Raw genomic sequence first — 72,089 nt, 5'->3', positions numbered from 1 at the left:
ATTAATTTGAATCAGCATATAAAAATAATTTTACAACTAGCATATTGCCCCCCTTCAATGCAGTGCAAACCCCTACCCTACACTTAAAACTGTACCCAAAAAATAAAAAATAAAAAAATGACTTGACAAAAAACAAATTGTGAGAATAACTTGACACAGATGGAACACTGTTATAGTCATCTTCATTAGATATGAAACCCTAGTCATCCAAATAGGTGATAGCACACGCTAAGAGATTAGCAGCAGCAAGAGAGAGTTGCAAGGCATGTACCTGTTTGAGTCAGCTAAGCTGTTGATGCAGAAGGCTCCAAATAATGATTTTAAACTCATTCAAAGAACGATGACAAAGAAAATATTTTGCACAGGAAAGAAATTAGAGATTTCTATCACCAAACTGAACAAAAACCTATCATACCGCCCTGTAAAGACTAAAACATTAAGTAAACTAGATTATTCCTTGCAAAATAATCTAACTGGAAATCTACGAACTTAATAAAAAATAGTTTTTTTATTGAAAACTCTGTATAATAAATGTATGATCTTTTTTTAAAAACTAATTCAGTTTTATTTATCTTAATTATTACAAGAGAGACAACTACAAATTTTTTAATCAAGTTATTCACTATTTATTAAAAGGTTTAAACATTTTGGTAAAACAAAATGATGAAATTATTGAATTTTGTAAATATAAACTAGTTTTAAAACTTTTTTCAAGAAAAATTCTTACTAAATTTTTAGTGAAATCAAGACTTTCATTTATAATTTTTAAAAAATAAAACTATATATTCATCATAATTAATATATATATATATAATCGGTTAGTGAACGGTGTCGGTAGGTGAAACAATGCCTTTGTCGGCTTAGAAAGAATTCCCCCGATAAGCGCTGGTTAAATGGCTAAGCTCAATTCCTGAGAAAAGCAAGCGCTATAGAAAGAATAGCTTTGAAGCCATGTTTAGAATGGGATTCCAACTCAACACCTTTCTTTCTTTTTTTGAGAAGAATTGCTCTTTGGAGAGCACTGTACGATGAAAGTTGTAAGCTACAAGAACCAAATTCTTAATGTTCATAGACACTTTGATCAAAATTGTGAATATTCACTCTTTTAGTTTTGTATTTAAACAAAAAATAGATTTTAGTAAAATAGGAATGGTAATATTATTATATTACAATCACAAATTTATATTTTTTTTTTTATAAAAGTTATACCATTTTACCCTTTATTATGGAAATATGGATATAATTGATTTTTTATTAAAAAAGAATAACAATGTTTTAAAAACAATAATTATTAATTATATTATTTAAAATGAATTTATTATACTATTTTCCTCTTTATTATAGAAATATGGATATTGACATCTTTGTAAAATAATAATTGATTTTTTTTATTAAAAATTAATAATAATATTTTAAAAATAAGAATGATTAATAGTATTATTTAAAATAAATAAATTCAAAAAAAAAATATTGTTTGATTTCAATTCTATTTTTCTAGTTAAAGAAATTATAATAATATAACTATGTTCATAAATAAATAATAGAATAGATCATTTTTTATCCAAAAATTTATGGTATTAATTGGTTAACTATTTGATTTAATTTATTTTTTTACTATTATTTAGACTTGTTAATAAATCAACCGCATTAAATTTTATTTAATTTGAAGCTTATATTTTTAGTAAACAAATTTTATTTTTTTTAAAGATGATTTTATATAGAAAATAAACAATAAAGTTATTAGTTTTTTTTTCATAGATTTATTATATTAATTTGATCACTATTTGAGTCTAAGGGTCACAAAGGAAAGCTCGAGGCTTGGAATAGGTAGAACCCAACTTTAATTGACGTAGTACCTAAGGTCACTTAAGGTAATACCCAAGGTAGATTAAGGTAGTACCTAAAGGATAATAAGGTAGTACCTAAGGGCTATTAAGGTCCCAAAAAAGCAAAGGTGAACCCCTTGACCACACAAGAGAATCACATAATGGCATGGTCGAATCACATAATGGCATGGTCTAAGGGTCACAAAGGTCCGAGGATTGGGAAAGGTAGACCCCAACTTTAACTAAGGTAGAACCTAAGGTCCCTTAAGGTAGTACCTAAGGGCTATTAAGGTAGTACCTAAGGTACAGGCCTAAAAAAGCAAAGGTTAACCCCTTCCCCACACAAGAGAATCACATAATGGCATAGTCTAAGGGTCACAAAGGAAAGTCCGAGGCTTGAAAAAGGTAGAACCCAACTTTAACTAAGGTAGTACCTAAGGTCCCTTAAGGTAGTACCTAAGGTATATTAAGGTGGTACCTAAGGGCTATTAAGGTAGTATCTAAGGTATAGGCCTCAAAAAAGCAAAGGTTAACCCCTTCCCCACACACGAGAATCACATAATGGCATGGTCTAAGGGTCACAAAGGAAGATCTGAGGCTTGGGAAAGGTAGAACCCAACTTTAACTAAGGTAGTACCTAAGGTCCCTTAAGGTAGTACCTAAGGTATATTAAGGTGGTACCTAAGGGCTATTAAGGTAGTATCTAAGGTATAGGCCTCAAAAAAGCAAAGGTTAACCCCTTCCCCACACACGAGAATCACATAATGGCATGGTCTAAGGGTCACAAAGGAAGATCTGAGGCTTGGGAAAGGTAGAACCCAACTTTAACTAAGGTAGTACCTAAGGTCCCTTAAGATAGTACCTAAGGTACATTAAGGTAGTACCTAAGGGATATTAAGGTAGTACCTAAGGGCTATTAAGGTCCTAAAAAAGCAAAGGTAAACCCCTTGACCACACAAGAGAATCACATAATGACATGGTCTAAGAGACACAAAGGAAGGTTCGAGGATTGGGAAAGGTAGACCCCAACTTTAACTAAGTTAGTACCTAAGGTACATTAAGGTAGTACCTAAAGACTATTAAGGTAGTACCTAAGGTCCCTTAAGGTAGTACCTAAGGTACAGTCCCAAAAAAGCAAAGGTGAATCCCTTCCCCACACAAGAGAATCACATAATGGCATGGTCTAAAGATCACAAAGGAAGGCACAAGGCTTAGGATAGGTAGAAACCAACTCTAACTAAGGTAGTACCTAAGGTCCCTTAAGGTAGTACCTAAGGGCTATTAAGGTAGTACCTAAGGGCTATTAAGGTAGTACCTAAGACCTTTTTGGTTCTATTTTTTGTAGTTTTTTTAGATGAATGTTAGTATGGTTCATATGGAGAAAGGTGAAAAAATTATTGACAATAATAGCCCTTAGGTACTACCTTAATGTATCTTAGGTACTACCTTAAGAGACCTTAGGGACTACCTTAGTTAAAGTCGGGTTCTACCTATCCCAAGCCTTGGCCTTTCCTTTGCGACCCTGAGACCATGCCATTATGTGATTCTCTTGTGTGGGGAAGGGGTTCACCTTTGCTTTTTTGGGATTGTACCTTAGGTACTACCTTAATAGCCCTTAGGTACTACCATAATGTACCTTAGGTACTACCGTAATGTACCTTAGGTATTACCTTAAGGGACCTTAGGTACTATCTTAGTTAAAGTCGGGTTCTACCTATCCCAAGCCTTGGACCTTCCTTTGTGGGCCTTAGACCATGCCATTATGTGATTCTCTTGTGTGGGCAAGTGGTTCACCTTTGTTTTTTTGCGGACTGTAACTTAGGTACTACCTTAATATCCTTCAGGTACTACCTTAATCTACCTTGGGTACTACCTTAAGGGACCTTAGGTACTACATCAGTTAAAGTTGGGTTCTACCTATCCCAAGCCTTGGGCTTTCCTTTGTGACCTTTAGACTCAAATAGTGATAAAATTAATATAAGAAATCTATGAAAAAAAATTAAGAACTTTATTGTTTATTTTCTATATTAAATCATATCTTTTTTTAAAAAAAATTTGTTTACTAAAAATATGAGCTTCAAATTAAATAAAATTTAATGCGGTTGATTTATTAACAAGTCTAAATAATAGTAAAAAATAATTTTAAAATCAAATAGTTAACCAATTAATACCATAAATTTTTGGATAAAAATTGATCTATTCTATTGTTTATTTATGAACATAGTTATATTATTATAATTTCTTTAACTAGAAAAATAGACTTGAAATCAAACAATATTTTTTGTTGAATTTATTTATTTTAAATAATACTATTAATCATTCTTATTTTTAAAATATTATTATTATTTTTTAATAAAAAAATTAATTATTATTTTACAAAGATGTGAATATCCATATTTCTATAATAAAGAGGTAAATAGTATAATAAATTCATTTTAAATAATATTATTAATAATTATTATTTTTAAAACATTGTTATTCTTTTTTAATAAAAAATCAATTATATCCATATTTCCATAATAAAGGGCAAAATGGTATAAATTTTATAATATATATAAATTTGTGATTGTAATATAATATTACCATTCCTATTTTACTAAAAACTATTTATTGTTTAAATACAAAACTAATTTATTTTCAATAAGAATTTTATTAAATTTAATTAATATTATATATTGAATTATGTTTAAAATTTAATTAATATTATATAATTTTAATTTACAATGTTTTTACAAAATAAAAATAAAAAATAATAATTTTAAAAAACAATGCATCCAAATAACGTTTGGGTTTCACGAAGTTGGGTTTCTGATAGGGAGAATAGGAGATGGGAATTTTTTTGTTTGGTTCAGTGCTCATAGAGAAAATGAAGAAAAAAGAAAGTTGGAGTTTTGTTTTGCCCTTTTTTTTTCTCATGTGGGCAGGTTAGCTAGAGTCTTGTGTGGTAAAGGGAGAACATTTTTGACATTAAAAAACACATCAGCCAAGAGTGCATGAAGACCCAAATATTTTTGGGGATAAAGTTGTTAATTTGAAATAAGAATAGTTATGTTTTGATTTTAATAATATTTTCATATGAGAGGATAATAGCCAAACTTTCCCTAAAATATATAGGTTGAAAACATTTGAAAGTTCCTAAAAAGACTTTTTTCTAAAAATATTATATAACTATTTTTCACTAGTTTTTTAGGACCTATTTTTTAAAAAATAATTATAAAAATATTATAAAAAATAAATAAATCAAGTTCTACATATTAATATTATTTTTTAAAAATAATATTTGGTAAAACAAAAAATAGGTTGAAAATATTTCTAAGTTTTCAAGCAAGCTTTTGTTCAAAAGAAATATTAGATAACTATTTTCTAAAATTGTTCTCACTATGTTTTGTAATATGAAATTAATTTATATTTTAAATTAAAATGTAATTTTAAATTTTAAGAGTTATTTGTTGGTCAAATTTAACCTTTAGGGAAAGATTTTTTTTATAAAGAATTGTATGATTCTCGCCATTTTGTGGACCCCGCATTTTCACATGCGTTCTCACTCAACGGCGTGACTCGCTTTTTTATTTGTTTAGTGAAAAATTTATTTTTTGAAAAAGATTTGGAGTCACCACTTATTTTTATTTTATTTTTTAAGGGAAAAACAAAATAAGAAAGAAAAATCCTAAGTGTGACTCCTGAATGGCTTTCTAGGAAAAAAAAAAAAAAAATTAAGAGTAGAACAAAAATGGAGAAATGGGAGGAAGATGGGAGAAGAGGGGGGAAGAGAAAAGGGTCGCATGGTGCATATCTAGAAGTGGGGTACAGTAGAGGAAGAGAAGGAAAAAAAATGGAGGGAAAAAGATTGGAAGAAAAAATGGGTAGGAAAAGAAGAAAAATAAAATAAATAAAGAAAAAAAATGAGAGGGGGAATGGGGGCCGGCCAACCTTGGGAAATGGAGGGAGAAAAAAATAAAAAAATAAAAAGAAAAAAGATGATGAAGAGTGGAGATTTGGACGTTGGGGTACGGGTGGTAGGTGAGGGTAGGTGGAGAAAGAGAAGAGAGAGGAGAGAGAGAAGAAAGAGAAAATAATAAATATATATACGAAGTGAGTGTATACACAAAAGAAATGAAGTGAACTTTGCCGAAGAACAAGAAAGACTACCAAATTTGTCCCAGTATGACATGGGCTCTCTTAAACCAAAACAAGAACAAAGAGACTCTAAAACCTTACAAAAATGAAATGGCATGAACGGAAACTCCTAATGTGCCCCTAAAGTTACACTATTGATCCAGACTACCCCTGAAAAGTCTCCAAAAGTGGCTCGAAAATTGATATCAAAGTCAAGTAACAATCAAACCACCAAAGAGCATAGGAACGAGCATAATAGGAAAAACCATACTTGCACCATACAAGGACATAAGGCGTAGGGTGTCTAACAATACAATCAAGACACAAGCTACGAGCTCAAAGAGCCATATCACACACAATGGAGAATGACAAACTTTAGAAAATCACAACTTCGAACGCTTGAAATGCGGCTCTAAACGCCAAGACTAAGACGAACGATTTTGAACAACTAAACTATGGCTTTGAATGTCTAACTGTGAGCAATGGCTCTGAATGCCAAACTATGGAGAGATAGTGGCTCTGAACGCCTGAAATTGGAAGAGATGAGTGGCTCTGAACACCTAAAACTGATGAAAGAAATGGCTTTGAAAGCCTAAAATCGGAAAAGATGGCTCTGAACGCCTATGAAGGAAAATGGTGGCTCTGAACACTTAAAGGGTAAAAATGGCTCTGGATTGTGCTCTAAATGCTAAGAATGACTCTATGTCATAAATGAGAAGAATGACTCTAGGTTGTGAGCTTAGGACTCTAAATGCTAAGAATGACTCTATGTCATAAATGAGAAGAATGACTCTAGGTTGTGAGCTTAGGACTCTAAATGCTAAGAATGACTCTGAGTCATAAATGAAACGACTCTGGGTCGTGAGCTCAGGGCTCTAAAAGGATAGCCAATCAGGATGCTTTCCGACTCATGGTGTCGAGCCAAGGCCACTCATAAGTGGTTAGAATAATGAAAATGAAACATCTCAAGGATGTGAAAGATAGGAATGAATCTAGGTTGTGAGCTCAGGGCTCAAAATGCCATGAATGACTCTAGGTCATGATGCAATGAGTAACTCAGGGTTACAATGAATAGCTCATGGCTATGTGAACAACCTAGGGCTATGAGCTTTAGGCTCTATCATTGATCAGCTAGAAAGAGAATGCGATACACAAACTTCAGGTCTTACCACTCATGGGCAACCAAATGATGAAGGCTCAGCTCAGAGCTAGAAAGAATCTGGGTCTTAAGTGAGAAAAAATGACTTTGGATCGTGAGCTCAGGGCTCTAAATGGAAAGAATGACTCTAGGTCATGAATAAGAAGAACGACTTTGGGTCGTGAGCTCAAGTCTTTAATTATAAAGAATGACTCTAGGTCATAGATGAAATGAACAACTCCGGGTCGTGAGCTCAAGGCTCTAAATGGAAAGAATGACTCTAGGTCACAAATAAGAAAAACGACTTTAGGTCGTGAGCTTAGGGCTCTAAATGGAAAGAATGACTCTGGGTAATAAATAAGAAGAACGACTCTAGGTCGTGAGCTCAGGGCTCTAAATGGAAAGAATGACTCTGAATGCTAAACTAAAAGAAAATGACAACTCTAAATGCTAACAATGTGGCTCTGAACGCTGAACTAAAGGAAACCGGTGGCTCTAAATGCCAGGCTAACTGACGACTCTGAATGCCAAGCTGACCAATGGCTCTGAATGCCTGACTGTGAACGATGGCTTTGAATGCCAAATTGTGGAAAGATGGTGGCTCTGAACGCTTGACTGTGAACAATGACTCTGAATGCCAAACTGTGAATGATGGCTATGAAAGTCAAACTAAAGATACAATGGCTCTGAACGTCAAACTGAAGATGTGACTCTAAACGTCAAACAAAATAAAGACATGATGGCTCTGAATGCCGAACTAAAAACGAACAATGTCTATGAACACCAAACTAAAGATGTGGCTTTGAATGCCGAACTGAAGGTGTGGCTCTGACCGCCAAACGAAAAGAAGACATGATGACTCTGAATGTTGAACTAGAAACAAACAACGACTCTAAAAGCCAAAATGAAGATGTGGCTCTGAACGCCAAACCAAAAAAAATGTATGATGGCTATGAATTTCGAACTAGAAATAAACGACGACCCTAAACGCCAAAAGGAAGATATGACTCTGAACGCCAAACTGAAAAGGAGGTGGCGGCTCTGAACGCCAAACTATAATGAGATGGTGACTCTGAACATCACAACTGAGGAGAGATGATGGCTCTGAACGCCGAAACTGAGAGGAGATAGTGGCTTTGAACGTCAAACTATAATGAGATGGTGTCTCTGAACGCCAAATTGAAAAGGAATGGTGGCTTTGAATGCCCAACTGTGAACTGATAGCTATGAATGTCAAGCTGAGAGAAACAACTTTGAACGTCGTAACTTAGAAGACATGGTGGCTCTGAACGCCAAGCTGAGAATGATGACTTTGAACATCATAACTAAGAAGGGATGGTAGCTCTAAATGCCAAACTAAAAAGAGATGGTGGCTCTGAATGCCTAACTATGAACTGGTATCTCTGAATGTCAAACTAAGAAGGACGACCTTGAATGTTGTAGTTGAGGAGAGATGGCGACTCTGAACGCTGAGCTATGAGGAGATGATGAGGGGGTAATATGCCCCAATGTAGCATGCCGCCATAACTCTCAATCCACTGAAAGGGTCTGAAAGAGACTCCATGAGTCTCAAAAGATGCTTCGCTAACGAGCTGAAATGGTCAAATCGACTATAAGTACGACCTCGCAATCTATCTAACTAAATCACAAGGCCTGATGAAGTGTCACAATAAGTCAGACACCTCTAACTCGAAATGCTCCGTTGGAGGAGTCCATCGTCATCTTAAATGAATGATCCAATGGGGAGTCTCAAGAGAATAGTATGTCAAGGTAACTAGTGCGACCTCAACACAAAAATCTACTGAAAAGTCATGGATAGCGGGGCAATCAAAACCCAGAACGTCGTGCTCTTCTAGAGGCTCATCTCGGCCAATCACCGAAACTATGACCAATAATGCAAAGAAATATCCCTCGTCCCAGTAATGAAGACTATAATAGGTCTGTGAGAAAACAATCATCTCCACAACTAAAAGAGGGAAATATGCCCTAGTATAGCAACTAGAGCATCCAGTTTGTCCTGATAACTCGAGAATAACTCAATGAGGATGTATAAGAGATCTGACATGTACTCCACTGAAATGATGATAAGGGAGTCTGTGCATCAGAGATAACTCCATCCAAGAATCATGACAACATCAGAAAGTATGAGCCTGACGAAATGACTCAAGAAAGGCTCCACCAAAGAATCAGGACAAAATGAAATCAAATCATTAGCTTAGTGTGTATCTCGTAACTGGGGATGATCATGCAAATCAATGGAGATCTACAAATCTCAACCGAAACGAAAATATGCCCCAATATGGCATTAGATGTGTGGTAAGTCAGAAAATCGTATGGCACCAAATCATCCACCACTAAGTGTGTAATCCTAGTCATCCATGTCCATTACTGCATCATACCCACATATCAAAAAGAAGTATCCCAGAAGAAGAAGTATGATGACATCCAAATGTTAAAAAGTGTGAGTATGACTGAATGGCTCAAAAGGGACTCCACTGGAGGATCATGACAAGATAACGAAAGATTATCAACTCAACATGCATCTCGTGAGTGATGAGGATCATGTGACTCGATGAAGATCTACAAATCTCAATCAAAAAAGAAGTATGCCCCAACATGACATCAGATGTATGGTAGATCGAAAAATCGGACAACCTCAAATCATCCATCATCAAATGCATGATCCCAGTCATCCAAATCCACAGTTGAATTGAATCCACATATCAAAAGACGTTTCTCAGAAGAAGAAGCATGAGAACATCTAAATATAAAAAAACGTGAGCCTAACCGAATGGCCCAAGAGATACTCCACTGAGGGATCATGATAAGACATCAAACAGGTCATCGTCTCGGTGTGCATCTCATAAGTGGAGATGATTGTGCAACTCCATGAAAATCTATAAATCTCAATCAAAAAGGAAATATGCCCCAGTATGGCATTAGATGTATGGTAGATCAAAAAAACCAGACAACATCGGATCATCCATTATCAAATGTGCAATCCTAGTCATCCATATCCACAACTGAATCAGGTCCAAACATAAAAAATGCGTCTCCCAAAAGAAAAAGCCTAATGATATCTAAATATCAACCAAATTTCAAATACCTGTCCAAGTAGTGGCTGTCGAAGACGACATTTGATCCCATGGCCTCAAAGTGGTCTTAAGACACGGGACGTAACGTAGGCTAAGGTGATAGGGTAATAGAAATGAAGGGAAATTAGGCCCAAATACCCAATGATCAAAAACCCATGCCCTCATGTATAAAATGCAGCATGTATTAAAAAACTCATGAGCCATGGACCTAAAAGTGCCCAATGTGAATATAATATCAATAATGAGATGATGAAGCAACTCAAACTGATAATGAGATACACAAGAATGATGCAAGGGAAATATCAAACCTGGAATAGATCGGTGTAAGAAAAGAACAAGGAAATGAAGCGAATGGGATGAATCATAAGCAATGACAAGGATGATAGCAAAACAATGAATATACAAAGCAAAGTGATGATCAACTCAAGTCAAACATGGAGTGAAGTCACATCAATAATGAATGTAATGATGGAAATGACAATGACCCAAAGTCCCTAGGAGAAGGTCACTCATCTCACTCTCAAAGAAATATGACAAAGTAAATACAAAGAAAATAGAATCTCAAAAAGCTCACATGCGAACTCTCAACAACAGACATACTAGATAAAATGACCCTCAGATATCAATATGTGCACTCAATGATGGAGAATACTATGCACATACACACATGTGGTTTTTTTTTTTCTTTTCCTTTTTTTCATTTCAATTTTTTCAATAATTTTTTTTTTTACATGTATACAAATGCACATGCCCTGAACATAAACAAATGAACCCTAAAGATGATATCAATAATGGATAGACACACTCTTAAGTGCTAAGGTAACAAAAACTCTCTTTGATGAGATGACCTTCTCAAACTAAGGATCTCTAAATCAGTGTCCGTGGGATAAATAGTGAAAATGATGTGACTTTCCTCTATGTAATAAATGGAGGAGGATCACCACTCAGGGTAGAGAGAATATGAAGCGACATAAGTAGTAGATAGAATAAAGAAGAAGAAATGAAGAACACGACCAATGAGATGTGATGAAATGCAGTAGTGTGATGGTAGGAAAAAATAATGAGAGAAAAATGCACCCGTAGGCCCAAGGCTCATGAAACTCCTGAATGAAGCATGCATACACTAAAGGGCCCCTATCCCGGTGTAGAAGTGTAAGCAAGATAATAAGAAAGAAAGGCTCAGATTAACATGCGAGGCTTAATGGGCTAACAACGGTCTGTATATCAAAAGGGGATAATAAGGTATATGGCTAATTGAAGTGATGGCCACCCATCCTACAACCATGGTCTCAAACATAATACTTCTTCAGCTGATCTACATTAGTTGGTTCCGAGAATCAGTTTCCATCTAGATCCATCAACCATGCAGGGCCCTCTAGGGTCAACTCCCTGATGAAATAAGGTCCACTCTAACAGGGTCTGAATTTCTCTCTAGGATCTCTGATCAATCCCCTGATGACCCTCAATACTAAGTCACCTCTTTGTAATGGTCTATCAACAATCTCTTCTATCTTTCCCTGCCAACGGGGAATGAAGGAAGAAATGGACTCATTTGATCTCTGTCTCAAAGCCTCAAGTTCTCTCCTCGACACATCTACAACAATATTAAATGAAAATTATCGCAAAAACTCCTAGGCTAAGTCGTCCCATGGCCTGCGTCATGAGGACTCCAAATATGCAAACCAACGTTGGGTCACTCCACTCAGATAATGGGAATAAACTGATCATTTGTGACTCATCTAACCCATGGACCCTCATCACTACACTGTAAAGTCGGAGGTGAATGCGAGGACAACCAACACCTGTGTACCTCTCAATCTCAGAGAGGGTAAGAGAAAAGTTGGGGAAGAAAAAGAATCAGGGGAACCGACTGTTCTTGGGAAAATGGGAGAAAAGGAAAAATGAAGAGAATTGGAGGGAAAAAATGGGGGGGAAACGAGGGCCGGCCAACCTTGGGAAATGGAGGGAGAAAAAAAATTTAAGGAAAAAAAATGATGAAGAATGGAGATTTGGACGTCGAGGTTATGAGTGGTAGGTGGAGAAAGAGAAGAAAGAGAAAATAATAAATATATATATATATATATATACATATATATAATTGATTACTACTCAAAAAGTGCTCTTTTAGGGCTAGTTATAAACTCTTTTAAACACTTTTGAGTAGTATTTATTATCTTTTAACTCAATTGGCACATTAAGGACCATTGCAAGTATTACTAATCAGTTTTTGGCAAGTTTTGGTGTTTTTTATAGCTTTTTTATCATTAAAACAAGCCAAGAATGAGGGAGAACTTGGTATAGTCCATGGCAAAGCAAGATTGAAGCTAAATTATATGAAAAATCCAAGTTATGGAGAGCTTCGAAGCCTTTGCCAAATCAATCAAGTATGCAAGGAAGAGAAACAAAGAAGGAATCTATCATTCAAGAATTTCACAACCTTTTGCGAAATATTCGCAAGCCTTGCGAAACTAATGAATTTCGCAACCCCTTGCGAAATGTTCATGTAATCTTCAAATATTTTTACACCGACTCCGTTAGATTTTTATCTCAAGATATTTTGTGTAATTACCTATTCTCTCCTTGTAATTAGCTAAAGATCTTTTTAGATGTTTAGGATATCTAATTAAGGGGCTAAAAATATCTCTCTATATATGTCTTAAGATATCTTTTTTTTAATATCTTAGAATCTCGGAAGAAATTCTTGGGGATCACTTGTACATTTTTAGTAAGAAATATACAGAGCCTTGCTCTGCCTTACCTACTCATTTTGATTTTATTTTCTTTCTAGCCAAACAACCTCTGAGGATGTTTTCTCAAAGGATGAGTGGCTAGGATTTTTGTTTCTTGGACTGAAGGAAGCTAGGTAACGGATCTGGAAACAAAAGTGGGAGTTTTCCTTGTTTCAGTTTTTAATGAAGAGAAGTTGTGACCCGTTAATGGTTTTTATATTTTTAGTTAACTTAAAATCCCTTATAATCACCTGGGCCAACACTTGGTAAGCTTTTCAGACTCAATCCATAGAGATCCATTAGTTATCTCTTGGGAGCCTTTGGGAGGTGGTTTAAAGATAGGATTACCTAGAATAGCCAACACTTAGTAAGCTTTTCAGACTCCCTAGAGACATCCATTAGTTATCTCTTGCGAGCTTTCGAAGGGTAATCCAAGGTTAAAGATCACCTTGAATGGCCAATACTAGGTGAGATGTATGAACCATTGCAAGATGCATCGGTGAGAGGATTTTAGTGTTTGAAACCATTAATGGGAAGCAATGTAACACACTGGTTTGGGAAATAACTATAGGTTAAATCCCCAATGTGAGGAAAAGATCTTAAATCTCCCCTTTTGTATAAGGAACCTGAACCTAGCAATCTGAAACTCCAAGAAACATTTTCTTTGTAATTAATCTTAGTTACTATTTTTGGTTAGCTTAAAACCCCTTTTTCAACCATTATTATATTTTCTTTTAAAGCTAACTTAGAAAAGAAAAAACACCATTTCAGAGCTTTAACAAATATCACGTGTGAGATGAAAAACCATCCCTGTGGACGATCTTAGAACCACTATGCTATGCTAGCTATGCTACCCTAGTATATGGTGAATTAGGTTTATAAATTTTGTTGATAACTTCCGTCTGAGGACTGAATCAAGAGTACACCAATTGGGGACGAATCAATAATATAATATAATATAATAATAACAAATAAAAATAAAAATAAAACAATTTCCAAAATAATAAAAATTAAGAATTAAATGGTGAAAGGGCAAAAAATATCACATGTAATCAGGATTTAAAATCAGAGGACAAAATTGGGGTCAAAATTAATGTAAAAATAAAAATTGGGACAAATTTTGGGGTCTACACATGGGCTTCCTTTTTATTGGCTAGGGGCCCTCAAAATTAGGATTCAAGGAATGACATGAACTTTCTTTGGATAAATGGAAATACTTTTTTTTTTATTATTTAAAAGAAAAAACACTTCCACCTCTCCTTGCCATGCCTACAAAGAAGAAAATAATCTAACTCTTAGGCTAAGTTTAGTTCCAAAAAATTTTAGGGAAAATATGAGGGAAAGAAAATAGAGAGAAAAAATAGAAGGAAAGAAAAAAAAAACCAAGAAAATAAAAACAGATTATTTGAAGTCAATAAATTATTTTTGTGTGTTTCTTCAAATTCATTTTATTTATTTCCCTCCATAATATAAAGATTGAGTAATTTTTAAATTTTTAAATTTCTAACTAAATTTAATTAAATTTGATTTTCTTTCATATTTTTCATAATGAAATCAAACATAAGAAAATAATTTTCCTTAATAATTTTTTCTTTTCTTAGTACTTTCCGAAAACCAAAACATAGTCTTAAACAATGTTGAATAAAGAAAATCTACAAACTTAATTGAAAAAATAGATTTTTTTTTAAAAGAATTTGCATGATATATTTAAAAAAATCATATATTCCTCTTAACATTTAATTTTTTTTATTCTTTTTTATCTTCTACAATTTAAATTATCTTAGTTATTATATGAAAGAAAACTATAATTTTTTAATTAAAGTATTAACTGTTTATTAAAAAGGTTTACACATTTTGGCAAAAAAAATTAATGAAATTATTGAATTTTATAAATATAAACTACTTTTAACACTTTTTCCTTTGAGAAATCAAGACTTGTATTTATAATTTTTGTTATTAACATTATTGATTTGTTAATAAATTATTATTTTTAAAATATCTTTAATTTTTCTATTGATTTTTTTTCTTTAAATCATCAAAATCAATAAAACTTATATTTGTAATCTATCATTTCATAAAATTTCAATTTTTTTTTCATGAAAAATTTTAAGCTCTTTTTTATTTGAAAACACATGTAGGTCAAATTTTTGCATTCATTTTTTATTTTTATTTTTTTGTTCTTTTTGAAGTGACATAATTTTTAATTTGAAGAGTTATTTGTGGGTCAAATTCAGTCTTTAAGGAATACTTATCAAAAAAAAAAAATTAGTCTTTGAGGGAAGAAATTTATTTTTAATTAGTACTTTATCAAAGTATAGAGAGGATTCTTTGTTGAGACCAAGGAATGCATAATCATCAAAGGCCAGTGGATGTATAACAACGATTCTTTGCTTAAGCACACAGTTATATACAAAAGAATGAAGAGCTTTCCTTTCCCTGTTGCTTGTTCTTTCCCGTCATCAAGTATGTTATATGTCTAAGTATTAAACTAGATCAATGAAATAAGAACTAAATTCTTATCAAGTATGTTAGAAATACAAAGATTCGCTAGGTTGATGAACAAATCAATTCTTGAACAATGCAAAATGAGTTGAACATAGGGATAAATATAATTGATAATTGGTAGACTAGTGAGCACGCCATTGAAGGAGTTATTCCTTCTATTTAAAAAGATCTTGAAAAACTCTAGGTTATCAAGAATCCTACCCTTAAAATGCGAATAATCTCTCACAAAATAGGAACAAAATCATTGATTTCTTTCATGTGGGTGATGTCAGTTTGGTACTTTTATTCCATTTAATTAGTTATGTTGTCCTTGGAAACATTTATATTGAAAGTGGCTTTAACCACAATCTCATATGTACATATAGCAATGCCCTTGGTCTTCTATAGAGTATCAAAGTTAGCATGTGAATTGGAAGATAAAACTAGTGCATGGTAACTAAGCTATTAAATAAAGACTTGATAGACTTTGAGAAAAGTTTGGAGAATCATAAGAAGATAGGTAGTGCTAGGAAAGAATGCAATGGATAAGGTGAATAAGATTTAACCTTAACTTTTAATTAGTAGAATAGTCAACTACACCACCTTAAGGTAATTCTTTAGCAATAAAAAAAGATCTCCAATTTTAGGTTTGCTCTTGGCTTGCATTTGTAGAAGAAGAAGTCTTATGAAGCCATTTTTAAGCAAAACTCATGAAAGAAAATGGGGTAAGAGACTCAGGAGACCAATAGGTGGATGAATAAAAATGGTTGAAAAATGAATATATTTAGGAGCAAATTTAAGTAAAACCTCTCCATAAACTAAAAAGGATGTTAAATGGGTAGGATAATTTTTTTTCCCTAGCTACAGAAAATAAGTTTACAGTCATAAATAATTAAGATCATGACTTTCCAAGCATGTTTATTTTAAAATTTCTATACTAATGTGATAGTCACACATTATTTAATTTTGCTAAACCACTCATGAGAAACATATCAATGAGTATTGATTCCTCAAACATAATCTCAAATTAGAAAGAACCATCCTTTAGCATATTAATCATTATATGCATTAATGCTTCAAGTGGATGAAAGTTTATTTTATTGTTTTAGGACTGATACTTCTTATAATAATACTTTTTATAGGAAAGCGACAAAGAATTTCACGCAACATTTTGGAACTACTTCATTATTGGTAAGAGCTTTATTTTACTCACTTTTTCCCTTTTCTTCTAGGTTATGTCTTTATTCTCTATCAAGATTCATTGTTACATAGATGCATTTTTGAAACATTAACCTATATTCCAAACCTTTTAGTATTATCTTGTTTTCTCTCTTTGTTTCATGAGACTAAGAAAATAAGTTTCATACTATCTTTTTATGTTGATTCATTCCACTTTAATTTTTAAATTGCCTATTAATTATATAGCTATTGGGTTATATTTATACTCATTTATATACAAGGCTTACTTATGAAGGAGCTCTAGAAGATAGCTTTTGCAAGGTAGCATAATAAATTGTTGCTTTGACTTTTCAAATTTGATAAAAATGCATCATTTTAATTAACTTGATTTTTCTTAGTGGCCTAACAAACAAAAAAATAATTCATATTAGTCGGTAATAGCGAGCATAATGTTATGTCATGAGAAATAAATTTTCAAAAACAAAGAAATAGTCCAAAGGAAAGAAACTATGAGTAGATCATGTTGAGGTAATAGAATAATTTTGAATATTTAGTCAATTTCAACATTGCTTGTTCAATAATCATTACAACATTTTTTTTATTAAGATTTGAGATATTTTAAAACCTTCAAACTTATTTACCCATGATAAAAAATTTAAAAGATTATAACAATCGTCCACTTTGCTAATCTATATCCAATACCAATTGATAGGAGAGAGACATATGTGCATTAGTACAGTTATTGGGAGCTTTATATTCATGCATAATCACAATGAATCAACAGTTTTTATAAGAAGCATGCACTGAATCCAATAGTTATTAAACATATCTTGTCTCATGGGTTTCATAGAGTTATTTTTCCTTTTTAAAATTATAAGAAATTACGAATCCCAAAGTAGGAATAATTTCTTAAAATTCATGGATGCATTGCTCTAATATTCTCCTTAGAAGATCCTCCTCATCTCGATATCAAGGTTTTTAGCCACTTATACTTAATCTAACATCTGATATTAAATTCAAGGAAACTAATTAACAACTACTAAAAAAGAAAGAACGTAAATAATCACCAACCCACCTTATTAAAGACCCTAATGTCGGTATTCGTGTATACTTCTTAACCCTAAAAACATTAATAAAATGCCTAAAATATGAGAAAATAAATAAGTAAAATAGAATAATTATTAGAAACAAAATAACAAAATGCACAATTGATATCAATTTTTTTTATAAAGGGTCTCATCTTTCAACTGCTTGTTTCAAACTATGTATCAAACATGATTTTGAAATTTCTGGTGTTGGTACCAAAAATTGGCAACTTCAAAAGTATCATTCCTTGTGTGGCTTTCTTTGATTGGTTAGACCTTAAACACACCCTAATCATCACAAATTACTCATTAAAAAGACCATTATTATGGAATCAAGTTGAAAAAGAAAAATTGCATACTTATATCAAAATTTTGGATGAGAGATCATGCTAGCATTAAAATTTTGATAATTAGCTAGAATAATCTTTGCCAGAAATTGATAAATGAGTATATTATTAAAGTGGGTATCAAATCTTTGATACTAAGGATTGCTTGTATCAAATTTGTATTCGAAGTATTGTTAATTATAATAGATAAATGACACTAAGGCCTAACATCTCTAAGGCCTCTATCAAAATTTCGATAAGTCTAAGTCATGTATCAATTTGGTTTTGATATAGCCCATTAGGCTTCTAAATGCTATTGTTCACAAGTTGGGGGTTTTACCAAAATTTAACATTGCATTCGATACAACATGCCCCTTGTTTCAAAATGCTTTGAATCATTCCCTTCCTTGTTTTAGGTGTCGAAGTAAAGCTTTAAGTATAGATTTGGCTCTTGCATTTTGACAATGCCCTTTTTCATTCCCTTTTTCATATTTTCTTGTAAAAAAAAAACAAAAAAGGATCTAAACTTCTACACCTTGTTTCCATCACCCTTAAGACTCTCAATTGCCTTGACACTTCCATGAGTTTTATGTTTTATTTTGTTTTCATTGCATTCTTTACTAGATAAATATATTCATACTCAAGTTGGAGCTTAGCATATATTTAGGCTAAAAAGAAACGATTATCAGTCATGATATATGAAATTCCATATTCTTTAGCACATATAAACTTGCTTTGAGTTAAAACCAATAATTTTTTCTCGAATCTACTAAACTAAAAATATGATCATACTAGCCAATGGGTTGTGTGGGACAATTGACAGTACTAATATGCTAAATGTCTATACTAGAAACTCGATTAGAGCTAATATAGAAACATCAAACCTTCATTAGAAGTATAAGTCTTAATATTCCCTAGATTCAATTTGTCACATCAGCACAATTATCTTTAATACCTAAAAGAGTTATACTTGAATCTCAAGATTTGAATGAATTGTAAGTTAGATGTCATAGGAAATAATCTCACTTTCCCTTATAACATTTAGATCATAACTAGTAAATTTGCCAACAATGTCCATTAAAGTTAAATCATTCATGACCTAGGCAATGTTTGAAAGTAGCTAAACACTATTTCTTTTTTTGATGGTGTAGCCAAATTTGATTAAAGCATAAACTTGATCATCATCAAACAAAAGGATTTTTAGGAGTGAGATGATGCGAAGAGGATTCATAATTTTCTTACCTTTACTCCTAATTTATTGGCACATGTAATATGAAATACATGCTATAATGGAGTACATCTTCCTACAATGGAGAGTGCATGTCATTATCTCATACTCTGCAAATCATAGTCCAGTCATTGTATCTTCTTGGCATTTAAGGTACAGTTAGATAAATTTTATTTTCACTTGGCTACTACTATAGGCATGAAAGTTGGTAGGATTATTTTTTATTTTTTTACTATCTACCACTAAATCTATTGTCGGACCTTATTAAGGTGATATTTTTAGCTAATTAACATGCTTCCCAATTTTTGTGACACATATTAAGTACATCCCATTCTTTCTAGTTTTCAAAGAAGAAAGAATGAAATTATTGCTCGTATTCATGGTTGGTGATGCTTTATTAAGCCATAAAATTTGATTTTGTGGTATTAAACCTAAGATAGAAATGAATGTGCTTGGGGATGACATTCATAATGAGGAAGGGATGAATGTGCAAGGGTTATAATGGGGAAGGGGGAGATTTAAGAGGTGAATTTGGACCAAAAGCTTTTCACAAACATGATAACTATACAACAATCTTGCTTTTAACAATAAATAAATATACAAATTCTAAACCTAAAATTTTGAAATCAAGTCATGGAATATATAGGCTAAAAGTTAAAAGCTCAAACACCCAAATTATCTAGAGCATTCATAATCATTACTTGTTTTTCTACAAAAATTATTTTTTTAACCTATTTTTATCCATCAACTGACAACCTTTAACTCTATATCTAGTCAAGTGTGCTCCTGAGATATGATTGTTATGGTGAAACTCTATTTTTTTTTAAGGTTGTGAATTATGTGGATTTTATATATTAAAGTTGCAAAAAATTAAGTTCCTGAAGTACTTGGGTTTAGATTAAATGTAACTAGAATATACTTGTATTTTTGAGTTCCAATGTTTCACATAAATTATAGCTTTTTGAGTACATTTCCCTCTCCCTTAGGGCTTGCTTCAATTAGTAAATGATATAATATAACTATTCATTTGTTTTTAAGTTTTTCAAGGCTACTATGCATACTTTCATATCACATTTGAAAAATTTATGGCCTAGTTTTTCGATTCATTTGGAACGTTCTTTTATTTTACTTCAAACTAAATATTCTACCTATGAGATATTTAGTGGGCTTTTGTTTCCTAAAATTGATCCAACCCATGTCTAGTTATATTCACCTCATTTTAGAAATATACATTTAATCAAACATTTATTGCACTTAACAATAAATTTATGTTTTTATACTAATTTCTATTTTTTGTTCCCTCTAAATCATTGCATTATGAGTTTTAAGCTAGTCAATCAAAAAACTCCTAGTTCATGAAAATCAAATCAAATTAACTCATATTACATTCTTGATTGATTGATTTGGCATGTTTTTGTTAGGATTGGATGCTGAAGAATCTTTGCAGAAAAAAAATGAATGTTGTGGTAGTTGCTATTTTAAGCCTTGGCCAAGGTGATTGTTTAATAATGATATTTTCAATATTTACATAAAATGGTATTTGTCTTTATTTCCTATTTCTTATAATGCTCTACTTAATTTAGAATTACAATTATGTGGCTTGATTGATGTTTACTTAGTTTTGTTGAGATGTATCTTAGATGTATGTTTGTTTTGTGACCTAAAAACACATTAATTATAGTGAAACTATCTTTAGAAGTAAAGAGAGGCTTAAGAGAGAGAGAGAGAGATGGAGAAAATGAGAAAGAGAAAGAAAGAGAAAATTTTCATTATTTGTATTTCTTTATTTTTTTTTATTCCTTATGATGCTGTGAGTAGATTAGAATAAGCAAATTTTGAGATATATTTAAACATATGTTCGTTTGATGACCTAAAAGTACATTAAACTAAGGTGTGACCTTCTCCTTAGAGGGGGATAGAAGGGAAAGGGAAGATAAATAGTGTGAGAAAGAAAAAGAGAATGAATAGGGAGAGAGAAAGAGAGAGTGATTTTTATAGGTTTTGGTATTGAAATTCTAAAGTCGTCAAAAGACACAAAACTATAGGATACTTTTGTTCAATATTTGGTAGTTCATGATTCCTTGTGACAAAAGTCAAAATAATCATAACCTTAAAATAAGCATTAAATTTGTTTGTGTGTGTTTCATCTAGGTATCTCTACTTATCTTCGAAATAATCATGTCTTCAAGTATTGGATTATGTGAAACTTGAGCTATGTCATCTTGAAGACCTATTGTCATCAAATTAGAGAATAATAGCCTAGGATTCATCTTTAGACTATTTTTGATCAGTAAGATCATGCTAGTATCCTTGAGATGAAATCCAATAAACAAGAAGACATGTTTAACATGAACCTTCAAATGATAGAGCATTAGAATTCATCTTTAGATGGTAAATGAAAAATCCAACTCTTTTTTGTTAGCTTTCTCACTACTTGTAATCCAAATATATAAGAAAATAAGGCTTACCATTTGGAAGATAGTGAAATCTATTAAAAATAGTTTGGAAAGGATCCAAATGTGTCAAACCACACAAATCATTGAGCATTGGAATTCATCTTCAGATGGTAAATGAAAAATCCAACTCTTTTTGGGTAGCTTCTTCGCTACTTATATTCCAAATATATAAGGAAATAAGGCTTACCATTTGGAAGATAGTGAAATCTATTAAAAATAGTTTGGAGAGGGTCCAAAGGTGTCAAACCACATAAATCATTGAATCCTTCTATGATTATGATTATGATTTATTCATAATCATAGATAAAGGTAAAGACTCTTTAGCTGTGAGAATGTCCTATATGAAAATTAATAAACTCATATATTAAGCATAAAATGATATTCCAATATTCTTATATGTTATCAATAGAGTTGGGAAGCTTATTGGAAACTCATAAATGAGTATACCATATTGTACAGTCCCTAAATGTAGAAAGGAGTTGTATTTAAGAGTCTTAGTAAGTTGAGCATCATCCATGAGGAGATTGCTTTAGGGGTACAAGTGAGTGAAATTTTTTATGGTGACTCTTTCATTTAGTTGTTAACCAAAAAAAAAAAAAAAGTTTCATAAAACTTCTCAAAAACAAGGGGGAAACTTAAATGAAACTAAGATGAAATTAGATTTGAAAATTCTTGCAAAAGTGTTAAGTATTGAGGGATCCATTGGATTCCCTTACTTCTATGAAAAGACCTTCAATCAAATTAAGATATTAAAATTATCTAAAAAGTATTCTTAGCTAGAAGGTTTTCAATACAAATTTAACCAATTTGAAAGTCTCACGCTTGTGAGTTACACCTCTATATGTGTCTTAACTACTTATTTGCTTGCCAAGTCACATATCTAGGAGCACATTAAAAGTCACTTACATCAAAAATGGTTTTTGACTATTATACACCTGAGATACTCTTAAAAAGGCTCATAAGCTACAATTTCTTAACATCAAGGACTAACACTCTAATCGAAACAAGGAAGTCTTGATCACAACCTGAGTTTATCAAACATTTAAGATTTGAGAACATTTCATGGGCAAGAGAGAGGTCATAAGGGTCTCTATCTCCTCAACCTAGGTTGCTACTTAAACTACTCCCAAATGTGTATGCCAAAGTGCAGTTTCTAAGTATAAGGAGTCAATTGTAATTTTAAAATTCCAGTGAATTGGGTGTCAAACTACAAGGAGGTGATCTTAGATGAATAGGGGAATTGGAATGATTTGAGGAGGATTAGAATTTTTTAGGCAAACTCTTTCACTTAATTGCTTGAAAAAAAGGTTGATGAATTTTATAAAATCTATATATATAAATATATATATATATATATATATATATATAACAAGTGCATTTAAATTCAAATTTGACTTAACATGATTTACAAAAATACTAAGGAGTCCATTGAGCTCTCTTCTTACCATGAAAAGAACCTTAATTAAGTTAACACAACTAAAACTACCTATAGGTGCTTTAGTTGGAGAATTTTCAATACAAGCACGATCTAACTAAATCCCTCATAGTTAATTTTTTTTCCCAAATTATATAATTAAAGGTTTAATAATGGTCATCTCAAATCAAAATGACTCTCACCACCAAGTGCTTAAGATGCCCTCAATGGGGGTCTCTAAACTCTAATTTTCAAGCATCAAGGCTTTGTATTCTAATTAAAGTGGAGTGTTCCAACTAATAAGTTGAATAAATCATGACTTCCTTAAGATTTGAAGGTCATTTCATGGGCACAAAGGAGATCTTAGAGACCCACTTCTTCTTAGACTAAACCACTACTCAAAAGACATGAAAATGGAGTGAAAATGAAGAGCAAAATCATACGATAAGGAAATCATCATTAAAACTCAAGATTCAACTTCAATATTGTATTAAGCCAAAACTTATAAGTATATATGAGAATAATTAAAAGAAAAAAGTATAAGATATTAAAAAATAACTAAAAGGAGAAAAACATTACAAGGATTGAAGTTATAACAATAAGTCAAAAAGTTGGAGGTTGAAGAAGTGCTCCTTACTAAGGGGACTTCCCCAAAATCCCCATTTTCTAGTTGAAAAATCTCTTTAAATAGGTTCTCTTATGTTTCCTAAGTTGTATACCATGTCAAGGCATCTAAAACAAGGTGAGAGATCTAATGGTGGCTTGAGAGAAGTCCAAGAATGTGGATCTCATGACTTCTTGGAGTCTCAAAACAAAATGATGGCAATTTTAGTGAAAATGGTGCTAGGTTATAAGGTTGCACCATCTTGGCACCATTTTTTTTTAATAGGTGGACTTCTTCTACTCAAAATGGCACTAGGTTTAGAAAATGGCACCAAGGCTTGTGGTGGCACCATTTTGGCACTATTTTTTATACAAAGCTCCATAGTTCCATTAACATTCCTGTTTTTCATCAATATTTACTGATTTCTTTGCAACTAAAAATCATGTCCACATATTATCAAAATTGTTGAGATTGATATTTAAAGAGTCTAGAATTTAAAAGAATTTACTTAAACCCATTTGAACATCTCTAATCCCATTGACCTTTCTCAAACTTTAGATTGGTTGAAATAAGATTGTTTCGTTGATCTTCATGTGACTTTGATCCTTTAGTGTTAGGAAAAAACCCTTAAAAGCATGACATAATTTAACATTTTTATGGATTTATTATTTACTTAATAAAATTATAGTTTCCCTTATTATCTATCTATTCCATGCATTATACTTTTTTAGCATTCTAGCTTAACATCTTTTTTATTGTACATGACTTAAATGCATTAGAAGTTGTATAGAAGATTCAAGCCATGAGTCCTTAAAAGTAAATGATTAGATCATAACTAGTTCATAGACTTAGGCAATCCATTTGAGGTTGTAGTGCACTACCTACTATTTAGAGGGATGACTAGTCTTGGTCATTAGGATGGGGTTACTATGGTGAGCATACTAATGTGTATGGTTACACATTAGATTAAATCTACAATAAGTCATGACATTGGCTATCAAGTAATCATGATCTCACCAACCTGCTATATTATATGATCTCTCAAACTTGAGAGGATACTAAGTTTGTGCTAAAGTTTGTAATAGCTTTGACTTACAAGTGAGATCCTAAGGTGGTCATAGATTCCCTATGATTTGGGTCACTATTGATGGAAGTCAATGACAATGGATATTCTTAACAGAGGCACCATGATATCTCATGGGATTGAGACAGTATGTCCTCTCATGTAATCCTAAGGGCATGTGATTAAGAAAGTTATGGTCGTAGTAATTCCTTATTGGAATTTCACAAATGCTCTTTATAAGTTCGAGTATGTCCTTTGATCACATAATAAGAAGATTTGTAACTCAAGAATGGTAGAGGTTGATAGCGTTCACATTGTTAGGTTACAGACACTAGTTCATAAGGAACCTACATATAGTGGATAGAAGGTCATGGACCTGAGTTCTTGTATCTTGTTGTAATATACATAGGATATTAGAATGTAATTGACTGTCTATAGTGAGATGTTGAATCAACTTCAAAATTGGATTTTGAGAGAGCCAATATTTGTCTATGGTCCCAATGGTCCCCTATTGAGCTTGTATCCCTTGATTTCACTATTTATGAGGGTTAGTGGAGTTATTTCTTCACATATGTGCGTAAGGTTGTTTTGGTAAATACGTAATATTTCACAGGAGCTTGTGAATGACTTATTTAGATTAGGCTAATTGAATAATTAGAGCTCAATATGGTTAATTAATCAATTGGAACCCAAGTGAGATAGTTTAAGTGATCCAAGCCTAAGATGAGCTCAAATTACTTGATCCCACTAGAAGCCTATATAAACTCCTTTTAGTGGTTAAGGCTTTAGTCTTGTATTCTTAGTCACACCAAAGAGAAGAAAGCTCTAGCCACCAACCTTTTAAGAGGATTACATCCCTCTAGTGCTTGGATTCAAGAAAAAGAGACATTACAACAAAAGATCTCTAGGTTTGTGAGATTTACAATGATTTTGATACTTATTCACCAATTAGATCTAATCTTGGAACATCTAGATCTAAGTTAATATACTAATTTTCTAGATTTAAAGGTTTTAAATGTTTATTTGCTTTCGCGCAAGGATCTAGAGAGCCCTAGAATACCCTAATGTTCTAAAAATAGGGAATGGAGTAATCCATATATTCCTTAAATTTAGCTCTACTCATACCTTGTTCTTGCTTTTGAGATGTTCTAAGAGAATCCTAAGACCACCATCATTCATTAAAGAAGTTTTAAACATTAACAACTAATAGAAGATACTAGAAAACCAATCATATGATAGATAGCGTATAAATGAACTAGTTTGGGAGTGTGTTTAATGTCGATATCAAGCTTAAGAGATGATTTTTGCTTTCATTGCCATGCAATTTATGGCATCAATCATACTTAAAAGACATAAGAATAATACTTAACTAAGGAGTATAAATAGAATATTCAAACTTAAAAAAAAACTAAATTGTGTTAATAGCAACATGCAAATATCACTGAGGAGAGTTTAAAACATTAGAATATTACAAAGACTATAGAGACCGTAACAACTCTTCAATGAAGGAAGAATCTCCCCTAAGGTTCTCCAAAATACTCCATTCATTTGCTCAAAAAAAGTATTTACATGTGCTCATAGTTGCCCTAAGTGAAGGTATAAAAAACAAGGTAGGAGATGCTAGGGTAAACTACGAATTATCCAAATAATGTACCCCATGCTATCAAAATGAAATGGCACCAAGGTGGCCCTACTGCTTGTGTAGTTCCATCCTAGTTCCATTTTGCCTAAATGTTGCATTTTCCGTAAAGAAAGATGGCACTAGGTGAAAGTTGAAACGGTGTCAATAGTTATGTAGCTTTATCTTTGTGATATTTTTCATACAGAGTTAATTGAGCTATCATTTACAAATTCCACTACTAACCCATGCTCCTTCACTTTCCTCACATGCCTTTCACCAAATCTAAAATGCATTAAAAGCTACATAAATACCACATCCCAAGCACAAAGTTAAATAATTGGGCTTTCTTAAGGTAGTTCAAAGTCAAATTATTTTAAGAGTGTGCTTGTCACCTATCATGCACCTAAGATGTAATTTTAGTCTAATTAGATATGAAACTTATGACTTCAATCGCTTATAAATATCATTAAGCCAATGATAAGTTGTTTCTATTTGAAAAAATTTGTTTTATCTTCAAATATATATAAAGAATTATGTTGAAGATTATCTTGATGATTTCAATTTAACCATTATGGTTTTAAGGAGTATTGTTGTTAATGCCCATGCAATATGGTAAAGATACTTGTTCCATGGAGAAAGTGGAGCCAATTAGGTGATTTTAGTTGCTAAAGGGAGAATATAAAATAATATTTATGGTAACAAAGGTGAATGTGGATACAATATGATGTATAAGAGAAACAAGTACTTTAGTTGTTATAAAAAAAGATACATCATGAAAAACTATTTAGAGCATAAAGAGCATGAGAAGGAAGCTCAATTAGTTACATTGAAGAATATTCTTACAAGATCACATAATTTTGTCCATATAAAATATAGTACATCTAAAAAAAAGGCACAAAAAATATATAGGTATACATAGAATTCAAGTTTTGAACCTTAAGTAGCAGTTTTCACAATCTTCAACTACGCCATTATGAGACCAAATATTTTAGCAAATAAGTTTATCATTTGAATAGTAAAATTTCATAAATCTAGATTCCCCAAAGCTAAATACTTGATCCACTAGTTATTTATGGAAATGAATTTGAAATATCTCTCTTCACAAAGCTAAAGGCAAATCCATGAGTACTAAGTTAGATGTCGCAACAATGTCTAAGGATTTAATTTGGTTACTCTAAGAATGGATTGTGAGAATTTTATGTCTCTTTAAAAAGAATCGTTTCTATGTCTTCTATCTCAAATTGGAAATATAAAAAAGAAATAATAAATAAGGGAACATTACATAATTTTATAATTATTTTAAAATTGATATTTTTAGGAAAGCTTTTAATCTAAAATAGAATTTTAGATTATTGAAGATTCTAAAATCTACAATCAATCTAGGTTGGCATGAAATAGGAAGATTGTATCATCCTCTATCAGATTGGTGAACCTAAGTTTCTTGCAAGATCAACAATGAAAAATAGTCATTAGTCAAATGATAAAATCTTTTATTCTATCAATCTAATGAAAAGTTTAATCAATAAAGGTTAAGTGTTTATAATCTCATTTTCATTTATCCTAATTTAGTTCCTTTTAATGAAGGTTTCTTTATTAGAAGAGGTTCACCATATAGATATTGGCTTTAAGAAGAAATGTGGTGGACATTGCATTTGCACTATGGACAATAGTGGTTCCATCCTTTTTGAATATGACCAAAGAAGGTTTGAAAATTTATATATCATTAGTTTTTTAGAAAGCTTCAAAATCTAGTCATTAAACCAAAACCCTCTAACCATCCTATATAATTAGTAGAGGAAGAGGTAAGATATCTATCAAAATGGACCAAGACCATGTTAAGGACATCAAGCCTTACCATCGAGTGAGATGAAACTAAAACATATAGTTTACATGTTCATAGGCTCCCTTGAAAGAAATGTAAAATATGAGCTTACCAATGGAGTGATTAAATTCTTCATGATCTTTGCACTGAATGTATCCCCTTGATAAAGTAACTAGGTGCTTACCCTTCATGGCCTCTTGGAAAGAATGTTAATTCATATAACCACCTTTTTGAGAAGTAATGAAGATGATAATTGAAGGAACCCTTGATGGAGTGAAAAAGTGTCGATTAGAGCTAACTAATGAAGGTTAATTGAAAGGATTTGACCTTGAGGTGCACAGTACACAACTAGCATTATCTCCTTGAGGCACTTAGCATGCATAAATGGGATAGCCACATAAGCATGTCCATGTTTAACAACTTCATATATACATATATACAAACATAAAGATCATGTGAATATATGTCATGACTATACCTTTCACTTAAAATTAATTTTATTCTTAGGACTCAAGACTAAAGTTTTAAAGATCAAATTTACACTTTTCAATGATGTACAAGTAACATGATTTCCTTATCATGTTCCTTAAACAACTACCCTCTCTATACATATCCATTATTGGAAAGTTCATGCTTGAACGTTTTTAACACTAGAATTAGAATAGTTTATTTATGGCTTATGTCAACATGGGAAGTTGAAATCTTAACTTTTGCTTGAATTCATAGTTATTAATGTGCAAGGATATCTTTATTTTCAATCTATCAAATTGAATTTTAGATGGTTTTATGTACTAAAAAGGAATATTTAATTCTATAATAGCATTTTGTTTTATTTTTTAATAATGTGAAGAGCATGAGAATGCATGAACATTGTTCTACCTATTTGCATCAAAACAAAAGATCAACTAGGAGAGTGGAAGGAAGTAAGCATACCCCACAAGTAAATATAAAATGCTACTATATTCTAATTTATAATTTTCAATTAAACTTCCTTTAATTATAACTTCAATCCTTAGTCACATTTCTAAGTATCTCTACAATGGCTATGACGGGCTTACATTTCTAAGTGTCTCTACAATGGAAGACAATGATCAAATAACTACCTTAGACTCCATAGTACAAGTGAAATGATAATAGGATTGAGGTGAATTACTATGTTCAACCACTTTAACTTTAGATTTTGTTCATAAACCTTCCAACAACTTACCAAAATTGAGATATTAATTTGAAAGAGGTTTGCCTTAAGGACAAGGATGATATGGATAATGACAAGTAAAAATGTCGTACAATGGTGCAGGCCTATTTGGTGCATATAGTGTGCATGGTAAACAACCTATAAATAGTTGAAGGCATTTCAAAAACAAAAACAATGTCCTTTACCTCTTGAATTTCTGCCATGACCTTGAAAAGGGATTGGTAACCTTGTTCAAAAGTATTTAATGAAGAAAAGTGCTCTCAAAATTAAAAAGAAAATCAACACACAGAAATGGTGTTGCACTATTCTATACATAGTTGTTCTAAGTGTTTTTAAAGGATCATAACTGGACTTGAAAACATTCCATTGAAATATCATTAAAATGGTGGTAAAGTTCATATATGATGAGGTTATGTTCATATGGAAGATTGTAGAAATCAATTGTTGAAGATTGCATGTATAATTTGGACAAATCATATAATAAGTATTTTTACATGTTTAAGATACATTCACAAGTTTGACTACCTTGTATTAATGAATGTTTAAAGATCACCATAAGAAATTTAGATAATTGCAAATGAATAAGGTGAAAATGGGCATTCAAAAGCATGTCAAAAGATATAAAATTTTCATTTCTTTTTTTTTTTAGGCCATGTATAGTTTGATATCCGAGTTCTTTATATTATCTTTAGATATGGTGTATTGATGAAGAGAAGAAAATGTTCTATTAACATAGCCATCAAGGTCATAACCTTTGAGTGAAGAATCTAAGATTGTCATAGTTGATGAATTTGATGATCTAGTTTGATTGATAAAAAATATGTGATGTTATTTAAAGAAGGTTGATAACAAAAAGTAATAATAATAGAAAAAGAGACTATTTGTTAAAAGAAAACAAAGAAGTGGAAAGGAAAGTTATAAAAATAGGGTATCGTCTTAGAATGACTTTAAATTCATAATAAACTAATAATTAATCCCCAAAAGCTGAAGTTTTTTAGATAATAAACCTCTTAACTGCCAAGCAGAGCCTAGTCTTTGTGCTATTATAACTACCATGTCTTAAGGTACTAAAGGCTTTTCATATTATATGGGTTGTACTTGATTGATCATCATTGTGACTTCTTTCTCTAATATGCAACACCAGGTCAATCGTTTGCCTTAACTTGCCTTCCTTTCCAGATAGACCAAATGTAAAAGAAAAATATGTAAGTTCTCTTTCTCAAATATTCTCTTTCATGTCCGATGAGAAGAGTGATTTCTTCTTATTGTTATAACAAGCCAACCTTATGATCACATCATTAGATAGCTCTCTAAAGAATCATAGTTGATTTTGATGTATAGAGAAACTTCAAAGATTCTTTTGTAAATGATCAGCTTCTTAAAGTTATTTGTTTTAAAGATGCATGGCATGGAGATGATTTTCTTCCTTCCAAAGATCGTGGGGAATGCCTTGCACAAGTTAGTTAGAATGCATTTATGTTTTCCAAAAACTTGGAACTAGGTAATGTTTTAAGGCATTCGAACTCAAGGATTCTTACAAAACAAACTTACAAATATGAAGCATTAATCTATATTTGGATATTCACAATAGTGCATTAGATAAGTAATTAGGTAAGAAAACCGGTGAAATTTTATTGTGGAAACCTAAAGGCTGACCAATAATACTACTATGTGAAAGAAATTTTATAGTTAGTCTTGATGTAATAGAACTACCAAGGGGTGTGTGAATAAATAGTTCTTGAATTAATCCCAAAATTTTATTCTTTATCACCTACTTAGTTTGTCCTTTTCAATTAATTTTTTACTGAGAGTAAAAATTTCATGCATAGATAAATAAAATTGATTCTAACAATACATAGGGTATAACACGAAAAACAACCTAGCAACCTACTAAGTGTGAAAACCATTAGTAGTCTCTCAACTGCAAATGATTCACTAAATTTGAAAAGATAGTACATAGTTTTACCTGACTAAATGTGCCAACTCCCTAGGGTCGTAGATCTGCAACCCCACCTATTTTCCACATTCCCAATAAAGCACTCCCTTATGCTCCTTAGTGAATTCCTTAAAGCTCTTATCAAGGTTTAGTCGTTCTAGTCTAGACCTTTGTAGAAAACTAGATGTACTTTCAAGAAGGATCTTGAAAAGTTTGAGAATTGGAGGATGAAGCTTTAAGATGACAATTGCTCTATTACAGCTCTTTCACATGGAATTTTCTTGGAGTTCGATAATTTTCAATAAAACAAATCCTTTTATATTTGAAACACCCTAGACTTCCATTATGAAAAGTTTCCCAATAGTAAAACATTCCAAAAACCCTAGTGACCAATTAGGAGAGTTTCCAATTTTTAAAACATTCCAAAACTCCTTTCTTAAATCAAACTAAAATTTAAGAATAAAAAAAAATTTAAAAATTCGAAAACAATTTTTGGAATTAAAAAAGTAATAGAAACCAAATTAGAAAACACAGTAATTTTCATCCTAATTTATTGTATTAGTCATTTGAAAAGCTTTACCAATCATAAATGCATGCTTACTTAGAATTAGACGACTTTGTACCTTCCCGAACTCAATTCCACAGAAGATTAAAGTTTTCTTAACCATTAAGACCCAAGTAAGTAAGTTGCATCTAATTAGTAAGAAATTGAACAAAATATCCAACTAACCAAAATACACTAATACTATGCATTTATATTCTTGATTGACAACTTCTACACCCATGGTGACAAGTTAATTGTTAATTTTCAATTGAAAGACTGGTTGATTAAAATAAGTTGAAGCAATTTTTCTATTGTATATCCCTAGCTATTTAGGTGTGGAATAACTCATAGTTTGCAAGAATACACCATCGATTCAATAACCTTTATCAGTAATTTTCAATTATAGCAATATTTAATGTTAATCAAATACTTGTTACTCATTAATTACATGGTTTAATGATAAACAAATTCACCTCATAGAGCAAATATGATCATATTTTAGTTTAGGAAATTCATCTCTTCTAATTTTTATTATACCATAATAGTGCTCAAGACTATAAAGAATAAAATCTATTAAGATATGCTTTATTTTTATTTTCCAATCAGGTGGGATCAATCCAGTTAGAGCTTTACAATAGTGCAGTCAGCCACATCCATATGAGCATTGATGGGAATCGATGGAAACACCCTCTCCTCATTGAGGATGACAATAAGGTGATTGAGATTTTTTATTTAGGAAAAACAAGAGTGTATGTAAATTCCAATTCAAAATGCAAATTCAAATAGCTTGATATGAGAATGTTTTAAGAAGAGTTAAGTAGTATTCTTAGCTCCATTGTATAACAATCTAGTTGAATTGCTTTAGTTGCCAATAAATATTTATATAATTGCTATGCAACTAAGGAGATGGGGATAATTGTTTTTCATTTCATAAATTTTCATGGGAAAAAGAATTTTATTTTCTTGATCCTTATTTATAGATATTTTATACTCTAGATTGCAGCTCTAAAAACCAACGGAGGGAGCTGTTTGGTTTGGGCTGGTCTTGGTTTGGTATGCTTAAATAGAGGGAGACAAATTTGAGAATCACCATTCCTAGAATGAGAAACGGTTTGGACAACTATTTTCACCAAATAAAAGATGCAAAAGAATTGAAGAAAAAAATAATAAAAGAAAGAAAAAAGTTTATGAAAGTCGTTTATAACTAGAATGAGTGATTACTTTTGTGGATGGTCCCCTTCTATGCTTCAAACTTCAGCCTGATGGTATTGGGAACAACATTTTATTTTATCGCTTGACAACAAAGTGAAGATTCAAGAGTGAATGTGGCAATGACTACAATGACTTGATTACAATTATTCAAACATACATAAAAGTTCTTATTCGGGTAAACAGAAGTCAATTCGAACAAGGTTTGAATTAAATAAATAAATAAAAAAAACACTAAAACTTCTATTCAACAATATGATGAACTAAGAGAACTCACCTAATAAGGACCATACTTGTATACCTCATAGCAAAATAACTAACTCTTATTTTATTCGGAGACTTACAAAAATTTGTAAGGCCTATTTTTAAGTAATATTTTTGCTTTGTTTGCTATTTTTATTTTCAAATTTGGTTTCAAAATATTATTCTCTTATATTTGGTTTGCCATGAAAAATATTTGAAAATTAAACAAACAAAATTAATTAAAAATTTATATATTTTCAAATTATTAAATCTTTATATAAAAAAACAAAAATAAGTGAATTAATTTGAATAAGCATATAAAAATAATTTCACAACTAGCATCTTGTCCCCCTTCAATGGAGTGCATAAACTAAATTACTTCATTTTAAAGGAGAGTTCGAACACTATACAGCAGGAATAACTACAAACAGAGAAGATATTAGCATCTTTCATTTCCATATATATTCTTTAGGTTCATGATGTCAGAGACGAGATAAAGGGATGCACCACCTCTTCTCTTCCACAGATAATGAGATAACCAATCAAGATTAAAAGCAATTCAATTCAAGGGCAGAAACAGACAAATTGAAGAACACAATCAGAAATCTTCTTATAGCACAGTTTTATATCGGTTACTAACACCGGATTGTCGAAGCAAACCCCAGCTGAGATGAGCCCGCCCCTCTTCCCTACACTTAAACCAAAAAATGGGAAATAAATGGAACCAATTTGTCAAAACCACTTCTGTTCATATCACAACTAAGATATCATGGAGAGCCACTATCAGAACTACAGTTCAAGTGTCACACCAGCCCCTACATGCCTTGTTGTTGCGATTTCAAAGGTTTCCCTTCTTCACTCAATTTAATGGCCCGTTTGCATAGATCATTGAAACGTTGCACCCTACAATGAAGCCCATTCGATACTTCATCTATAGTTTGCCCCATCTTTGGGTCTGTTGTCCAACGCTTTAATATATAGTGAGAATTTGCAGTTGACCTCATCACACTCTTACCTAATTATTAGAAAAAAAAAAAGTAAAGTAGACAGTCAAAAGGCAAGAATAGAATGGGTGTTCTCTAAGTTAGGATTAAGAATGTATGGTACAGGTTTTGACATTTCCCTTTGGGAGACTGTCCTTGGGTAGGCTGCTCTAAAGGGTTTGGTCATTTCCTTGTCTGAGACTTTGATTTGGGTAGGGTTTTTTTGAAGGGTTTGGCCATTTCATTGTGCAAGGCTGTTTGTAGTCTGGCTGCTTCATGAGGATTACATCCATTCCTATCCGGAGGAGAAACATTATGTTGGGACTCTTAAGGTAAAATTAGGCCCCGGCTCTTGTCCTTTTCATTGATTATGTCAGCCAATAAGCCAAGCCGACTCCCATGACCATGCTAAAGTGGGTCATAATATTACAGGATATCCCACCCTGTTTCTTTTAAGCATTCCGGAGAGGGGGGTGCGGATGCTGAGCACACCCAGCTTTATCTCCTTATCCTTTTGAATAGGAGAATCATGCACTTTGCTTCTTTCCTTTCAGTTCAATTGCTACTTCCAAGAATAGTTAGGCTTTGTTTGCATCATTCACTCTATCCGACAAAAGAGGGTGCAGTGTTGATACACCGGATATTTGAAGAATAAGCAATGCATGTCACCTATTGTAGACATCTTCACTCACATGAATTCCATCAGGGAAATCAACAATATCATAATTCGTCTTTGATCCAGTGTTGAGCTTGTCCTCTTGGCCTGAAGGCAGTTCGAGATCAATCTCCATAGAGAAAATTACTATCTATAAAATTAAGATCTAAATCAAGCTCTATATTTGTTTCATGCCCAAATTCCGAAGTAATGTAAGTACAGCATTTCCAAGCTTTGTTGGCACATCCATATTTTGGATATGATTATTCACTATAGAAACAAGGTTGATACTTGTCTGAAGCATATTCAGAAGAGAGGAGAATTAATTATGATGGTTGTACACTAAGCAACTTGAGGCAGCCAGTCATTTTCTAGTAATTTGATATGGAAAACCAACAAAGAAAATGGAAATATATATATATACATAAATTCATAATTTACAAATTTGTACATGTTTAATAGAGTTGTAATTTAATTAAATTTAAAAAAAAATCAATTTTCAAAATAAAAAATAATAATAATTGAACATTAAATTAATGAAAATAAATTAAGATAAACATGTCTTATGGAGTTGTTATTTAATTAAATTTCAAAAAAATAAAAAATAAAAAATAAAAAATAAAAAATAATGACAATTGAATGTTAAATTAATGAAAAATAAATTAAGATAAACATGTGTTATAATATTGTTATTTAATTAAATTTAAAACATAAAAAATAAAAATAAAAAAGTGCAAAATTTTATAATAACAAATACTAATCATGGAATGTTAGATTAATGAAAATTAAATTAAGATAAACATTGTGTTATTTAATTAAATTTCAAAATAAAAACTAATAATAATAGAATGTTAAATTAATGAAAATAAGTTAATATAAATATGTCTTATATAGTTGTTATTTAGTTAAATTTCAAAAATAAAAAATTATAAAATAAAAATAATTAATCAAATATTAAACTAATAAAAATAAATTAAGACAATGTTGCAACTTAAAAAAATAAATAAATAATATATGAATACTAAATAGATTTTTGAAAAAAAATATATTATTATTTAATTTTTCTTGAAATATTAATGTATTAATTATTATGAGTACTTAATTGTCCATTTTTAAGAAAGACTCTTAAAGGTATTTTGGGTATTTATCGATGATACATTAGCCTTATAATTTCATGACTTCTTTTAGCTTTTAACACTATTTATGTGAAGTTTAATCCCTTTAGAGCAATTTTCATTCTCATCCATCTCTAAAGTAATTGTCCTTTTTTTTAAAGGTACAATCTCTATTAACAACAAATAAACCTAAGCTCATATAAAATACATATTTGGGCTCAAATAATGAAATTTTATTAATTTGGATGATAGATGTCACATAAACATTGCAACAATTTAATATATTAATATTTATCCTTTAAGTATTCCCCATAATTAACACATTAAATTTCAAGAAAATTTAAAATAAATAAATAAAATCTTTCTCAAAATCTATTAAATATTCAAATAGTTTTTATTTTATTTTTATTTTTTCAAGTTGCAATTGCTATCTTAATTTATTTTTTAATAATTTTTATTCCATAATCATTATTTTTATCTTAAATTTTTATTTTTGAAATTCAATTAAATAACAATTGAAAAAGGCATGTACACACACATAAAATAGGTTGAGAACATTTCAAAAACTCAAAAAAACTTTTCTAAAATTGTTCTTAAAAACTATGCTTTGTAATATGAAATTAACTTATTTACAAGTGCCGAAACTAACTTCCATATCATCTTATGATTCATTAAACATTTATTTTTTACCAATGTCTAACCTAATCACATATCTAGTTTTAAAAGATTAAAATCCAAACTTCCAAATTGGATCAGAAGCATTTTATAATTTAAAATAAGGTTACGAGAATAGAATACACCGGTCACTAAGTCCAAACTTAAACCCAAGAATGACATAATAAGGATGTAGCAACCTGGATTAAGAGATAGAAAAACTAAGCGACTTCATGATTTAACCTACACATGTAGGAAATAAAGAATGGCCAAATTTCTCCGAACTTAGAATTTTCTGCACTTGATGTGGCTCTCAAATTCTGTTAGGGTCTTTGATTACTACTCAAAAAGTGTTATTTCATAACTTGTAATTAACTCTTTTAAACACTTTTGAGTAGTAGTTATCACCTTTTAATCCAATTAACATATTAAGGACCCTTGCAATCAATTCTAATCAAATTGTGTTAAGTTTTGGTGTTTTGATAGCTTTTTTATCACCAAAGCAATTCGAGATTGAGGAGAGTTCTTTGAAATCCATGGTAAAGATGTCCGGACAGGGCGTCCGGACAGGATGGCGGCGGAACATGGTCTGTGGTAGGCTGTCCGAATGACGTAGCAAGGCTTGCTCACATTAAGTCAATGATCCGGACAACACATCCGGATAAGATATGCTATCGTCCGGGTGTGATGTTCACGAGTGTCGTGTGCTTCTCCCTGAGGGAGTCCGGATAGGGAAGCGCGCCACATGTCCTCTTGGGGAATCCAGATGGAGTTGATCCGGATAGCCTTGCGCGCTCCTGTGTCATCCGGGAAAGGGGTCCCTACACCTTGCACACGCAGACGGTTCCCCTTATGACATAGCTCATTCCACCCGGGGGAATCCGAATGGAGTTGATCCGGATAGCCTTGCAGCGTGGGATATCTCACATCCGGATGGGAGAGGAGGACGTTTCAACTAATCCGGTCAGACATGTCTGAATCCTCTAATCGGATATCTCACATCCGGATAGGAGAGGAAGACGTTTCAACTTCTCCGATCAGACATATTCGGATCCTCTGATAGCGCTTACTCGGAGAGTTTTTCTCTCAGTATACAGTGCCGCGGAGTTCTTCTAAAGCTTCCTGATATTTCCGACCGACATCTTAAGATATTTTGCTTTAGATATTTGTTGTCTAAATCCCCAAAGTCTCCTTGTAACCCACCTATCATAGGATTCCTTAGTCTTTAAGTAAGAACAAAGGGGTGAATAACCTCTTATATATAGTTGTAATTTTCTTTACAATCATATAGATCTCGAGAGCTTGTTCTTGGAGACAACCTTTTTGTATAAGGAAGAAATATATTTTACAGAGCACTTGCTCTATTTTTCCTTCATATTTTTGTTTTCTCGTTGGTTTTCTTTCTAGCTAATCAAACTTTGAGGATTTTTCCTCAGAGGATGAGAAGCTAGGCTCTTCGTCTCTTAGAGTGAAGAAAGCTAGGTAAGTTTCCTCATGCAGAAATTGGAAGTTTTGTTGTTTTAGTTTTTAATGAAGAGAAAGTGTGACCCGTTAATGGTTTTCATCTTTTTAGTTAACTTAAAACACCTTCAATTCACTTGAGCCAACACTTGGTAAGGCAAGTGATCTCCATCCATTGAAATGCACTTGTTTATCTCTTGCAAGCCTTTGGGAGGTGGTTTAGAGGTAGGATTTTCTAGAATAGCCAACACTTGGTAAGCTTTTGAACTCCAAGGAGACATCCATTAGTTATCTCTTGCGAGCTTTTGACGGATAATCCAAGGTTAAGGATCACCTTGAATGGCAAATGCTAGGTGAGAGGCACGAGCCATTGCAAGGTGCATCAGTGAGAGGGATTTAGTGTTTGAACCCATTAAAGGGAAGCATCTATACCACACCGATTAGAGAATTAACTATATGTTAATTCTCTAATGCGAGGAAAAGAAACAAGTGATCGGAACTCTCCTTTTTGTATGAGGAACCTGAACCTAGTGATCTAAACTCCAAGAAACACTTTTCTTTGTAAGTAAAATCAGTTACTATTTTTGGTTAGTTTAAAACCAAACCTTTTTCATTTAAACATCTTTATGTTTTCTTTTAAAGCTAACCTTGAAATGAAAAGGTACCAATTCAACTTTGAATTAATATCAATTGTAGAGTGAAAACCCATCCCAATGAACGACCCTAGAGCCACTATGCTATGCTAGCTAAGGCTATCCTAGTACATGGTGTAATAGGTTATAAATTTTGTTGATTACTCCCTGAGGACCACAATCAAGGGACACCAGCTGGACACGAATCAAATGGCACCACTGTCAGGGACCATTGAGAGGACATGAATCAACTGAGACACCAATTGGGAACGAATCAAATGGCGTTGTTGCTTGGGATGATGCCACTTTACAGTGATATGACCTTTTCAGAGTACTTGTGATCTTCATCACAAGTTTGGTGACTTTTCTTTTCTTTTTACTAACTTTTTTTTATTTGTTTCTTTTTCTTTGTTCATATTTTTAGTATAGCTTTTAGTTAATCTTAATAATTTTTTCTTCTCTAGAATTTTTGTTTCTTTTGTTTTGTTTTGTTTTCTTTGTTTTAAATTCTCAAATTGCTAGTTGTGCATGCCATGTTGAATACGAGATAATAGAGGAAGCCATGAACTTCATGAGATATGTGGCTGAAGTTTCAAGAGGATGGGATGAACCAAATGCTAGAGATATGGGAAGAATGACACCTCAACCTAATACTAAGGGGGAGATGTATATTTTGAATGACGGCATAGACATGAAGGCAAAGATTGCAGCTATGGCAAGGAGATTGGAAGAGCTAGAAATGAAGAAGATGCAAGAAGTGCAAGCCATCTCTCAGACACCATTGTAAGCTATGCCTTGGTCCATTTGTCGATCATATGAGCACTTGGTGGATGAGTGTCCTACCATTCCAACGGTGAGAGAAATGTTTGGTGATTGCAACACCTAAAATTCCAATTAGAGGGACCATCCAAATTTCTCTTGGAAACCACAGCCACCTCAGTACCAGCAACCTGCTCAAGCACCTCAGCAAGCCTCAAACCTTCATCAAGCTATGGTGAATCTTAGTAAGGTCGTGGGAGACTTTGTTGAAGCTAAAAAATCCATCAATGCTCAGCTTAGTCAAAGAATTGATAGTGTAGAGAGTTCATTGAATAAAAAGATGGATGAAGTGCAAAATGATCTATCTCAGAAGATAGATAATCTCCAATATTCAATCTCAAGGTTTGCCAACCTCAACACAATGCAAGAAAAAGGAAACTTTCATTCTCAACCTCATCAAAATTCCGAGGGTATCCATCAAGTGGAAGCTCAAAAGGGAGAATCTTCAATGGTGAAGGAAGTTGAAGCGGTTATCACTTTGAGGAGTGGTAAAGAGGTTGATATGCCCACATCTAAGCTAAAGCATGAGGTAGAGAGTGAAACAGAGAAAGAAAAGAGGGAGGAAATCAAAGGAAAGAAAAAGAGAAAAAGTACAGAGAAAGATGGCTATGATGTTAATGTAGAAAGAGAACCACAGAGGATAGTCATCAATGAAGAAATGATGAAGAAACACATGCCTCCACCTTTCCCCCAAGCTTTGTATGGGAAAATCATACAAACCAAGTCTCAAGTGAGAGATGCAAACTTCATATGGGATCCGGGCAAGCTAAATCAGGATCAAATTTTTTTTGATGGACTTAGTCTTTTTAAAGGCTAGCTAGTCCATATCTTTTTGTTTTACTTATTACTTGTTTTAATTTTGATTTCAATGCTTTAATTTTGATTTCAATGTTTTAATTCTACTTTGTTTTGATGTAATATAGGTTTTTGGATGATCAAAATCAGGAGGAATGTCAAAAGAGGTGAAAGAAGGAAGCTATGAATCAAGAGGAGAGCCCTCTCACTGAGATCACACACAAAGCCTCTCACTCCATTTCTGACCTCCTTAAAACCATCAAGGCCCATAGCTCCAGCTGAGGAGACTATGCCACCTAAGGAGACTACCAAAGCAGAGGTTAAAGTCCTGATCCAACCCACTCAAGAGGCCACCACAGATGCATCAGCTCCACAGGACCCTACCATTACTTGATCATCTCTTCATTTTTGTATTTACATATTAGTATAAATAATTCCATATTTTGATGTCTTATATTCTGGAAATGGATGTATTACTGATGATGCATCATATATAGACATCATTTTTTGTTTAAACTTGGCATTTTTCTATTTCCTCTACTCACTAACTCTTTTGTTTTTTTTGAAACATGTGGTTTCTCCTATACGACTCAGACTCCATGTCACTAAGGAGGTGCCACTTCCTCCCTATTTTTCAATCGCTTTTGTCACATTGAGGACAATGTTCAGCTTGGTTGGGGGGAGAGTTGAGGAAGGAAGTATTGTTAATAATGGTAAGTTATTTTGGTAATTTAGTTGCTTTTTGCTTAATTTTAAAATTTTTTAAGTTTTTATTCTACTCTCCATGGTTATGAAGGAAAAATTCTCAAAAACGAAAAGGGAGAAATTGAATTTTGTCTTTTTACTTGACTTAGATTTTGTATTATGCTTACTAAAGTTGATGAATTGTTGAAACTTCTATTGAAAACCTTAGTTCTTCCACTTAAAGCTATTCACACATTGTGCATAATAGGTTCCGATTATAAGATGAAAAACTATTTCCCTCTTGACTTAGGAAAACTTTAGACTTGGTATCTTTGACCTCATTTAATAGTGTTGGGACACCTTTTAAAGGCCAATGAGCCTTTGAAAAAAGAATAAAGAAAGAAAGAAAAAAAAATGTTTGCTTGCCTTGAAACCCGAGCAAGGTCCGAGGGGTATATGGTGAAAATCTTTAAAACCTGGTGCCCTAAGCCTTAATTGGTTGGGAGTCACCGACCTCAATGCTCGTTACAAGGGTGAATAGGTGGAGTTTAACATACTGTAGGTGCTTGGGTATTAAAATTTATTCTTAAAAGTCCGGGGTAAAATCTGAGGAGTTAGTGGTTGAAAGATCCTTAAAGCTTGATGCCCTAAACCTTAATTGGTTGGGAGTCATCGATGGACCCCTATTACATGGACAATTTAGAAAATAATACCTTTAAGCCTTGTACTCCTACAATGAAAAAAATTGTGAAACAAGAGGTGCGTTCTTAGCCTATTGGAGGTTGATCAGTTTGCTAAGCTTTGAAAAAGAACTAGGTTTGGGGGAGAGATTAGTTCAACATACTATATTCGGGAACTAATAAATAAAACTTAGATTTTTTTGGAAGAGTAAGGTTTGACCCTTTGGGAGTGGAAACTCTTTTAAAGCTTAAATTTGCATAATGCCTTCTCTTTAAGAATTGTGATTAGACAAGTTATTTGATAACTCTTGTTGAAATTTGAGTTTTATTTCTTTAATGTTCCACGTGAGAGTTAGATCATCATGCCACTTGAAAATTGTTTTTTTATCAACATGATGTTGTAAATTATAGTACTGTTTATTTTTATTTTTCTCTCTTTCATTGCTAAGGGACTAGCAATATGTCGGTTGGGGGGAGTGATTACTACTCAAAAATTGTTATTTCATAGCTTGTAATTAACTCTTTTAAACACTTTTGAGTAGTAGTTATCACTTTTTAACCCAATTAACATATTAAGGACCCTTGCAATCAATTCTAATCAAATTGTGTTAAGTTTTGGTGTTTTGATAGCTTTTTTATCACCAAAGCAATCCGAGATTGAGGAGAGTTCTTTGCAATCCATGGTAAAGATGTCCGGACAGGATGGCAGCAGAACATGGTCTGTGGCAGGCTGTCCGAATGGCGTAGCAAGGCTTACTCACATTGAGTCAATGATCCGGACAACACATCCGGATAGGATATGCTATCGTCCGGGTGTGATGTTCATGAGTGTCGTGTGCTTCTCCCTGAGGGAGTCCGGATAGGGAAGCGCGCCACATGTCCTCTTGGGGAATCCAGATGGAGTTGATCTGGATAGCCTTGCGCGCTCCCGTGTCATCCGGGAGAGGGGTCCCTACACCTTGCACACGTAGACGGTCCCCCTTGTGACATAGCTCCTTCCACCCAGGGGAATCCGGATGGAGTTGATCCGGATAGCCTTGCTGCACGGGATATCTCACATCCGGATGGGAGAGGAGGACGTTTCAACTAATCCGGTCAAACATGTCTGGATCCTCTAATCGGATATCTCACATCCGGATGGGAGAGGAGGAAGTTTCAACTTCTCCGGTCAGACATATCTGGATCTTCTGATAGCGCTTACCCGGAGAGTTTTTCTCTCAGTATACAGTGCCGCGGAGTTCTCCTAAAGCTTCCTGATATTTCCGACCGACATCTTAAGATATTTTGCTTTAGATATTTGTTGTCTAAACCCCAAAGTCTCCTTGTAACCCACCTATCATAGGATTCCTTAGTCTTTAAGTAAGAACAAAGGGGTGAATAACCTCTTATATATAGTTATAATTTTCTTTACAATCATATAGATCTCGAGAGCTTGTTCTTGGAGACAACCTTTTTGTATAAGGAAGAAATATATTTTATAGAGCACTTGCTCTGTTTTTCCTTCATATTTTTGTTTTCTCGTTAGTTTTCTTTCTAGCCAATCAAACTCTGAGGATTTTTTGGGCCAAAATAGGTGAATAGGTCAAGAGGACTGGTGAATTAGCCCAACCAGTCATGGAATTGATCAATCGATTAAGCCTTCCCGATCAAGAACCGACTAAGGGATGCAAAAATCTTCTCTCTCTTCTAATAGCCTTGCATTCTTGGTCAAGGTGAAACCTCTCCCAGTCAAGGGGTAGGTCTTCCTAGTCGAGGCCTAGTTAAGGCCCAATGGTTATCTATCATGAAGTTAATGCCTAACGACTAGTCAACCAGTTAAACCAAAGCTCAATCGATCAAGGCTGTTTTTTGGCATTTTTGGGGCCCAAGTTTAGAAACCTAAAAATTGAAAGCTGCATTTCATTTATGAATTAAAGAACACTTGCAATCAATTGCCTACCTACCTATTCTTCATTCATAGCTCTCACTTCTTTCTTTGGGTGCATTAACTCTTCACTTGCATACCATTTAGTGCATCTTTGTCATTCATCCTTGCTTTTCCTTATATTTGAGCATTTATTAACCTAAGTTGTGATTAAGTGAGGTTGTGTGTATAGAATTCTTCAAGTTGGTGATTACTTAAAGAATTGTGTAAGAGCCCATTGAAACTGGAATCTAAGTATAAAGACTTTTGAAGCTTGGTTGAAGTTTTAAGAATAGTGGAACCCTAACTTGATTAGGAGCTTGAAGAGAGTGGACATAGGTAATGGGTGTGAAACCATTACAAAATTGTGTTTGATCTTTCTAACTCGATTTCTTTACATTTGTTTGTTATTTTGCTTAAAATTGTTGTGCTTGAAAAAGTTTTTCAAAAACCCAATTTACCCCTCCCCCTCTTGGGTGTTTTTTCTTTTTAATTAGATTAGCCTTATTTTCTCAATTGATATCAAAGTTAGGCTCCTTGTTTAAGACTTAATCGTCTAAGATGTAATGGCTAATCTATCAATTTCATCTCACTTTGAAAGTTTTACAACCAATAGACCCCCATATTTTACGAGAACCGATTATCCTTATTGGAAAACTAAAATGACTTGGTTTTTACAATACCCTGATCTTGACCTTTAGGATGTCATTGAAGATGGTTCCACTATTCCTTCAAAACTTATTGATGGGGCCATGGTTCCAAAACCCAAACAAGAATGAGATGAGCGTGATAAAAGAAATGTTCAATTGAATGCTAGAGTCATTTATACTTTTGAGTGTGTTATAGATAGAAATGAATACAATAGAGTTTGTCAATGCAAATCGACTAAAGAAATTTTGAGATTACTAAAAGTAACTCATAAAGGAACAAATCCAATCAAAGAGTCAAATATCAATTTACTTGTTCATAGTTATGAATTGTTTTTATGAAAGATAATGAAATTATTGTTAAGATGATTAGTAGGTTCACCGACATTGTCAATGGTCATGAAGTTGTTGGAAGTCTCGTAAACCCATGATCTTTTGTTTGATGACTCAACCTTATTCTTAGCACACTTCCAATTGAGAGGAAAGGAGGGTGGAGGCTATGGCTCTCTTTCTCTTTGGATGGTGGAAGACAAAAAGTTATGGAAACTCTAACCCCTATGGAGTATTTATAGGATTCCTAACTAAGGTTAAGTGACTTGAGCCCATATGGGCTTAGGTCACTTAATCTAACCTAAAATGGGTTCTAATTGATTAATTAACCTAATAATGCCTACTAATTAATTAATTATCCCAATCCAGACACCTTGTTCACTTACCCCTATGCAATCTTGCATAGTTACCAAAACACCCTTATGCACAAAAGTGAACCTAGAGCCAATTCGACCCTCATAATCGGTGCCAACAAGGTATATGAACTCAGAGCGGGGACCACTGGGACCCATAGGAGTATTGGCTCCATCATAATCCAATAATAAAATTGATTCAGCATCCCACTATAGAGATCAATTGAACTCTAGTATCCTATGTAAATAAGAATGAGACACTACGTGCTCGAGTATATGACATGCTATCCATTGTGTTCAATCTCCCCATGAACCAATGTCCATAGTCTAACAAGATGAAACCTATCAACCTTTCAAGACTACCTCTACAATCCTTGCGTTACAAATCCTCCTATTGTGTATTCAACTGACATGTCTTAGTTCTCAAAGAGCCTATGTCAAGTTCCACTTAAGGAACTACTATGGTCATAGTTTCCATGAAAACACCTCCTTAGTATCACCCAAGGGGACACACTGTCTCAACCCCATGAGATATCATGGTGCATCTATTGAGAATACCTATTGCTACCAATTTCCATCAACAGTGACCTAATCCATAGGGAATATATGATCAGCTTATGATCTCACTCGTAAGTCAAAGCCACTACTAACTTTAGCATAAACTCAATATTCTCTCAAGGTTGAGAGACAACACAATGAAGCAGCTTGGTGAGGTCATGACTAATTGATAGCCTTAAGTTATGACTCACCATAGGTCCTGTCCAATGTGTAACCATACACACTAGCGCACTCACCATGGGAAACTGACCGAAAATTCTCTATTGTACCAAAATACTTAGCATTTTTACGTAGTAACTCTGGTCAAGAAAAACTAGAGAAAGAGTCACTACGACTTTTGTAGTATTCCGGGTATCGTTCTCAAGGACTGGCTTATGAAAATTGTCAAGACTAGAATAAATGAATTGTTTTTGTTTAAATCCTTAAGTGAAAAACAATATGTGAATAATATGAAACTAAGTAAAAGAAATTAAATTAATAAGAAAAAATGAATGTTGATTTTAAATTCAATTGATTCAAGTTTGGGCTTTTTCCACAATCCAACCTAGGGTGTAGAAATTAGAGAAAACAAGGGTATTTTAAGTAATATGATCTTAGGGTTTTAGGATCCTTGGCAGTTCGCGATCAAGTTGAGTTCTATAACTCAAGATTGCATCCGAAACCTAATTTTTCCTTTTTAAAACAGATTCCTAAAACCATCAAATGAGTGAGATTGATTATCAATTTAAGATTTGGCTTTTTAACCCTTCCTACTCCTTATAGCTTTGTTTAGGGGCAAATAACGGTAGGGAAGATGAGGATAACTAATGAACAAGAATGACCAAGAATCATTAGTATCAAGTAATAACCTACCATATCATTCCCTAAACGAACTCACAAGGATAGGATAAAAAAATGATAAATTGTCATCCAACCAATAATTAATCTCATTGTTATAATAATTTACCCATTGTCCCTATAGGTTTCCTAGCCCTTAGGTTTTCATGCTTCAAGCCCCAAGTTGGCTCTTAGCCTCTCATGGGGGTGATGTCACATTGACAATCCATAATAGGGTAAAAATTCAAAATTTGAATCAAAAGAAACTAAAAACAATATATTCAATAAAGAAGAAAAAGAAAACAAACCAAAGTTCTCGTCTTCTTCCACCTTCAATGTCAAACTCTCCAGAAAAAAATCCAAGATTCCTAAAACCTAGAATTGAGAGAGTTTATATAATATCCTCAATTACCTAAAATGTGGCACACTCTCATTGGCCACTTATTACAAAATAATTTCCTAAATATGATTAAAAAATAATAAAATGGTGATTTCTAGTCGTGTGGGGTCCACCTAGGGCGATGGAGTGCTTTAGATGCAATTCCCGAGATAGAGGAGGTGCAACATCAAAGTGGCAGTGGGTGAATTCGAAATTGGTATCATTTCAAAGTGGATTTCGAATTCATAAGTTGAATTTCGAAATCATTTCGAAATGACCCTCCAGCTTGGTACAGTTGTCTTCAAATGGCCATAACTTCTTCATTTTAGCTCCGATTTGCAAACCGTTTGAGGTGTTGGACTCTTGACTTCCCGAGCTTCGAAACGATATATAGTATGTATATAATGGACTCAATAAAGTGCTCCAAATTTGTCCTCAAAGTCAGAGTATATAATGTCATTAGATTTTTGAGTTCTAAATTTCCATGCAGCTAAATCTTCCTTCATGCCTCATTTCCCATGCTTTCTTGCCTTCTTTCTTACTCCATAATGGTCATTTATCATCCTACAACCTCATGATATCCTTGTTTTACCTTTCCTTACGTTCAATGAGTCTTGACTCACTTATTTCCTCATTTAGCCCTTTCTTGATCTTTCAAAATCTAAAGTCATTCAATTTGCATAATTTTCTTCCCTTGAACCTGAGATAAATCTCCAAAGTATAGATTAAACTCATGGCTAGGGCCTTAGCATTGATTTAGGTCAAGTTGGGTGATTTGAATGTCCTTTGGTGCACAAATCATATCGAATATGTGCCATTAGAGCACATATTTTGGCTCCAATCAGAAACCCATCCCGATAGCCAAGAACAAGCATCCCTCCAATTAGAAGATAGTGTACTACAACCTCTAATGGGTTGCCTAAACCCACAAATTAGTTGCAAACAAGTCATCTATTTGCAATGAACCCATGAATTAGATCTTCTGTACAACTCCTAATGCACCTAAGTCATGTACAATGCAAAAGATGCAGACAAAAAATGCTCATAAACTATACTACATCGAATAAGGATAGATAAAAGTTAAACTAGAGCATCATTAAATAAATAACGAATTCCAAATTTATTACATCATCTCATGCTTTTAAGGACTCTATCCTAACTGAAGGTTCACTTCTAGAAGAGACTTCTTTGAAAATGAATTTTCATCAAATGGTGACAAGGAGAGATGAGATGAGAAGAAGGACTTGGTGTGCTTCAAGTCACGGAACTAAGACACGTTAAATATGATTGTTGATTCATGCCCAATTGGTGTATCAGTTGATTCATGTCTAGCCGGTGCTCCTTGATTGAGGGAGTAATCAACAAAATTTATCACCTATTACACCATGAACTAGGGTAGCAAAGACAAAGCTACTATAGCATAGTGGCTCTAGGATCGTTCACTGGGAAGGGTTTTCAATTCTTAAATGATACCAATTCAAAGATGAATTGGTGCCTTTTCATTTCAAGGTTAGCTTAAGAAATAAAACACAAACTTTGATGGAAAAAGGTTTAGGTTTAAGCTAACAGCAAAAGAAATAATGGAAATTACTTATGAAGAAAAACATTCCTTGGAGGTTTAGGTTCAGAGGGGAGGTTTTTCATGCAAAAACAAAGCTCTGGTCATTTGGTTCATTTCCTCGCATTAGAGAATTAACATATAGTTAATTCTCTAACCAGTGTTGTACAGATGTATCCTTTAAATGGGTTCAAACACTAAATCTCTCTCACTGATGCATCTTACAATGGCTCATACCTCTCACCTAGTACTTGCCATTCAAGGTGATCTTTAACCTTGGATTACCCGTCAAAAGCTCGCAAGAGATAACTAATGGATGTCTCCTTAGAGTCCAAAAGCTTACCAAGTGTTGGCTATTCTAGAAAATCCTACCTTCAAACCACCTCCCAAAGGCTTGCAAGAGATATACTAGTGCATCTCAATGGAAGGAGATCACTTGCCTTATCAGGTGTTGGCCCAGGTGATTTAAAGGCATTTTAAGTTAACTAAAAACATAGAAATCATTAAAAGATCACACTTTCTCTTCATTAATGGTTGAAACCACAAAGCTACTAAGTCTTGCACTTAGAACCTTTCCCGACAACCTTAACTCCAAGGAACTAAAAGTCTAGCCACTCATTCTCTAAGGAAACATCCTCAGAGCTTGTTTGGCTAGAAAGAAAATATAATAAAAAATGAGAAGGTAAAGCAGAGCAAAGCTTTGTATTTTACTTCCTTGAAAAAACTGTACAAAGGGTGTGTCGTCTCTCCTTGAGAATAGGCTCCCAAGAGATATATATATGAAAATTACAATAATAATATATAAAAGGTTATTCATCCTTTTTCCAAACTTAATAACTAAGGAATCCTATAATTGGTGGGTTACAAGGAGAGTTTGGGGATTTAGACATCAAATATCTAAAGCAAAATATCCCAAAATATCTCAAAATGTCGGTCGAACATATCGGGAAGCTTCAGGAGAACATAGCGGCACTGTGCAAAATGGCTGCAAAACTCTCCGGGTAAGCGCTATAAGCAAATCCGGATATGTGTGACCGGGGGAAGTTGAAAAGCTCTCCTCTCCCATCCGGTGTCAAAATTCCGGATGTGAAACATTCGGGTGGAATGGCGGTGGCAGTAAAATTCCGGATGCAAACATCTGGGTGGAATGGCGGTGGCAGCAGAATTCCGGATACGAACATCCAGGTGGAATGTGGCAGCGCCGAATGTAATGGTGGCAACCGGATGAAATGGCGGCAGTCGGATGGAATTCCTACCCTGGTGGAAATGAGCTATGATTCCCGTCCGAGTGGAATGAGCAGGATCCCATACTCCTTGTATTCTAGATTTGCTTATGAATTCCAAAGAACTCTCCTCAATCTCAGATTGCTTTGGTGATCAAAAAGCTATCAAAACACCAAAACTTAACACAATTTGATTAGAATTGATTGCAAGGGTCCTTAACATGGAAATTGAGTTAAAAGGTAATAACTACTACTCAAAAGTGTTTAAAAGAGTTAATTGCAAGCTATGAAATAGCACCTTTTGAGTAGTAATCACTCCCCCCAACCGACATATTGCTAGTCCCTTAGCAATGAAGGAGAGAAAAAAAAATAAACAGTATTATAATTTACAACATCATGTTAATCAAAAAACAATTTCTAAGTGGCATGATGATCTAACTCTCACATGGAACATTAAAGAAATAAAACTCAAACTTCAACACGAGTTATCAAATAACTTGTCTAATCACAATTCTTAAAGAGAAGGCATTATGCAAATTTAAGCTTCAAAAGAGTTTCCACTCCTAAAGAGTCAAACCTTACTCTTCCACAAAAATCTAAGTATTATTTATTAGCTTCTGAATATAGTATGTTGAACTAATCTCTCCCCCCAACCTAGTTCTTTTTCAAAACTTAGCAAACTGGTCAACCTCCAATAGGCTAAGAATGCACCTCTTTTTTCACAATTTTTTTCATTGTAGGAGTACAAGGCTAAAGGTATTCTTTTCTGAATTGTCCATGTAACGGGGGTCCATCGATGACTCCCAACCAATTAAGGTTTAGGGCATCAAGCTTTAAGGATCTTTCAACCACTAACTCCTAGGATTTTACCTCGGACTTTTGAGAATGAATTTTAATACCCAAGCACCTACAGTATGTTAAACTCCACCTATTCACCCTTGTAACGAGCATTGAGGTCAGTGACTCCCAACCAATGAAGGCTTAGGGCACCAGGTTTTAAAAATTTTCACCATATACCCCTCGGACCTTACTCGGGTTTCAAGGCAAGTTCTCATTTTTTTCTTTTTTCAAAGGCTCATTGGCTTTTTATAAGGTGTCCCAGCACTATTAAATGAGGTCAAAGGTACCAAGTCTAAAATTTTCCTAAGTCAAGAGGGAAATAGTTTTTCATCTTATAATCGAAACCTATTGTGCACAGTGTGTGAATAGCTTAAAGTGGAAGAACTAAGCTTGAATTCAATAGAAGCTTCAACAATTCATCAACTTTAGTAAGCATAATACAAAATCTAAGTCAAGTAAAAAGATAAAAATTCAATTTCTCCCATTTCATTTTGAAAATTTTTCCTTAATAACCATGGAGAGTAGAATAAAAACTTAAAAAAATTTAAAATTAAGCGAAAAGCAACTAAATTACCAAAATAACTTAGCATTAATGACAAAAACTTACTTCCTCAACTCTCCCCCCAACCAAGCTAAACATTGTCCTCAATGTGACAAAAACGATTGAAAAATAGGGAGGAAGTGGTACCTCCTGAGTGGTATGAAGTTCAAGTAGAATAGGAGAACCCACATGTTTCAAAAAAATAAAATAATAAAAGATATGAGTAGAGGAATTAAAATAGTATAATGTTAAGTGTGCTCACAATTGATAGAGATTTGTATTACTTGATGGCAGTATAATTTTATATAAAAAACAAGCAATACAACCAATCCCACTATATAATACCAAAAAGATGGGATTTCATAAAGGAAATACATAAAGTAAAGTATGTAAATGATCAGAAATGGGGAGGATGATGTTGGTAAGTTGATGGCCCAGATGGATGTCTCTGCATCTTCAGTAACCGGCTCAGGAGGGGCATGGGGCTCTGGTGCAGTTGGAATAACTGAAGGGGTGCTTCGCAGTTGCGAAGATTTTTGCAGAGAGGGGCTTGAGGCTGCGAAATGATTTCGTAGCAAAGTGGCGATTTCGCAGAGGCTTCTTTTAGGCTACGAAATCTCATAGACCCTTGTTTTTCCCCTATTTTACACTCTTTCTTGCTCCAAACAACTTTCCTTTAATTTCTTTGCAATTCCTCCTACATGAGATCATTTAAAAAGACTAAGTTACATATAAGTACACAACTTAAGACCAAAAATTAAAATCAAAAGAATTGATAAAGCTTTGAAATTAACAAAATTAACAAAAACAAAAAATTATGGACTTTGGTGAAACCAAGTCCATCTAACCCTTATTTGATTAGGCTTTCTGTGGCTCAAGAAGGTTAATTTCCTCCTTTTCTGGTTTGAATGGCTCAATGAATGGCTTGAGATGATGACCATTGACCTTGAAAATGTCAGTGCTTTTAGAATTCAGTAATTCCACCACTCCATTGGGATGCACTTGGTGAATAATGAAAGGGCCTATCCACCTTGACTTGAGCTTCTCTGGAAAGACATGGAGTCTTGAATCATAAAGTAAGACTCTTTGTCCTTTATGGAATTCTTTGCTGGAGATTAATTAATCATGCCACCTCTTCATCCTCTGTTTTGCAACTTTGGAATTGATGTAAGCATCATTTCTTAATTCCTCCATCTCATTAAGGTCTAAGCACCTCTTTGCCCCAACTATGATCAAGTCCATGTTCAACCTCTTGATTGCCCACCAAGGTTTATATTCAACTTCCACAGGGAGATGGCATGCTTTGCCATAGACTAGGCGATAAGGAGACGTACCAAGAATAGTCTTGTAAGTTGTTCTGTATGCCCATAGTGAATCATGAAGCTTAATAGACCAATCTTTTCTACTTGTGATCACCACCTTCATCAATATATTCTTGATTTCCTTGTTTGCTAGCTCCACTTGCCCGGAAGTTTGAGGATGATAAGGTGTAGCTACCTTATGCTTCACTCCATACTTGGCTAATAGGGTTTCAAAAGGTTTGTTGCAAAAATGAGTACCTCCATCACTGATTATGACCTTGGGCACCCCAAATCTTGAGAAAATGTTTTCCTTAAGAAATTTGAGAACCACCCTGTGATCATTATGTTTACAGGGGATTGCCTCAACCCATTTAGAAACATATTCCACTCCCACCAAGATATAAGAATTACCAAAAGACATTGGGAAAGGTCCCATGAAGTCAATACCCCAAACATCACAAAGATCAACTATAAGGATGGGGTTCATGGGCATTTGGTTTCTTTTTGTAAGCTTCCCGAGTCTTTGGCATCTTTCACAACTCCTACACATGATGTGGGAATCTTTGAAAAGCGATGGCCAAGTAAACCCTGATTGCAACACCTTCATGGCTGTTTTCTGAGAGGCAAAGTGACCTCCACAGGCATTCTCATGGCAATGGCTGAGGATCCCTTGTTGTTCTTCTTTAGGGACACACTTTCTTATGATATGATCTGCACAATACTTGAAAAGAAAAGGCTCATCCCAATAATAAGCATGAATCTTTGCAAAGAAGTGCTTCCTGTCTTGCGCTTTCCACTCACTTGGAACTTCACCAGTAACCAAATAGTTAGCGATATGAGCATACCAAGGATCTCTCTCTAGCAACATAAGTGATTCCTCAGGAAAGTCATCATTAATAGGTAAGACATGGGAATTATGTGCTATAGCCAACCTTGAAAGGTGGTCAGCTACCACATTCTCCACCCCTTTCTTGTCTCTGATTTGGAGATCAAATTCTTGTAACAAAAGAATCCATCTAATCAACCTTGCTTTTGCATCTTACTTTGTTAATAAATACTTCAAGGCTGAATGATCAGTGAAGAAAATGATGAAAGACCCTACCAAATAAGCACGAAACTTGTCTAAAGCAAACACCACAGCTAACAATTCTTTCTCTATAGTTGTGTAGTTCCTTTGAGCTTCGTTCAATGTCTTGCTTGCATAGTAGATCACGTAGGGCTTCCCATCTTCTTTTTGCCCAAGTACAGCTCCTATAGCAAAGTCACTGGCATCACACATCACTGGTATCACATTTAACAAGCCTTCCTCCACTGTCTCGTATCCAATTTGGCATACACAACTAGTATCAACTGTAACAAAAATGCAAATAAAAGAAAACAAAAGAAAACAGGGCTACCAAAAAAAAATGAACTAAACTGAATTTAAAAGATATATTAGATTATGAACAAGTAAAGATACAATAAAAAAAAATAAGAATTAGTAAAATGAAAAAAAAGTTACCAAACTTGTAATGAAAATCACAAGTACTCTGAAATAGTATCACTGTGAAGTTGACCCCTTACCCGACAACGACGCCATTTGATTCATGCCCAATTGGTGTATCAGTTGATTCATGTCCAGTTGGTGCTCCATGATTGAGGGAGTAATCAACAAAATTTATAACCTATTACACCATGAACTAGGGTAGCAAAGACAAAGCTACTATAGCATAGTGGCTCTAGGATCGTTCATTGGGAAGGGTTTTCAATTCATAAATGATACCAATTCAAAGATGAATTGGTGCCTTTTCATTTCAAGGTTAGCTTAAGAAATAAAACACAAACTTTGATGGAAAAAGGTTTAGGTTTAAGCTAACAGCAAAAGAAATAATGGAAATTACTTATGAAGAAAAACATTCCTTGGAGGTTTAGGTTCATAGAGGAGGTTTTTCATGCAAAAACAAAGCTCTGGTCATTTGGTTCATTTCCTCGCATTAAAGAATTAACATATAGTTAATTCTCTAACCAGTGTTGTACAGATGTATCCTTTAAATGGGTTCAAACACTAAATCCCTCTCACTGATGCATCTTGCAATAACTCATACCTCTCACCTACTACTTGCCATTCAAGGTGATCTTTAACCTTGGATTACCCGTCAAAAGCTTGCAAGAGATAACTAATGGATGTCTCCTTAGAGTCCAAAAGCTTACCAAGTGTTGGCTATTCTAGAAAATCCTACCTTCAAACCACCTCCCAAAGGCTTGCAAGAGATATACTAGTGCATCTCAATGGAAGGAGATCACTTGCCTTATGAAGTGTTGGCACAGGTGATTTAAAGGCGTTTTAAGTTAACTAAAAACATAGAAATCATTAAAGGATCACACTTTCTCTTCATTAATGGCTGAAACCACAAAGCTACTAAGTCTTGCACTTAGAACCTTTCCCGGCAGCCTTAACTCTAAGGAACTAAAAGTCTAGCCACTCATTCTATGAGGAAACATCCTCAGAGCTTGTTTGGCTAGAAAGAAAATATAATAAAAAATGAGAAGGTAAAGCAGAGCAAAGCTCTGTATTTTACTTCCTTGAAAAAACTGTACAAAGGGTGTGTTGTCTCTCCTTGAGAACAGGCTCCTAAGATATATATATATATATGAAAATTACAATAATAATATATAAAAGGTTATCCATCCTTTTTCCAAACTTAATAACTAAGGAATCCTATAATTGGTGGGTTACAAGGAGAGTTTGGGGATTTAAACATCAAATATCTAAAGCAAAATATCCCAAAATATCTCAAAATGTCGGTCGCACATATCGAGAAGCTTTAGGAGAACACAGCGGCACTGTGCAAAATGGCTACAAAACTCTCCGGGTAAGCGCTATAAGCGGATCCGGATATGTGTGACCGGGGGAAGTTGAAACGCTCTCCTCTCCCATCCGGTGTCAGAATTCTGGATGTGAAACATCCGGGTGGAATGACGGCGGCAGCAGAATTCCGGATGCGAACATCTGGGTGGAATGGCGGCGGCAGCAGAATTCCGGATGCGAACATCTGGGTGGAATGGCAGTGGCAGCAGAATTCCGGATGCGAACATCTGGGTGGAATGTGGCGGCGCCGGATGTATTGGCGGCAGTTGGATGGAATTCCTACCCGGGTGGAATGAGTTATGATTCTTGTCCGGGTGGAATGAGCAGGATCCCATACTCCTTGTATTATGGATTTGCTTATGGATTCCAAAGAACTCTCCTCAATCTTAGATTGCTTTGGTGATCAAAAAGCTATCAAAACACCAAAACTTAACACAATTTGATTAGAATTGATTGCAAGGGTCCTTAACATGCCAATTGAGTTAAAAGGTAATAACTACTACTCAAAAGTGTTTAAAAGAGTTAATTACAAGCTATGAAATAGCACCTTTTGAGTAGTAATCAATTGTCCTCTCTACAAAGTTGAAGCCAAGAAGAGAATAAAGAAGACAATGATAGCCACCTGAAGTGAAAATGAAGATGAATCCTTTAAAGAAGAAAATGAGAAAGAAGTGGCAAACATGTGCTTCATGGCAATAGATGAACTCGATGAGGTAATTCTAATATTAGCTATGATGGTTTACATGATGCCTTTGAAGATTTATATGAGGATCTTGAAAAACTTGGCTTGAAAAATGCTTATCTCAAAAAGAAAATTCAACAACTTGAAAAAAACTTAGAGAAGTAAAAGAAAAGTTTTCAAATGTTGAAGTCTCTAAAACCTCTCTTGAAAAAAAAAGAATGAGATTTTGAGAAAAAAAAATGAATGGTTGACCTTCTCTCTTTCAATCTTTTCTTATGGACAAAAATATTTTAAAATGATCCTAGCTCGCCAAAAATTTATCTTTGATAAACAAGGGCTAGGATTCAAATCCTCAAAGAATCAAAAGTATTTTAAAAACTATTTTGTAAAGAAATCCACAAGTGCAAGTTTTTCCACTACTTGCAACTTTTGTGGAAGAGAATGACACATTAGTTGCAAATGTACTTTAAGAAGTGGTTCTCGATCAACAGACTTTAAATACAAAAACTAAGGAGATCTAGGTTAAAAAATCCGAGGTCATTAACTCTCAAGGACCCAAAAAGATATAAGCACCTAAATCAACTTGAGTTATGTGTTGTAGGGCTTAAAGAAGGACAAGTGGTTCTTGGATAGTGGATGCTCAAGACACATGATCGAAGATGAATCTAAGTTCACTTTCCTTACAAAGAAAAATTGAGGATATGTTACCTTTGGAGACAATGCAAAAAGAAAAATCATTGGTCAAGGAAATATTGGTAATGACATATCCTCTCTCATTGAAAATGTTTTATTAGTAGATGGTTTAAAACATAATCTTTTAAGCATTAGTCAACTTTGTGACAAAGGTTTTAAAGTGATTTTTGAAGCATCTTATTGAATTATCAAGGATATTCAAAATGACAAAATCATCTTCATAGGAATAGATGTGACAATGTTTACATTATAAATAACTCAAAATATGATGATCATGATAGATGTTTTTCAAGCATGCATGATCAAAATTGATTGTGGTATAAGAGGTTGGGACATGCTAACATGGACTTCATTTAACAACTCAACAAAAATGAACTTGTAAGAGACATTCCTAAAATAAATTTTCAAAAAGATAAAGTTTGTGAAGCTTGTCAAGTGGGAAAGATAATCAAAAACTCTTTTAAAAACAAAAACATCATTTCCACATTTAGGCCACTTTAGCTCTTACATATGGATTTATTTGGTCTATCTAGGACACCAAGTCTTGGAGGAAAGTCTTATGTTTATATTATTGTGGATGACTTCTCTAGGTAGACATGGGTCTTGTTTTTAAGCCAAAAAAATGAAGTTTTTTATTTTTATTTTTATGAGATTTTAGAGTTTTGCAATAAGGTTCAAAATGAAAAAGGTTTTACAATCACTTGCATAAGAAGCGATCATGGGAGAGAATTTAAAAATATTGATTTTGAAAACTATTGCAATGAGCATAGAATTGACCACAATTTTTTGACTCCTAGAACTTTTCAACAAAACAGGGTAGTTGAAAAGAAAAATATAACTATACAAGAAATGGCAAGAACCATGCTAAATGAAAATAGCTTACCAAAATATTTTTGGACCAAAGTAGCTATGTTTTAAATAGAGTTTTACTAAGGCCCATACTTAAGAAAATTCCCTATGAGCTTTGAAAAAATAAGAAACCCAACATTAGTTATTTCAAATTCTTTGGATGCAAATGTTTTATTTTAAACACCAAAGACAACCTTGGAAAATTTGATGCAAAATCAGATGTTGGAATTTTCCTTGGTTACTCAACTTCAAGTATAGCTTTTAGAGTTTTCAACAAAACAACCATGGTTGTAGAGGAGTCCATCCATGTGATTTTTTATGAATCGAACAATTCTTTTCAAAGAAAAGATAGTGTTGATGATGAGTTAGGTTTGGATGACTCCATGGGAAGATTGCAAATTGAAAATAGAAGATAACAAAAAGAGAAAGAATTAGATCCTAAGAAACAAAGATCACCATTGGCACTACCACGTCCTCAACAAGTGCATGAAAATCAAGTCAAGACCTTCCTAAAGAATAGAAATTCGTCATCAATAATCCACAAGATAAAGTTATAAGTAATCCATCTAGTAGGGTAAGAACTAGATTTTCTCTTTCAATAATCTAGCTTTTATTTCTCAATTTGAATCTAAAAATATAAATGGTGTTTTAGATGATGAAAATTAGATCATTGCTACGCAAGAGGAGCTATATCAATTTCAAATAAGTGAAATATGAGAATTATTACCAAGACCTTCAAATCAAAGAGTTATTGGAACTAGATGGGTCTTTCGAAATAAAATGGATGAAAACGGCATAATTGTTAGAAACAAAGCAAGGTTAGTAGCCCAATGGTTTAATCAAGAAGAATGGATAGATTATGAAGGAATGCTACTTACCTTTGCATTCTTTAAAGACTTTGTGTTATATCAAATTGATTTGAAAAGTGTCTTCTTAAATGGTTTTATAAATGAAGAAGTGTATGTTGAACAACCACCTAGTTTTACAAGTTTTAACTTTCCTAACCATGTTTTTAAACTTAAAAAGACACTTTATGATTTGAAACAAGCACCTAGAGCATGGTATGAAAGATTAAGAAAATTCCTTTTAGAAAATGGTTTTAAAATGAGTAAAATTGATACAACTCTCTTTATAAAAACCAAATATATATATATATGCTCTTAGTTCAAATTTATGTTGATGGCATTATATTTGGTGCTACTAATCTTTCTCTTTGTGAATAATTTGATAAGTGCATGCATAGTGAGTTTGAAATTAGAATGATGGGATAGCTCAATTTCATTCTTGGATTACAAATCAATCAATTAAGGGAAGGAACCTTCATCAATCAAGCAAAGTACATCAAAGATCTTCTCAAAAAGTTCAACATGGAGGAAGTCCAGACAAGGAAGACTGTAATGAGTTCATCTATCAAGCTTGATAAGGATGAGAAAGGTAAATCCATTTACCTAACTATGTATAGAGGCATGATAGGTTCTTTGCTACACTTGACTGCTAATAGACCCGATATCTATATGTTTGTATGCTAGATTTCAATCTTGTCCTAAGAGTGATAACTTTGAATTAATTGGTTTTTCGAATGTCGATTTTGTTGATTGTAAGGTTGAAAGAAAAAGTACTAGTGTCACATATCATTTCTTAGGACACTTACTTGTTTCATGGCATAGTAAGAAGCAAAATTCAGTAGCTTGTCAATAGTTGAAGTTGAATACATAATAGTCAGCTTGTGTTGTGCACAAATTCTTTGGATGAAACAAATACTTCATGATTTTGGTTTATCTTTTTAGCATGTTCCTAGTAAATATGATAATACTAGTACTATAAGCATTTCTAAAAATCTCATGCAATACTCTAGGACTAAGCATATAGAGATTAGACATCAATTTCTTAGAGATCATGCACAAAAGGGTGACATAACACTTGAATTTGTAAGCACTAATGATCAATTTGTCGATATCTTTACAAAACCTCTAAGTGAAGAACAATTTGTTGATATTAGAAGACAACTAGGGGTGATTTCATTATGATCTAATTCTTTTTTATGAATGTCTAATGATTATGCCTTCTAATTACATAAATTTCCATGTTACATGCATCATAGAGAATATCATATGGACTCACACTTAGAAAATGGTCAATTTTTAACCAAAAATTAAAATTCCCTTGGCATTAGACAGAAAAAATTAGGGAAACCATTTGAAAAAAGCAAAAAGAGGATCAAGAAATGAAATTTTGCTCAAAATTGGAAAGTTAAGGAGCATTGACCAAGCAGTCAACCAGTTGATGACTGGTCGACCGGTTCGTCGGGCTAGGAACATAAATAGTCTTCCCTCGCCTCTTCCTTTATGCTTTCCTCCTCCATTCTCCAAGGGTCTTACCAATTTTGTCTTTCGGAGGTTGATTTTGGTGCGTTTTAGACTTTTTAAGCTAATTTTTTGAGAGATTTTCGGATGTATTTAAGTAGTTTCTTCTTCCATCCAAGCCTCACAATCATTTCAGCTTCTAGTCCCATTCACTTTCGTAAGTATTCGGTTGTGCACAGGCTTCTTAGCCTCTTTTCCTAGACAAGAGTCAACTACATTAGGGCTCAAGGCAAGCACTTTACTCAGTCTTCACAACTAGAGGCATGTCGAAAGGCGCATTTTGACATTGTCTTGTTCAGTACCATAGAGAAGTACCTGTGGTAGAAACAATATTTCTCTTGTAGGCATGTAGTTTCGGGGAGAAACATCAAATTTTCCATATTTTAATACTTTGGATTTGAGAGATTGTTTACTAGGATGGGTTGGTTGTCGATTGTTACAATTTTTGAGATGGTTTTTCCTATACTGGTACAAGCATTCCACTTGAGAATGACTCACTATATGGGTGGCCCGATCTCATCCACAGTCAAAGAAGTAGAGATTTGCTCAGATCGTATCTTTGATGTTGCTCTCGTTGAACTCAAAGTATACGAGTCCAAGATATGACCCACTATCCTAGGATTTGAGCCTAAAAATGTTATTCAAAGGATTTGTGGACTACTAAATGCTCATGGGATGGGCAAGCCCTCAACACATAGCTTGACTATCATCAATAGAGTACTCCCTCATATGTTATGTTTCACTTTTCTACCACAAGGTAGACACTAAGGGTATCCTATTACGAGGTATTCCTTATAGATTCCATTCTAACTATGAGACAAATTCATTTGGGATACCTAATAATGATGCACATAATTGCTTGTTGTGAGAACATAACTCGTGTATTTCCCTATGGTCGCTTCCTTTCTAGAGTCTTCAAATATTTTAACATTAACCTTAGTAGAAAGACGGATTTTGAGGTCCCTAGTATCTATGACACATATGATGATGAGTTCATGGGGCGGATGAAATTTGAGAAGGCTCCAGACGGTTCTTGGGTTAGAAAAGCAAAGATAACACAAGCACATGCACAAGCTTAGCCACGAGGACAAGGATAAGGATAGATACACCTTGGAGTTGAGAAGGAGGTAGAGATTCGATAGATGGAGGGTGGAGTAGACCCTCAAGTTGGCCTAAAACCTCAGAGTGGCTAGCAGAGTGAGCTTGAACTTAATATCCCCTCATTTCAGACAGAGATTCTTTCATAGGCTGAGACTGTTCAGTTCAAGTCTACTTTTTCTAATTTGATGATGACTGAGCCTACCTATACAAATGGACCTTCTACTGATCATGCTCCATATACCGAGCCTGACTTCTCTAGACTAGCATATGCCAAGCCTACTTCTACTGAGATACCACAACCATAGGCACCTTCTATTCCTTATTACGCTCCATGGATGAACCTATTAGTGAAATCAGCTCCCTTAGTACTCATATGGAGGAGCTTGTAGTGGTCAGTGACACATTTTTATTTCATGGAGGATAGGATGGACTAGTATCAGAGTGGGTTCACCTCTCAGTTTGATTACCTACAACAGAGGATGGATCAAATAGAAGATCATCTTGCTCGACATCATGAGGAGATGATGGCCTATTTATGATCCGTTTTTCCTCCTCCTCTTCCTCATCCTTAATCATTATTTGGAGACCCATCTTGTTCATTTTTATGTTTCTAAAGAAGGAGATATTTTAGGATCTAGGAGGATGATATAGTAGATTCACTCATTTTGGACATGACATGCATATCATTATCGTATTTTGGACAAATATATGACTTGTTGATTATTCACCACTTTAGGATAGCATGGGTTGTACCCTTTTGATAATGATACTTGATATCTGATATGCCTATATATATTTGATACCTACGTTAGATGCTTAGATGACTTATTGTTTGATTATTATTTTTTCAATACTCTTAAGCTAAGTAAATCTTATTAACTTGCTTGATCATTTTGTTTTAAATTTTGTTAATATTAAATGATCTATGATTGGTTTAAGGAGGAGATGCATTTCCTCCTAGATAACCAAAGTTTTTCATCATAAAAAAGGGGGAGATTGTTGGTCCAAGGGTCCTCCAAATTATGTTTAGATGATAACAAACCATAGTTAAATTGCTAATGATTTTGAATTAGAAGAGTTTCAAGTTTTATTTTGAAAATTCAAAAGGATATTCAATAAAATCATCAAAGGACCAAATGAATGCAAGATTAAGCATGCAAGAAGAATTTTTAATCTTAGGAAATATATGTAAGGTGAATGCATGGGTGCACTTAGGTTTTTTATACTAATTCATATATTATTAAAAACTCAGTTTATGCATTAAAGTAAAATTTCAATTAAAACCCGAGTTTTCTCATACAAATCTTAGGCAAATTGTTTTAAAATTGACATATCAATACTCTTAAAGACCTTGCCTAAGTGTTAGAAGTGAAAGGAATAGAAAAAAATAGGTTTTCAAGCAAAAATATGTGAATCGGTCAAGGAAACTAGTGAACTAGTTCAACCAATCGTGGAACTAATCTACCGATAAAGCCTTCCCAATCGAGGATTAGTCAAGGGATGCAAAAATCTTCTCTCTCTTCCAGTAGCCTTGCATTCCGAGTCAATATGAGAGTTCTCCCAATCGAGGGGTAGGTATTCTCTATTGATGCCTGATCAAGGCCCAACTGTCACCTGCCATGCATTTTATGTCTAATGGCTAGTCAACCGGTTGAACCAAAACTCAATCGGTTGAGACTATTTTTTGGCATTTTTTGGTACCCAAGGCTAAAAACCTATAAATTGAGAGTTTCACTTCATTTATGAATTAAAGAACACTTGCAATCAATTGTCTACCTACCTATTCTTCATTCAAAGCTCTCACTTCTTTCTTTTGGTGCATTAACCCTTCACTTGCATATCATTTAGTGCACCTTTTTCATTCATCCTAGTATGTCCTTGTATTTGAGCATTTATTGAGCTAGGTTGTGATTAAGTGAGATTACGTGTATAGAATGCTTGAAGTTGGTGATTACTTGAAGGATTGTGTAAGAACCCATTGGAGCCGAAATCTAAATGTAAAGACTTTGGAAACTTGCTTGAAACTTCAAGGATAGTAGAACTCTCACTCAGTTAGAAGCTTGAGGAGAGTGTGTGTAAGTAAGGGGTGTCGAACCACTATAAAAATGTGTTTGATCTCTTTAATCGGTTCTTAGTTGGGTTTGTGTTGAAAATGGTATCAAGTATCGGACTCAGTGCAGAAAGGTTCAAGGCGATACGACTTGGGCGAGTCAAGTATGGAATGTTATTGGAATACCTGAAAGAATATAGGTTGAAAATGAAAGACAAGGTTTTAGAGCATTACAATGGCCTCCCATTAGCAATGCACACATTGGCGGCGGCGATTCATAAGCAAATATTAGGAATAAAGTAATGTCTAAGCATTTTTGGTTTTTTTTGTTTTAACGGTTTCATAATTTAATTCATTTAATTATAGAAATATGAGTTATTTTAGGTGAATTATCTATATTACGAAACAATTAAGGTTTAAAAATTATTTTGGTTTATTCATTAAGGTTTAAAATATTTATACAATATTTTTTAATATTCATATTCCATTTATATTTATGATATTCACATATTTTAAAAAAATATATTATGGATCCATAAGGTTATTCTTTTTCCTTTGTTGGGTTGAACTTCAGTTTTAGAGGGAAAAAAATTGAAAATGTCAAATTGGTGTTTTAGTTGTTCTTTTTGTAAACTCACAGTTTCTAAAATAAAATGAAAATGGAAAAAAAATTCAAAATATGCTATGATATATGATTTCTATTTTTTTTTTTTTTAAAGTATAAACAAATTGAACTTCCCCAGTTTTTTAATGTTTTCCTTCCATATTATTTATTTTTATGTGAAAGCTATTTAAATATTTTAATTAAATCTTTAAAATTGTTGTTACGGGTACAATTGGAAAATATTTGTTGGGATAACATTGATCAATTGTAAAGATGATGCAATGTTGGGAAATGAGTTGTTGTTATCATGTTGTAGCATCTCATACAAGGATTATATAGTAAGGTTATAAAACTTAACTTTTCATATTATGATAAAAGATTTATTTAATTGTTTTTCTATAATATAGTTTGCTTTCCATCTTTAGATTGATGTATCAAAGGTTCCTCTTCATCATATATTCAACAAAGTCAATGAATATATAAAAACTTCGGGTTCAAAAAACGCAATAATTGTAAGATGAGTTGTAATCACTTTCTATACATGCTCTTTTTGATATTATATTATTCATTGGATTTGCTTTGAGATCACACACACACACACACACACATACACACACACACACACACACACATATATATATATATATATATATATATATATATATATATATATATATATATATTCACCAGGTTTGGAGTGGGGATGCAATGGCTAATCAACTCATGCAATTAATCACATAAGCAATCAAAAATGCGAAACCCGATTCAAACCCACCAACTCTCTTATTGCCTTTGGGATATAAAGCTAATATTTTGTTTTCACTTGGATGGGTAAGTTAAATATAAATGTAAATTGACATAACATATCTCATTGCATATACTGTCAATTTGGAAGGTTTTTTCTTTTTTCTTTTATTTGAGTTGAATACTATATTATATAGATACAGAGCAAAGGAATTTGGGAACCTATTCTAACCTATACACGGGTTGTGGCAGAAATTGTGGATCACGCTTGAAGTATGGAATTTACATTAATAGATTTTCTCTAATTATCTAATTAGACAGCTCATGCCAACACTCCCCCTCAAGTTGGAGCATAGATATCTCCTATGCCCAACTTGTCAAGTGAGTTATAGTAGTTCCTTGCAGACACTGCTTTTGTGAGTATATCAGCCAACTGGTCTTCTGATTTAACAAATGGAAGCTGAATAATCTTTTCTTCAAGGTTTTGTTTGATGAAGTTCAGATCCACCTCAACGTGCTTAGTGCGATCATGTTGGACTGGATTGTGGAAGATAGCAATGGCTGCCTTGTTATCACAGAATAGGTTCATTTCAGAGTTGGGAGCAACGCCAATCTCAGCTAGCAGCTTTTTCAGCCAAAGAAGCTCACATATTCCTTTGACCATTCCCTGAAATTCAGCTTCAGCACTAGACAATGCAACTACCTTCTGTTTCTTGCTCCTCCATGTAACCAGGTTGCCTCCCACAAAAGTAAAGTACCCTGAAGTAGATTTCATGTCCGTGATGTTCCCTGCCCAGTCAGCATCTATGTAGCCAGCAACATTCAAATGACTATTCTTTAAGAACATAAGTTTTTTCCCAGGAGAGGACTTCAAATAACGAAGGATCTGCATTATGGCATCCATATGGTCTACACTCGGGCAATGCATGAACTAACTCACTACACTCACAGCATAAGCAATATCTAGTCGAGTATGAGATAAATAGATGAGTTTACCCACTAACCGTTGATACCTCTATTTTTTCGCTGGCACCTGGTCTACATATTCTCCAAGTTTATGATTCTGGACAATTGGAATATCAACAGGCTTACACCCTAGTAATCCTACCTCTGCCAGCAAGTCTAGTATATATTTCTTTTGGGAAAGAAATATGCCTTGTCTTGACCTTGCTACTTCAATGCCTAAAAAATACTTAAGCCCTCCTAAGTTTTTCATCTCAAACTTAGTTGACAATTGCTCTTGAAGCTTGGAGATTTCTTCTACGTCATCCCCTGTAATGATCATGTCGTCTACATAGACAATGAGGGCTGTTATTTTTCCCACTTGATGTTTTAGGAAGAGTGTATGATCAGAATTGCTTTGTTGAAACCCATATTTCCTCATTGCCGAACTAAACCTGCCAAACCATGCTCGAGGTGATTGCTTTAGTCCATACAATGCTCGTTGTAACCTACATGCGATCTTAGCCTCTGGGGTAGCAGTATAACCTGGTGGAAGATCCATGTAAATTTCTTCTTCAAGATCACCATGGAGGAAGGCATTTTTCACGTCCAGTTGGTGAAATGGCCAATCTAAGTTTGCTGCAAGAGATAACAAAACTCTAACAGTTTTTAGTTTGGCTACAGGTGAGAAAGTTTCCTGATAATCGATACCATATTTCTATGTATAACCCTTTGCTACCAACCTTGCCTTGTATCTATCAATAGACCCATCTGCTTTATATTTAATGGAGAAAATCCACTTGCACCCCACCGTCTTCCTTCCTTCAAGCAATACACTTAAAACCCATGTGTTATTTTTCTGCAACACCTCCAATTCCTTTTATAGCTTGAGCCCAATTCGAATCTGATAAAGCTTCTTCAACACAACTCAGAATCTGACATGAGGAGAGTGTATGTGCAAAGGCCCTGAGAGGTTCAAATAATCTTTGATTGGACACATAATTGGCTATTGGATACTTGGATCGCCGTTCTTCTATGTCTGGGGAGTATCGAGTTGGTGGCTTGCCTCGATTGTGTCTGAAAGGTAGAACATAACCCGCAGATGTATCTATAGCATTAGTTTGTAAAGGTGTGATGAAAGAGCTTACCTCAGGGATATTCTCAGGAGGAGGGTCATTGGGTACTAAAGAGTGAAGGGATTCATTAGATTCTGCATCTTCAGATGATTCGGGTATAGGTTCAACTTCAGTTCTTGGAGGTTCAACCATGTCGTTGCCATCATTCGGATGTGCTAGATTGTCACCAACGTCTTCAACCATGTTGTTGCCATCATTCGGATGTGCTAGATTGTCACCAACGTCCAGTATTTCAACATCCAACCAATTCCGTTCTTCACCATGGATCTCCCCCTGAAGAGGGGAATTAGACACCGGTGATGGGAAAAAATTTTCAGATTCTAGGAAGGTGACATCCATGGCGATGTAGGTTCTTTTGGCAATGGGATCGTAGCATCTATATCCCTTTTTTTGTACTCCATACCCCAAAAATAGACACCGGACAGCACATGGATCCAACTTAGTTCGTTGATTCTTATGGATGTGAACAAAAACAACACAACCAAAAATTCGGGGAGGAATCATCAAAACATTAGGTAATGAGACATGATCGGAAAGCACCTTAACCGGAGTCTGAAATTGTAAGACTTTGGTTGGCATACTGTTTAGAAGATGCACGGCAGTGGCAACGACATCACTCCAGTATCTATTCGGCACATGTGCATTGAGCAATAGAGCACGGGCAGTTTCTAAGATATGTCTATTCTTCCTTTCAGCAGTACCATTCTGTTGTGGGGTTTGAGAACATGAGGTTTCATGGAGAATACCATGACTGTTGAAGTATGTCTGGATTTGTTGGTTAACATACTCCCCTCCATTGTCAGAGCGAAGGATCTTAATTTTTGTAGAAAATTGTGTTTGAACCATGGTATGAAATGATTGGAAAACAACAAATACTTCATCTTTGTGTTTTAGGAGGTAAAGCCATGTCATTCTTGTACAGTCATCAACAAAAATTACAAACCAACGGTGACCAGAAGACGTAGTAACTGGGGAAGGTCCTCATACATCAAAATGGATTAAATAAAATGGAATCATACTTTTATTCATACTCAATGGATAAGAAGCTCTATGAATTTTGGCTAAGATACAAGTATCGCATTCAAAATTTAAGTGTGATACTTTGAAAAATAAACCAGGCAGTAAGTGCTTCAAATACCCTAAAGATGGATACCCAAGTCGATGGTGCCATTACCAAATATGTCTTTCCTTGTTACTAACTGTGTGGTGCATGTGATTTGCTCTTCCCGAACTGAAATCATCTGATTCGTGCCCAATTGGTGTCTCAGTTGATTCGTGTCCAACTGGTGCTCCTTGATTGAGGGATTAATCAACAAAATTTATAACCTATTACACCATATACTAAGGTAGCAAAGACAAAGCTACTATAGCATAGTGGCTCTAGGATCGTTCACTGGGATGGGTTTTCACTTTGCAAATGATATTAATTCAAAGCTGAATTGGTGTCTTTTCATTTTAAGGTTAGCTTTAAAAGAAAACATAAAGATGTTTGAATGAAAAAGGTTTAGATTTAAACTAACCAAAAATAGTAACTGGTTTTACTTACAAAGAAAAGTGTTTCTTGGAGTTCAGATCACTAGGCTCAGGTTCCTCATACAAAAAAGGAGAGTTCCGGTCACTTGTTTCTTTTCCTCGCATTAGAGAATTAACATATAGTTCCTTCTCCAACCGGTGTTGTATAGATGCTTCCCATTAATGGGTTCAAACACTAAATCCCTCTCACTGATGCACCTTGTAATGGCTCATACCTCTCACCTAGCACTTGCCATTCAAGGTGATCTTTAACCTTGGATTACCCGTCAAAAGCTCGCAAGAGATAACTAATAGATGTCTCCTTGGAGTCCAAAAGCTTACCAAGTGTTGGCTATTCTAGAAAATCCTACCTTCAAGTCACTTCCCAAAGGCTCGCAAGGGGTAAACTAGTGCATCTCCATGGACGAAGATCACTTGCCTTACCAAGTGTTGGCCCAGGTGACTTCAAGGCGTTTTAAGTTAACTAAAAAGATAAAAACCATTAACGAGTCACACTTTCTCTTCATTAAAAACTAAAACAACAAAACTTCCAATTTATGCATTTGGAAACTTACCCGGCTTTCTTCACTCCAAGAGACGAAAAGCCTAGCCTCTCATCCTCTGAGGAAAAATCCTTAGAGAATGTTTGGCTAGAAAAAAAATGAAAATGAAAGAGAAGAAAAAAAAAACAGAGCAAGGCTCTATATATTCTATATATTTATATATCTATATCCCGTTGGATTACATGATTCTATCCATCTATTATAGTGGATGCAAGGGAATATATATAGAGACGTTTTTCCAACCTTCCTAACTAAGAAATCTTATGGTTGGTGGATTACAAAGAGAAGAATGGAAATTTATACAAAAATATCTGAAGAAAAGATCTAAAAGAGTCGGTGCACAAATATTGGGAAGCACTAAGGACCATTTCATAGGTGAAAACGAGGTCTGCGAGATTTCGCAGACGCACAAAAAGAGCTGCGAAATCACTTCGTAGCAAAAGGCTGATTTCGTAGCGCTATGAAGTTGGCTTTCAGCTTGCGGTGTTCGGCTTCCAATGTGTAGCAAATATCGGGAAACTTCAGGAGGAATTCCACAGCACTGTGCAAAATGGCTGTGAAATCATTTCGCAACAAAAGGGTGATTTCGCAACACTGTGCAAAATTCTTCCTTCAGCTTGGAGTGATCGGCTTACAATGGTTGTAACTCCTTCATTTCAACTCCGAATTGTGCACCGTTTGAAGAATTGGATTCTTGACTTCCTGAGCTTTGAAATGGTATATAGCATGTAGAAAATGGACTTCGGTAAGTGCTCCAAAAGTATGAAAGAAGACTGTAGCTGTTGTCCTCTATTTTCCTCTCTCCATTGCTCTTTCCTTGCATACTTTGAACGACTAAGGCAAAGGACTATGAGGCTCCAAATCTTGGTTTCTTCATGAATTTGAGCTTCCAAAAGCTTTTCCATGAACTATATACAGCTCTCCCTCATTCTTAAATTGCTTTGGTGATCAAAAAGCTATCAAAACACCAAAACTTAACACAATTTGATTAGAATTGATTGCAAGGGTCCTTAACATGTTAATTGGGTTAAAAGGCAATAACTACTACTCAAAAGTGTTTAAAAGAGTTAATTACAAGCTATGAAATAACACTTTTTGAGTAGTAATCACTCCCCCCAACCGACATATTGCTAGTCCCTTAGCAATGAAGGAGAGAAAAATAAAAATAAACAATACTATAATTTACAACATCATGCTAATCAAAAAACAATTTTCAAGTGGCATGATGATCTAACTCTCACATGGAACATTAAATAAATAAAACTCAAACTTCAACAAGAGTTATCAAATAACTTGTCTAATCACAATTCTTAAAGAGAAGGCATTATGCAAATTTAAGCTTTAAAAGAGTTTCCACTCCCAAAGGGTCAAACCTTACTCTTCCACAAAAATCTAAGTGTTATTTATTAGTTTCCGAATATAGTATGTTAAACTAATCTCTCCCCCCAACCTAGTTTTTTTTCAAAGCTTAGCAAACTAATCAACCTCCAATAGGATAAGAACGCACCTCTTTTCTCACAATTTTTTTCATTGTAGGAGTACAAGGCTTAAAGGTATTATTTTCTAAATTGTCCATGTAACGGGGGTCCATCGATGACTCCCAACCAATTAAGGTTTAGGGCATCAAGTTTTAAGGATCTTTCAACCACTAACTCCTCGGATTTTACCCCGGACTTTTGAGAATGAATTTTTAATACCCAAGCACCTACAGTATGTTAAACTCCACCTATTCACCCTTGTAACGAGCATTGAGGTTGGTGACTCCCAACCAATTAAGGCTTAGGGCACCAGGTTTTAAAGATTTTCACCATATACCCCTCAGACCTTGCTTGGGTTTCATGGCAAGCAAACATTTTTCTTTCTTTCTTCTTTTTTTTTCAAAGACTCATTGGCCTTTTATAAGGTGTCCCAACACTATTAAATGAGGTCAAAGGTACCAAGTCTAAAATTTTCCTAAGTTAAGAGGGAAATAGTTTTTTCATCTTATAGTTGGAATCTATTGTGCACAGTGTGTGGATAGCTTAAAGTGGAAGAACTAAGGTTGAATTCAAAAGAAGTTTCAACAATTCATCAACTTTAATAAGCATAATACAAAATCTAAGTCAAGTAAAAAGACAAAAATTCAATTTCTCCTTTTTTAGTTTGAAAATTTTTCCTTAATAACCATGGAGAGTAGAATAAAAACTTTAAAAAATTTTAAATTAAGCAAAAAGCAACTAAATTACCATAATAACTTAGCATTATTAACAATACTTACTTCCTCAACTCTCCCCCCAACCAAGCTGAACATTGTCCTCAATGTGACAAAAGCGATTGAAAAATAGGGAGGAAGTGGTACCCCCTGAGTGACATGGAGTCTGAGTCGTATAGGAGAAACCACATGTTTCAAAGAAAACATAAGAGTTAGTGAGCAGAGGAAATAGAAAAATGCTAAGTTTAAACAAAAATGATGTCTATATATGATGTATCATCAGTAATACATCCAATCCCATAATATAAGACATCAAAACATGGAATTATCTATACTAATATAATATGTAAAGACAAAAAGTAAAGAGATGATCAAGTAATGGTAAGGTTCTGTGGAGCTGATGCATCTGTGGTGGCCTCTTGAGTGGGTTGGATCAGGACTTTGACCTCTGTTCTGGTAGTCTCCTTAGGTGGCATAGTCTCCTCAGCTGGAGCTATGGGCTCTGATGGTTTAAGGAGGTCAGAAATGGAGTGAGAGGCTTAGCGTGTGTGATCCCAGGGTGCGCGGGGCTCTGTTGGCATTTTAGCAACTTCTCTTGGCTTTGCAAGGTGTTTTTGCAAACTTTCCTCCATTTCGCAAGTCAATTTCGCAATTTGAAGGCCATTTTGAAGCTTGGAGATCATTTTGCAGCCATTTCGAAGCTTGGAGGTCATTTCGTAGCTCAAAGGTGATTTCGTAGCTGCGAAACAAGTGTACGGGGCTGTAAAATGGCACTCGTGTGCCAAAAAGTGGTTTCGCAGCTATGAAACATCCTTCCAAATGGCGTCTCGGCTGCGATATTCCCGCTCAGCTTTGCACGCTTGTCTTTAAACGGCCATAGCTTCTTCGTTTCACCTCCAAATCATGTACCGTTTCAAGTGATGGACTCCTGACTTCCCAAGATTTGAAACGAGATATGGTATGCATAATTTGAGCTCCAGGAAGTGCTTCAAAAATGTGTCCAACAGTAGCGAAATGGAGGTGCGACATTTCCGCTCATGGTTTGCACAGTCATCTTCAAATGGCCATAACTTTTCCGTTTCAAATCCAAATCGAGCACCGTTTAATACTATGGACTCCTGACTTCCCAAGATTTGAAACGATATATGGTATGTAGGAAATGAACTTCAGGAAGTGATCGAGATGTGTCCAACAATTGCCAAAATGGGGGTGCGGCTGTGACATGTCAGCTCATGGTGTGCGCGTTGAAGGATTTTAAGGTGTTGAGGTTTCGCAGCCATTTTTCAGCTGCAAAATGAGTGTACGGGGCTTCCAAATGGCATTCGTGTGCCAAAAAGTGGTTTCACAGCTTCGAAATACCCTGCGAAATGGAGCTTTGGCTGCGAAATTGGAAGTTTTTACGTTTTGGCATCTCGCAGTCGTTTCACAATTGCGAAATGAGGTTCACTGTGCTGCGAAATGGCACTCGTGTGCCAAAATGTGCTTCGCAGCTGCGAAATACCCTACGGAATGGAGCTTTGGCTGCGAAATTGGGAATTTTCACGTTTTGGGACTTCGCAGCCGTTTCGCAG

This window comes from Vitis vinifera, chromosome 3 (assembly GCF_030704535.1).
Source record: "Vitis vinifera cultivar Pinot Noir 40024 chromosome 3, ASM3070453v1".
NCBI classification, from domain to species: domain Eukaryota; kingdom Viridiplantae; phylum Streptophyta; class Magnoliopsida; order Vitales; family Vitaceae; genus Vitis; species Vitis vinifera.
Note: the sequence above shows the minus strand (reverse complement) of the source record.